The 72089-nt window shown below is 41.5% G+C and overlaps 1 protein-coding gene across 1 annotated transcript; it reads right to left on the bottom strand.

The window, feature by feature from the left end:
- Window positions 1–44382: 44382 nt before the first annotated feature.
- On the bottom strand, window positions 44383–53148 carry TMEM271 (transmembrane protein 271). The gene has a single exon (XM_081940213.1). It carries the CDS (start codon window positions 52378–52380, stop codon window positions 51280–51282), a length of 1101 nt encoding a protein of 366 aa, XP_081796339.1. The 5' UTR covers window positions 52381–53148; the 3' UTR covers window positions 44383–51279.
- Between the last annotated feature and the right edge of the window lie 18941 nt (window positions 53149–72089).

The following is a 72089-nucleotide window of genomic DNA, read 5'->3' as shown; positions in this document are numbered from 1 at the left end:
TTCTCGATACTCGGGCTCTGGTTCGCCCATCTCTGTGAAAAGTTCCCTTCTGTGGGTAACGTGCACAGCTGCTCCACTATCTAAAGTCCACAAAAGACGTCTGTCGAAGTTTGGATCAGGTTGTGGAACGTTGGTTATGGCCAGTGTCACAAGTGGAGCTTGTGAATCACGCCTTGGACCACGACGACCTTGTCTTCCGCCTCTACCTCTGCCTCTGGAATCTGTTCCTCTGGGCTGGTACGTGGTGGGAGCTGGAACTCGTTGGGGACAATCCCGGGTGTCATGTCCCACACGGTTGCAGGTGTAGCATTTTGGCATCCTTGGAGCGTAGCCTCTTCCTCGGAAGGGACGTCTGGCTGGAGCCTTTGACGCTGGAGGTCGTTGCAGATGTGGGGTAGCTAACCTGATAGCTTCGTCTTCCACTAAAAGTCTGCAAACGTGGTTAACTGTGCGTTGAGCAATAGGCACGTAGTTAATCTTTGCAACAGCATCTTTCCATTCATAATTCAATGAGTTAATGATGATGCTAATCATTTGGATATCATTGATTACATGGCCATTTTGTCTCAATTCACTTCTCATTCTTTTCAGTTTGGTCAAATGTCCACCAATTCGTTCACCAGGTTTCAACTTCGAACCATGGAACTCAGACATGAGCAAACATGAAGATTCAATTGAAACGGGCCTGTAGCAATCTTCCAAAATAGCCCATATTTCTTGGGCAGTTGCATCAGGTGGAAAGATACCTTGGATCTCAATTTCCATTGACATGAGTAAAGTCGTGATTGCTCTGTTTACGAGGTCTCTTATTGCAGGCGTCCACTGTGGAGGAGGATTAAAAATCATGGAATGTGTGCCTTCTCTTCGAAGTAAGAGCGCAATTTCACTGACCCAGGCTTTATAATTCTCTCCTGACTCCTTTAATTTGGACTCACCAGTCAAGGGGGTGACTGTGAATACCTGCTGAGGAACAATTTGTTGCTCTGGTTGCAAATCTGGTTGTTGAACCAGGGGATGCTGGGGTTGCATCATTGGCCTTTGCGTGGCAACATCAAATTGGCTTCCTCGAATTCGCCTTTGGCTTTGCCTTTTTCCATCTAGGGAGGATTCAACGCCGCCAGGGGGTGTTGAAGACTTAACCTTTGGGGGCAAAGTTTGGGCTTCTGTAAAACTCATAGACAGATCTCTAAAAATCTGGTCCAATTGCTTCATCTTTTACTGTAATAATTTTTCTCCGCCAGCAGATGGCAGTGCAGCTTCACTTTTTGGCTGCCTCTCCTTTCTATACGTATGCGGAAGTTCAGTTGACTCAAAGGGACCACGTGACCTCGGTGACGTGTACATGTCTCTTTGTTCTAATTGACCAATGAACTCTGTGGGGTGTGTCTTAGGCTGTTGTTTTGAAGACAAGATGGCGTCCTCAGACATTTTGGGAGTGGGGGAGCTTCTCCTACTTCGCCTTATCTCTTCAAAACACACTCTCGCCTCCCTAGCATATCTTTCGAAACGTTCTATTTGATCAAGATAGCTTTGCATTTCTTGCTCATCATCTGGGGGAATTTCATAAAATCTGCTTTCTGCGTGGGAGGATTTTTTTTGTGCCGGCAGTTGCCATTCATCAATCGTTTGATAATCTGCGAGGGTCTGGGAATGGAGTGGCTCTGGCAGAGTGGGAAGTTTTGGCTTGGCCCCCAAAAATTAATAATCTCCTGGAGATATTTTAGAAGAAGGAACCACTGACCTCGTTTCGTGGATGTCGCGTCCTGTAGCTCCTTCCCCCATATTTGGCTCGGCACTTTGTTGCTCCTGGAGTACGTTTGAAGGTTTTTGCTTCTCTGTGTCCGAGGAAGCCTCCTCGTCAGAGGAAGCTGATTCATCTGTGCTCGCCCCATCTTTCCTTTTCTTTTTTTTCTTTTTCTCCGACATTGCTAATTAGGCTTAGTCGGTTATCTTTAGATAGCACGAAGAGAAAATACAGCCATAAATTGTAACCATCTCAGCTACCAAGTTGTCAGGGAAAAAAACGCCTGATATCTGAGATCAATGGACCGTGGCTAATTCCCTTCTGCATATCTTTTGAGATATTGAGAAAAATAAAAGTCTTTAAGTATTCTAATTAATAAACAAACTTTAATACGAAAATAATAAAAGTAAATGAAACAGAAAATAACTAATGGTTACATTTTGATAATGAAAGCTACGTTTGCCAAAGTTGGCTGCCGAACAAAGAAGAGAAGAATTTTGGAATGTGTAACGCGTGCGCAATAAATCACTTTCAGATAACATTTTGTTTTATGACCTGCGCAATAAAGCTTTCTTAGTTTAACTCTTGAGTGTCAATTCAGGCAGTTCAGGCCTAGCAAACTTTTTAACATTGTGACACGTTCCATGGGGGCCAGTTGGTTGCCCCCAATGGCCAGCGATGGGGTCAGCTGGTTGAACCGAGAGGCCGGTAGCCACAGCCACTCCATCTTGGAGGAGTTGAGTTTAAGTCTGTTGTCTCCCATCCAGACCCGTACGGCTTCCAGACACCGGGACATCACGTCAACGGCCTCGTTGGGGTGGTTCGGGGTGGAAATGTACAGCTGAGTATCATCAGCGTACAGATGGTATCCCACCCCAAAACCACGGATGATCTCACCCAGTGGTTTCATATATGTGTTGAACAGGAGAGGTGAGAGGACCGACCCCTGTGGCACCCCACAAGTGAGTGGCCTCAGGGTCGACCGCTGCTCCCCTGCCAACACACATTGCGTCCGGTCGGAGAGGTAGGAGCAGAACCACCGTAAAACGGTGCCCCTTACTCCCAGCCTCTCCAGCCGGCGCAATAGGATACCATGGTTGATGGTATTGAAAGCTGCTGAGAGGTCTAACAGAACCAGGATAGAGGAACAACCCCTATCCTTGGCTCTCCAGAGATCATCAACCAACGCGACCAAGGCCGTCTCCGTGCTGTGCCTGGGTCGGAAACCGGACTGGCGCAGGTCTAGATAGTCATTTTCCTCCAGGTGGCGTGGGAACTGCGTAGCCACCACACTCTCTACAACCTTCGCTAAAAAGGGAAGGTTGGAGACCGGACGATAATTAGCTAGCTCAGTTGGGTCCAGCGAAGGCTTCTTGAGTAAGGGCCTCACAACTGCCTCTTTCAAGGCGGCTGGTAGGAACCCCTCACTCAACGAAGCGTTCACCATTCCCAAGAGCCAGCCTCGTGTGACCTCCCAGGATGCCAGTACAAGCCACGAGGGACATGGTTCCAATAAACATGTGGTGGCTCGCAGTCGCCCACGCAACCTGTCCAAATCATCGGGGGCAACAGAGTCAAACTCCTCCCAGAATGGTCTCTCAAGACTGGCCTCGGATGTCTCCCCTGGAACACTGAGGGAGATCCATTCCCTCCGGATCTGAGCCATTTTATCCTGCAGATATTCCCCAAATTCCTCTGCCCTGCCCTGCAGAGGGGCTTCCCGCGGCCTCTGTGATAGAAGAGAGCGGGTCACCCGAAACAGGGCGGCAGGGCGGTTATCTGCGGATGCAATGAGAGTGGCACAATATCGGCGTTTGGCCACCCTCAATGCCACAAGGTATGTCATTAAGTAGGCTCTTACCTGTGTTCGGTCAGATTCGGAACGCGAAGATCTCCATCTGCTCTCTAGGCGTCTCTTATGGCGTTTCATCACCCTCAGCTCCTCGGTAAACCAAGGGGCCAGGGTGGTTCTTTGCTGTAGGAGACGCCGCAAAGGCGCAATCCGGTCTAGGGCCCCGGCGGCCGCACTATTCCATGCGGCCACCAGGTCCTCCGTCCGGGAGCGGGTCAGGTCGACAGGAAGTGGCCCAAGCTCCATCTGGAACCTTTCTGGTTCCATCAGGCGCCTGGGGCGGAACCATCTCGGACATTTTGGTTCCGCCTCCCTGCGGTGGGGGGTAGTACCAGGGAAGTCAAGCCGGAGAAGTGAGTGATCTGACCATGACAGGGGTGTGATGGCTAAATCCCCTATTCCCAAATCACTCGCCCACTGGCCAGAGACAAAAACAAGATCCAGAGTGTGACCTCCCTCGTGTGTGGGGCCCTGAATTACTTGAGTCAGGTCCATGGCTGTCATGGAAGCCATGAACTCCCGAACCGCCTCGGATGCTTCTCCCATAGACAATCCTTTCCATTTCCTCAGATATCATTGACTCAGGTTTTGGCACATTTTGGCCAGTGTGCTACAAGGGCAACCACAGTCCATGTTACCTCAAACATGCTCATGCATGCTATTCATCCCACCAATCTAGAGGTATATGCAGTGTACCGGAGTACTCAGGGCAAAGGAGCAAAAATAAAATGTACATTCTGCCTAATGAGAAGAGTTGGCAAGAGACTTATGCTTTGGGATGATGGCTCCCTGGTCTACAATACCAGGATCTCTCTGACTTTGAAGCTGTCACTTAAGATTGAATTGTTTTCATAAATCAGTTGGAAAGTAATTAATTTCATTAGCTTGTTTATTAGTTTCTTTTAACTCGCATCTGTTTGGAAGGAATTGTGGATTTTCAATCACTGAAAAACTAAAGAATTCATCTCCCATGCATTACTCTTTTTTTTAAACCTCAAGTGATGCAGATCAGGAAATTGCTGCAGCTACTGTAACTACATCATTTATAACTATCCTGATGTAAGCATCCCAGTCTTTGAGGAACTTCAAAGAACTGTTTTAATTCTGGATTTCAGTGAAGAGTCAGAGACCCAGGAGGTTCCATCTACTTTGGAGAAGCTTCTGATCTTAAAAGCTCTTATTCATGATTTGAAGCAGAATTTCCATAGATGTTGTAAAATATATAGTTTGCTAAACATTTTCCTCTCTAAGTAAGAGTGTCTCAGAACTATAAGCCACAATAACTCCTTTTCATGAGAACAGATTAAGTCAACTTGAATCAGCTGAATGGATTGACCCATTTTCAAGAACTCTTCCCCAGAAATAATTTACATCTTTCGGATATTTCCTCCAATGCCAGATCAGATCCATCTGTGATGTTGTATATGGAAAAATTATATATGTGGGATCTTTTTTTGTTAGAAGCTGAATATCACTCAAAATAGAGGCACCATACTATTTCAGGCTTTCATTTCCATTTACAGAGACTCAGTTCAGTTTCAATTCAGTTTCTCAAAACTATCAAGCAAGATAATATTGTATCACTGGCAAAACAAGCTCGGTCTTTGGAATAGAAAGATAAGACGAAAATGATTTTTCCAGCCTATCGCCACAGGTTGTGAAGCAATCTGTACTGTTTAATGACATATATTTTGCAGCGAGACACAAATAGATGAGACATTTGGGGTGGGGGGGGGATGATATCCAGCTGTTTGTTGCTTTCCTAAGATTCTGTCATGAAGACATGTCTTGATATGGAAACTGCTGAGCAATGTGCTTTATTAAAAATTAAAAGGAGAAGCAAAGTAACAGTCTTCACTCACAGTTACTTACAGGTAGTCCTAGACCCAGAGGTGGTATTCAGCCGGTTCTGACCAGTTCTGGAGAACCGGTGGTGGAAATTTTGAGTAGTTTGGAGAACCAGTAAATACCACTTCTTCTTTTTTTTTAAACAAAGTTTTATTGGTTTTTGGGTGTTTTGCAAAAGGAAAAGGTATGGGGAAGGTTACAAATTGTGGCAGCCGCAAACTGCGGTAGGTATACGCCCCCTCCAGACTCATGGTGTACATTTGCATAGCATTCAAATATTACATAATATAACATATAGTCAGTGTGGTAAATTCAAAAATAATTTCAATCAATTTGTATCCTGTGGATTTTCTTACTTATTTGTGTGATCTGAGCTTTCTTGATGTCGCCCCATCTCCCCCCGTTGGCAGTGCTCCGGCCCCTCCCGTGTCTTGTGTATCTACTGGGATGTCTTCTGGTTTTTCTAGGAGTAATTTATTTTTTTCCATAAAGGCCTGCGCCTCTATGGGTGTGTTAATTCTGACCCTTGTCTCCTCCCAGAATATTAACATACCTTCAGGCAGCAACCAACGAAACCACACCCCCTTCTGGTATAATTTATTCACCAATTGCGAATAATATTTTCTTTTCTCCCTCACTTTCTTGGGGATCTGTTTCAGTATGGTTATCTCCTTATCTTTGTATATCAGGGCTTGTCCCCTTTGTGTATTCAGAATTTCATCTCTTGTGCTTTTCCTAAGAAATTTAATGTGCACCTCCCTGGGGACATTGTGTGTTCTAGCATATGTGGAGTTCACTCTATAGACCAGGTCTATTTTCCCACCCCATCTGTTGTTTTTCTTTCTGGGTATACTCAGCCAAGATGGTTGTCATGATGTCCCTAATGTTTTCATCATCTGTCTCCATCACATTCTGAAATCTAAGATAAAAGGACATTCTCTCAAACTCTATTTTCATTTGTTGGGTGTCAAGCTCTTTGTTTCCCCTTTGCATGCCCTCCACCCCCCCCCCCTCATCTCAGCCGCCCCCTGCTCCAAGTGATCCAATCTCTGTGAGTTCTTATCAATTTTTTCCTGGTTTCCTCTAATTTCTTCTTTCATCTCCTTCAGCTGTTTCTTAATTTCCTCTTGTCCCTGTAGAATTTGTTGAAACATTTGGTGAAACTCCAAGTCCATAGTTTTAACTTGTTTAAAAGCTGTCAATGTTGATTGCGTGCTCGGACTTGAGGTTGCAGATGTCGGGGCAGAGGCAGCAAAGCCGGACTTTCCAGGAGGTGGTCTTTTAGATGTCATTGTTAGTAATAAAGAGTCCAGTCAGTATAGAGAAGAATCAGTCAGAGTGGTAGAGCAGCCAAGGGAGTTCGGGGGGGTAGAGAGACCAGGCAAAAGGGAACTCTCTATCACCCTGGCAGGGAACATATGTTTTTCACTCCAGAAAGTTCAAAAGCAAACAATCCACAAGAGGAGTATCCAAATAACACGGAGACAAAGACCGGAAGCCTGAAGTTAAAAGGTGGAGTCAAGTTCAGCTTTCATGAAGACAACGGAAGTGTGCCATCTTGGCCTGCCAACTTCGAGAACTGAGGCAACAAATAAAGTTTTCAGGATTCAAAGTTCCCAAAGATTACATTTTCTTGAAAGGGTTAAGTCTGAAGATCCATTTAGTTGGAGTGTGACCTCATTGGTTTGGCTCTCCCCCTCCTCCTTCCCTGGGGCTACGAGCACTTTTGTTTCTAGCCGCTTGTCCAAGGGGGGGGGAATCCCCCTCCCCTCCAGCCGCACTTCTCCAAGTTAAACAAAAGTTCTAATTAACACCACTGACAAGTTTTAGAATTGGTAATAGGTATGAAGGGAGTCTACGCCTCACCGCACCGCTGCTGCATCCTTCAAGTAGCTTTTTTTCTTCCGGACAGCCTCACAGCGAAGACGCTTCAGCGCGCCTCCCCTTCGTGCTCCTCGGTGCCTGGAGCGAAGCGGGAGCCCCCCGATGGCCACCGCCGATGCAGGGGTCCTCCCGCTGTGCCGCTCCTCTGGCAGAACGCCTCTCCGGGGCGTCCTGTGCCCCCCAAGGGGTGGGGAGCCCACCGGGGATGCGCGGGGCGAGCAGTCTCTGCCCGTCGCCGTCAGCCGCCGGAACCGGAAGTGACGGTAAATACCACTTCTGACTGGCCCCACCCCCCATCTATTCTCTGCCTCCCGAGTCCCAGCTGATTGGGAGGGAATGGAGATTTCACAGTATCCTTCCCCTGCCATGCCCACCAAGCCACGCCCACCAAGCCACACCAAGCCACGCCCCAGAACTGGTAGTAAAAAGTTTTTGAATCCCACCACTGCCTAGACCTACAATTGTTCATTCAGCAATCATTCAAAATTATAATGGCATGACCGAAGGGACATATGACCCTGTCCCAAAGGTCCAACCATTTCAGAGTCTCCACAGTTACATGTCAAAAATATGAGCAATTGGCAGTGTACCTGATCAAAATCCACTGCATCTTGAACTCGGAAGCCATGGCCAGCTAGAACCACCAGGGTTTTCTCCTATCCCATCGTGCCTGACTTTTCCCACACCTCTATTTTCCCCATATTCTTTTAACACCATCCAAAAACAGCACCTGCCTATCCCAGGCTTTTGGGAAGGACACCATGTATCAGTGGTGGGTTTCAAATTTTTTGGAACCTACTCTGTGGGTGTGGCCTCCTTTGTGGGAGTGGCTTGCCAGCCATGTGACCTGGTGGGAGTGGCTTGCCAGCCATGTGACCTGGTGGGAGTGGCTTGCTGGCCAGGTGACCTGGTGGGAGTGGCCAAGACAATGTCACTGAATCCTTTGCCCCAATGGATGAACTACAATAAGATTAAAATAAGTACAAAAACAATAAAAGAGCTAATTACAGAAGGAAGATGACTGTTCTTGCCAGTCTTCAGTATCACGGACTCCAGTGAATGGGCTGCACAAAGAAGAGACACAGAAATGAACTCTTTCATTGCATGCACTGCATTGGGATGAAACAAGCACACAAAATAATAGAAAAGGAAAATTACTGTCCTTTTTTGCTTCTTCTGCACCACCACCTCACCACTTTGCTCCAACAACCTGCACAGAGACACAGAAAGCAAGACCTTAATTGCTTGCACTTCACTATCTCAAGGATGAACACAGCACAGACCACACCACACCCAGCAATAAAGACAGCTACTTACAGAGGAGGGATCACTGGCTTGCTGGTCTTCTGCAAACTACCTTATCAATTTACTTTGCTCCAACAACCTGCACAAAGGACAGACACAGAAAGCAAGACCTTAATTGCTTGCACTTACACCTTACATAAGAATAACACAATGAAAGAGATACACTCAAGTACTTACTGTGTTATTGCTTTTCTGCTTGTTGATATCTCCATACGGTTCTTAGGCTTCCAGATTCCTCTGTTGCAGTTTTCCTTATCTTTACTCGTGGATCATCAGCCGTGTGGTGGTGTGCTCTTTGCCAAACTTTCACTGTAGGAATTGGGTCCCATCTCTCAACAGGGATGACAACAACACTTATCACCATCAGATTACTTATGTTTGGAACAGTTAGGCATGTTCTTTGTTCTGAACATATGAGGTTCATTTTTGAGACCCCCCTTTCCATCTCTGCTGAACTAACAGCAATTCTCCTGACAATATCTCTAGCTTTTCTGATACTGTCAGGAATTTTGTACTTCTCTGGATTTTTCTGCACATTTTCCAAAAAATCTCTGTAGTTGTTTAAATTAATTTCATAATTAAAAATACTGCCAAATGCATCCAATTCTTCCTCTGCATTAGCCCATGGAACGACTACATCTTCAATGTTCCAGTAATCTGGCCCCAAATATGTGATAAAGTGTAACTTGTTTGCTGCTGGCAATAGGCTACCTGTTCTTAGATGGTCGCAATCCATCAGCCTTTTCTTTAAATTGGTGATGATGCTTTCCAAATGTTTTTCATGAGGAAGGGCAACAAATAGTTGATTTGGAGCTAAATTGATGTTTTTGAAGGCTTGTGTTTCTAGCAATTCCACAAGTTCTCTTTCATATTTGCCCTTTTTCTGTCTAAGCACTTCAAAAGCATCGATTGTTCGCAATACTAATTTTTCGGCCATGATGATATTTGTCTCTCTCCCCTGTAGAGCATTTGACCGACCAGAAATTTCATTTAGGATGTCGATCATCAGAGCCAAATCCTGCAAAAAGTTTAAATTTTCAAAATGGGAAGCCATGCCTGGGAACCTTTCATTGCCCTGAAAAAACTGATGTAGCGCTGGATAAGCACGCCACACAGCAATGGTTGCCCTTAAACTACAGGCAGCCCATCTTGGTCCCAAAACTCTGCCAATCTTCACAATTTCTATGCCCAATTGTTTGGAGATTTGGAAGAGGTCATTCTGGCTCTTGCAGGATTTGTGGAAGGTGGTGTGTACTTTATCCAGGAAGATCTTGAAGTGGTTGATCTGCTTTCACTTCTCTTATTGCATCATCCAGCACAAGTTGCAGGCGGTGGTTCAGGCAGTGCCAGATGATGATGTTTGGGAAGTCTTGAGCTATTCTGGTGCTGACTCCAGATTTTCTTCCAAGCATAACGTTGGCACCATCGGAGCAGAAATCGATTAAATTCTTCCATAGATATTCGGTGGTAAATCCAACTCTATGCAAGCTTCCCATCGATGCGGAATATATGGTCTCCGCATCTTGTCTCTGTAATTCCAGAAGCTCAATGAAGATGGTTGCTGGGCATTCTGGATCCTCAACTCTAACAAAAACTATCAGCACTGATCTCATTGAAAGTGTTGAGGCTTCATCAATTATTAGACATACCGTGTTTCCCCAAAAACAAGACAGGGTCTTATTTTCTTTTGACTCCCGAAATAAGCACTTGACCTTATTTTCGGGGAGGTCTTATTATTTTTGAGGTGCAGGAGGTGGCGAGCATGGTCACCTCATGGCTGTTGCTGTGTTGGAATATTTTCAGGAAGGGCTTATTTTCAGGGGAGGGCTTATTTTAGCTCATGAGCTCAAATGCATGATTGGGCTTATTATCTGGGGAGGTCTTATTTTTGGGGAAACAGGGTACCTTTTGATTATTTGCAATAATCCTTGAAAACATGGTGGTCTTGATTTGGTTTGCAATGAATTCAACGATTTTCACTGCAAATCTCCGTGAATGCAAGCCAACTCTCACTTCCACTCCAACCGTATTTAGCAAATTTACTTGCGCTTCGATGTCTGAGAATGGATTACATCTTTGCACCAGATCGTAAACAGTAGAAAATATTGTGCAAGTACTGGATAAATGTTTCTCAGTTGACTTATCCATGGATTTGGTTAAAGCTTCCTGCTCCCGTTGCTTACTGCTGTCCACGCAAATATGGTGTACTTTGGATTGAAAATGTTCCCTTAATTTTTTTCGGAGCGATGCTTGTTGTACATCCTTGCTTTTCCCTGCTGGTGCCACCTGGAAATGTTTCCACTCTTTGGAAACATGAATACCTGTCTCTCACGAGAACATGGGTTTTGCACAGTACTCACAACCCACCTTTTTGTCAGATACTGCCAGTCCATCATACTTGTCCTTGAAGTGTCTGTATTGCTGCAAATTCCAGCAATCAGGAAGTTGTGGAACTTCAGTGGAGTCGATGGACTTGCTGCTTTCGCCGACCTCAACTGGTGGTAGTGGTCATGCTGGTGGTGCTGGTGGTGCTGATGGTGCTGGTGCTGCTGGCGGTGCTAGTGGTGCTGGTGCTGCTGGCGGTGCTGGTGGTGGTGGCGGTGCTGGTGCTGCTGGCAGTGCTGGTGCTGCTGGTGGTACTAGTGGTGGTGCCTGTTTTGGATCAGCTGATTCCTCAACTCTTGGTTTTTTGGAGAAGAAAGAGGTCATACTCTGTTGCCTCTTCTTCATTATGCTAAGTAATACTAACTGTCTGCCAAAGAAATAAAACAATATTGGACTCAATTGTGGTTGTAAGCTGAGGACTACAGGTAACAGAAGGGACCTCTGCTTTCAACCAACAATGTACAGTCTTTTCAGGAAGGATGAGAAACAGGAAAGATATAAACAAACAGGAAAGATACAGTCTTTAGTTCAAGAATGAATTTCATAGGTAGATTCCCAGAGCAATACAGATTTCCTTTTTCTGAAGTTTAGTTCTCAGTTCCAAAAAACAGGACTCTATGCAAGTAGCTATTCAGAAGTTAGTGGTTAGAAGCAATGGTAAAGCAAGATATGGAATTAAAACCAGAAATATTTTGTTGGCTATTTAAAAGGGAGTACAATATATATTTAATTTTACACATGTTAGCAGCTGCTGGAATTATGTTTGCACAACAGTGGAAAAACAGAGATATGAAAATGAATAAATATTACAATGTGCAGGAATAAATAAATTGACAATTAAAATCAGGAAGGCTTTGAATACTTTTTCACATGGGATTTGTTTTAGCAATTGCTAACTAATGGAAACAGAAATTAGAAATCCAAAAGTATGAAAGAAAACACCAATTATGTAAGGAAGGGTCCCTAAAATGTATAAGGAAATATTACTAGATCATTATTAATGCGTAGATAACTGCGGGATATTACACACCCACACAAACTATGACAATGCCAGGAAAACACCAAAAAATAAGAATCCACCCACCAAAAGACTGCAAATGAAACCAGTTTTTTTCCCCCTAACCCTAAGGACAGGAAAGAAAAAGCCACTGGAATAAAAACCATCAAGGCATTGTGGGAAAATATAAAGGACAGTGCCAGGAAGCTCACAGAACCATCAACCACCTCAGAATTACCTAAACAACGAGGGTGAAACACATTAAATGTGGCAAAGCTGCCTTGCACCAACCTGGCCTGCCCATAGAAAAGCAGCCACTTTGAGACACATAAACCTGGTCTGAAGACTTAAAAGCAACATATTGCATCACAAACAAAACATTTGCAAAAAGGAATAACATTTCTTGTAGTAAATATATTTTATAAACAATTAAAAAATAAAAATTCCTAAAAAATAATTTAAAAAAAGATATTCTATAAATTTAAAAAATCCTTAAAAACCATTGTTAAGTATTCCACCAGCAATAATTTATACTGTAAGTATTTTAAGGTATTGTACCAGCCATAGTATACTGTAACAGTTATTTCACCAGCAATGATTTATATTATAACCATTTCAAACTATCCCACACACAATTAAAAATGAAACCATTAAAATATTCCATACACAATAAATTACAATAAAGCGATTTAAAACAATTCTATGCACAATACATTTTAAAGTATTGAGTATATAATATTTTAAAATTGTTTGTTTTAATTTATTTTGGATATAATCTTTTTTTAAATAGTCTAAGACAATTTTAAAAAAGGATCCACACACAATAAATTGAAGTAAACCATTTTAAAATATTCTATACTCGATACTTTTAAGTAAAATTATTTTAAAAAATTCTATGCGCAATAAAATAAAATACCTTTGGCGGTGTGGTCTAAGCCCGTGGCTTAGCTGGCTAAGCTAGCCTCCCGAGTCCCGCCGCCCCCCCTCGTGCTTAGTTGCTTACCTGAGGGAAGCAGCAAGCTCCTGGAAGGTGAAGGGAAGGGAGGAGGACCCGGTCAGCAAGATCGCAGACAGAACGAAAGACTCTTTTGAAAAGAGAAGTCTCCAAAAGAGAAAGACTCTTTTTAAAAGAGGAATGTTGGCCATTGGCACCACGCTTTTAAACGGGTCGCCTCCAGCCTGCTCACTGATTGGCTGGGCTAACCTAGTTTAGTGCGGACGGGCAGGGCAGCAAGCAAGATGCGACAGGACTGCAATCGAACGACAGGGCCGGTTCCAGTTCCCAGAAGTTACTTCCGTATCCGGTTACTTCCGGGTTCGGTCACGAACTGGCTTGCCTGAACTGGTGCGAACCGGCAGGAACCCACCACTGCCATGTATGAATAAAAATGCCAAATCCAGTCTAAATTTCTGGCTGACTGTAACCAACCACAATGGAGAAGATAACAAAATAATAATCCCAAATAACAGGAGCACCACTTGAACATCGTTGGCATTTACAAATTCACCATCAATTTTACTTGGAAAAGCTTACATCCTGCTAAATACCTCTAACACCATCAAACATCAATACCTGCCTATCACAAGTCAATAGATGGATAAAATGCAAATTCAGTCAAAACATCTGGCTGTCTGTGTGATGGACCATAATAATAATAACAACAACAACAACAACAACAACAACAACTCCGCCATTGCCGGTCCCAAGCCCGGATGAGAAAGGAGGAGGGTTGGGGTCAGGTTGGCAACCTGGCCCCATAAAAACTTGCCAACCCATACAATATGGTGAAAGAAACGACTAAAAATTCTAAACCGCATCGGTCGTCGCGCAGGTTAACAAGGGCCGCGGCGGATGTTGAGGTCTCTGGGCATCCGTCGACAAGTGGGCTACAAGTGGACCAGCCAACAAAATGACAAAAATATAGTGCAGATGAAAATCATGCCATAATTGCCTGTTATTACAACTTAGAGCCAAAAAAAGAGGCTTAAAGCGAATGTATGATTTAAATTCAAAGATTATGGCACAAACCAGCAGTGGTAATTCCAGTGGTAATCGGCACACTGGGTGCTATTCCAAAACAGTTAAAACTTGACAAAATCACCATCAGTCAAATGCAAAAAGCTGCACTGCTTGGATCCGCACGTATATTATGAAAATACGTTATGACGTCCTAGGCCCCTGGGTGGGGCCCGACTAGTAATCAATGCCAAATCCAGCGAAACAACTGGCCGCTGTGATACAATCGTATAATAATAAGAATGATAATGATGATGATGATAATAATAATAATAATAATAATAATAATAATAATAATAATAATAATAATCAGCAGCAGCAGCAGCAGTGCAGGAGCAAGCCATTTCAACTAATGTAATTCAAACCAACATTGAAAACTCATCAAATGATTCATATTGCAGAGTGTGCAAAGAAGCAGAAGGAACAGTCAATCATATACTCAGCTCATGCAAGAAGATTTCAACAAAGTCACCAAAACGATCCACTGGAACTACTGTAAAAATGATCATACACCAATAATGAAAAATTGGTGGGAACATAGAGTTGAAAAATGAGCAGGTGAAAATATTCTAAATTCAGACTGAAAAAGTCTTGGCTCACAACACACCAGATATAACCATGGTTGAGAGGAAGAAATTATGGATAATGGATGTGGCAATATGCGGGGTAGTAGAATAGAAGACAAAGAATCGGAGAAAATCACAAGGATTCAGATCTGAAGATCTGAAAATTGAAACTGGAAGATTAAGGCAAAACTAGGCACAGTGGTTCCACTGGGGGCCATACCAAAAGAAAACTTCCTTTTAGCATTTAGGAAATCTATGCATTGAGAAAATTTCGAACTACTAATTGTAAAAATACACACACAACCTGCACCTGCAGATATACTATGCTGATACATTATGGCACCCTAGATCTGTGAGGGCGAACCTATGGCACACGTGCCAGAGGCGGCATACAGAGCCCTCTCTGTGGGCACATGTCATCACCAGCTGCTCTTCTGGATTATCTTGGCACAATATTGGAGAGATGAAGAAACACTGCAAGATGAAGAGATAATTAAGAAGATACTAGACTAGTGATGACACGCCAGTGACGTGTGGTGAGGTTTATGGCTGGTGAGGCACTGACACAGTGGTGGGTTTCAAATATTTTTAGACTTGCGGACTTCAACTCCCAGAATTCCACAGCCAGGCATGCTCAGTTCCGATTTAAAGCAACAGCATTTGTTTTTCTCCTTTGCGAAAGAAATTTCCTTCTTTCTTTTTCTTCTTCTTCTACCTTCCCCTCCTTCCTCCCTCTCTCAAAAAAAAAAAACACACACACACACAGAAGTTGGATTGGAGGGAAGAGCACTAGTGAGGAGACCACAGGAGGAGGCAGGAAGCCAGTCAAAGAGCCATACTGGAGCACACACACTTTACCCCAGTCCCGGAAGGATCCAGCCCAGCTTCACTGATTACAGGTTTGAAAAGGCTCTGTGGGTTGTGGCTCTGCCTGCAATCAAACTACACCCCAGGGAGAGCACAAGTGAGCCAGAGTCCTTCCCTCCAGCCTTTGCCCAAAGCCCCAACTAGGAGGATGAAGTTTGAATTCCTCCCCCTCCCTCTGACCCACGCGTACCCTTTCCATCTGTTTCAGAGAGGATTTCAACCCTGCTCTTGCCTCGGGTCCTCTGAAGAAGTCCCGCCCAAACGAGCGCCCTCTACTATGAGGCAGGAGAACTGCGTGCCTCACCTACGTCAGGAATTTTTAGGCTTTTAATCCTTCTTAACTCTGCTTGAGTGATCATAAAATGCCTAAAGTCAGACTAGATGAGGCATGCAGTTCTCCTGCCTCATAGTAGAGGACGCTTTTTTAGAGGCTTTTTTAAACAGTTAAGCAGAGTCATCCACGGTGAGGCAGCAACTAGCTCAGCCTGACCTCAGCTCTCGCCTTTTTCCTTTTACATTTTTTTTCTTTTCATGATGACAGTGGTGAGGCTGTGCCTCCCCTGCCTCACTTGACTGCACGTCGCTGTGACATGCGTGCTGGAGCCCTGAAAACTTGAAGACCAGCTGACCAGCATGCATGTGCCAGAAACCAAAAGACTAGGTGGCCAGCGCATGCATGCACCCCAGCCAGCTGGTCTTAGAGTTTCCAGGGCTCCGGCACGTATGCACACGCACATTCCGGTTTTGGCACGGTGCCGAAAACTTTCGCCATCACTGTCCTAGATTCTTGGGAAGAACCTGAGGTGTATGCAGCTAAAGAACTGGTAGCTGTAACTTCACATCACGGTGAACAGATAATAATTTGAGCTGTTAGGTGTAGAGTACATAGGAACGTTAGCAATCAGTAAGTAAATAAATAAACACTTTTAGTTTTATACCTATTTTTCTAATATTGATTTAACAATATCAGATTTATGAATTAAGATGTTTTGGATAAAGTAATCTTTCTGAAGAGTACTCAGGCTCTCAAGCAATTCGGTTAGCTGTATCTTTATCACTGCAGGAAATCTTAGATGCATTGAAATAAATAAAATTAGGTAAGGCTCTGGGACCTGATGGTTTTCTTACAGACTGAAATAAGATATGTATTGATTTTTTTCTCCCCCTCTCTCTCATGTTGCTAGAGGACTGTAAAGATGCTGTTTTGCAAAAATTCTCACCTTTTCCTTTAACAAAGCTTTCATATCTGTATGTCTGAAGCATAAAAGAAGAAGAAGTGATCCCATGGAGCGTGCAAAGTGACCATCCAATTTATTTGTAAAATTAGGCAGCAACTCGGATTCAATGATGTAAAGCATACTTTTTCAATAGTCCATTCTACACTATCTTAGTTTATTAAAGGCCAGTCTTAGTGAATGTACTTGATATAGTAGTAGATACACAACCTGATACATTAGATTCAGTGTGGTGGTCTTGCCAGATGGGGACAAAACCATACAGGTTGGAGTTTTGGAACACGTTTTGATTAAATTTGATTTTTTCCTTCAGTTTCATCAATTGGATGAAAATATAGTCTTCTGGGTCATTTGCAAGGGTTATCCCAGACTGAATCTATGTACTACTAAAACTCTTGTTGACATGACCTTTAACTGGGTGAAACAGTGCATCATAGAGCAACAATTTTTAACCAAGGTACCTCAAATGGACTAACTTATAAAATGTGTTCAATATCTGGAACCCAGAACTCCTAAAAGAATAAAATTTGGGGGAGTCATGGTTGCTTCAGTGCTGCTGCCTGCTGCTGCTGCAGTGTTGCAGATGACATATCTTCATTTTCAATATTCTCCCATTCTCTCATTCCCTGAGAAAAGAATAAAAGAAGGAATGGGCAGGAAAGAAAGAAAGAAAGGAGGGAGGGAGGAATGGAGGGAGGGAGGAAATGGTATAGGATTTCCTACTTGAAGAGATAACCATTTGTCTGAAATAGTATAGGGTTTCCTGTCTTAGCAGGGGGTTGGACTAGAAGACCTCCAAGGTGCCTTCCAACTCTGTTATTCTATTCTATTCGTAAGTAAGAAATTCTGCTGCTCCCTGCCAGTTTCCCCTACTGTTTTTTTGCCCACTCATGGTCATTCTGTTTCTCTGTTTAGGTAAATAAACAGAGGATCATCATCTTTGAAATGATGATCCAACAGAACTTGGAATGTCTACTTACAGTATATCAGAATTCGGTAAGGTGCCTTCTGGCAATACAGAGATTAATTTCTCTGACTGGATATCAGAAGCCTCTTATATGCATTGAACAATAATAACAAAAAAACTATAGAGATATGTTTTAAATAAACAGACTTGCCTAATTTGGCAATAATATATACTTAAAGCTTTTATTGATGGTAAAGTAACCACTTGTACTTCCTGGAGGAAAAAGATATGTGGCTCATACTGTTAGAAGTGAAAGAAACATTGAGAAAATACCTTTGCAAATCAAGCTTAGAAGCATAACATGCTTTTAAATCTATTAACTTGGATCAATTATATGCCCTATACCAGGAGTAGTTTTTTTTAAAGTGAATGTATTGGAAACGGGGAGAAAAATGTGAGAAATTATTGACCTCTCAATAATATAACCATGTAATACATTATCTAAATTTAAAGGATTTTTTGGAGGAGGGATAATTGCAGTGAAATTAATTCCATTATGTAATGTTTTGTAAAGTTTAACATTCTGTATATATTGAAATAGCTCTGAGCAAATGTATAGATTTTTTTTCTGTAATATTTTTTTTCAAAACTCTTGACTGGGCAACTACAGGTAAAACTCGAAAAATTAGAAGATCGTGCAAAATGATCTAGGGCTTGAACTATCTTGCTTTGCATGTAATGAGTCTATCTCATATATTAGTTTCACCTTTTAAGTTGCATTACTGAAATAAATGAACTTTTGCACGATATTCTAATTTCTTGAGTTTCACCTGTAGAGAATATAGAAAATCCTTAACGCTGTCGCTAACTTCCCCCCCCCCCCTAAAAAAACCAATGACACTATTGTTATAATGAAACCTGGGAAGACTCTCAAACAAAAAGGAGTAAATATAATAGAGTGGCATAAAAATTGTAAGGGGAAGGTGCTCCCTATAGTTTTGGAGATATTTGGGGAATCTTATGAAAAGACGGCCCTGCCAGTTTCATATTATGAATAGCAATAGCAATAGCACTTAGACATATATACTTCTTCATAGTGCTTTTTATAGCCCGCTCTAAGCAGTTTACAGAGTCAGCATATTGCCCCCAACAATCTGGGTCCTCATTGTACCCACCTCGGAAGGATGGAAGGCTGAGTCAAGCTTGAGCTGGTGAGATTTGAACTACCAAACTGCAGCTAGCAGTCAGCCGAAGTAGCCTGCAGTGCTGCACTCTAACCCCTGTGCCACCTCGGTTCTTACATGCTTACATGACTGTAATTTTGAAGACTTCCAAGGAGTTAACCCACTGCACAAGTCATTGTGCAACACTTTATTAAATGTTGATGCTAAGCTTTTAACAACATTGTTGAGAAGATTAAAGAAGGATAAATATGTAAGAGGATTGTTTTAAATCAGCTAGTGGTAAGGAGCTCAGTAAACCACTGGAACTATTAAGGAAGTGTTAGGTGAAAAATCTGGAGATTTGTTGGGCCCTTGCCCAAATAAGGAAAGGTGAAATTAATTTTAAAAAACTATTTATGGCACATGTAAAAACAATCTTCTTGCTGACCTCTCAGCCAATAAGAGGAGCAATTTTTCTGCTCTCAGGAACCACTTTTACACATTTTTGCTTGAGAGTAAAGCAGCAGAATTCATTCACATTTGAACGAAGCATCACTGTAATTTGTAACTTGAAGCATCACTGATATTCCACGCAATATTTCCATGTAATATTTCCACAGTACCTGCCCACTGGTTCCATGTAACTTGTATCATCCCATAATATGCACCCACATGTTCCTGGAAATGCTGATCTAAATATTCTGGAGGCGTGTTTTCACCATTCTAATGAATTTTGAATGCAAAGGTCAAGCAAGATCCCCCTTGACCAATTCTTATTGGTTTAACTACTTACATATTCCTCCCTATCTAAAGGATTTAGGAACCAGAGGCAGAAAATCTCTGTTCTATTGATAGGATAATTTTATTTCACTTCCTTTTGGCTCATTCTGATGTGAGACTTTCCCACTCACTTCTTAGAGGCTAGGACGATATTTTTTCCTTAAATAAATCCCACTTTGCTCTATGATATTAGAAAAATCCAAAATGTCATGCCCCTGTTGGAACCTGAATCTGTGGCGGAAGATGAGCTGGAACAGAGATGGAGGGGGCGGCTTAGTTGGCTTCGGAAGAAAATGGGGACGAGCAGGGCCAGTCAGGTCAGGGCTTTTCAGGATTGGGACAGCTTGTAGGCAGGGAGGAAGAGGGGCTGGATGACCAAGAGAGGCTAAGCAGTGAACATGAGACAGAGAGCTCAGGTGATGAGCAAGGACCACCGCCTCCTGATCCGCGAGCATGGAGAGTGGAGAGAAGGTGAGAACAGCGTAGACTGAGCCAACTGCTCAGAAGGAGAGCACCCCGCCCCTCTTCACAAGGCAGACCTAGGGACTGAGACTTAAGGAGATTCTGTGGGGTGGGACTTTGACAGGAACAAACACTGAATTCCTGGAGTGTTGAGTGCTGACATTTGAACTTTTCTGGATTCCTTGAATTCTTCCTAGATTTCTGAATTAATTGCCATGCTCCTTTGATTCTTGGACTCTTCAACTTGCCCTGCTGGATTTATTGCTGTGCAGCCATGGTGCTGACAGCATTGGGCTGACTATTTGCAGTCAGAGGCTGCTTGAGATATGTGTGTTTGTCATCACTTTGCTCGGGGCTTGCCAGAAATGTGGGAGCATTTGGGGAAATTTGGAGCAATAAAGGAGTGGTTTGAACTGCCAGCTGCTTGTGTTATCTCTGTGCCGTGCGCCAGATCATCACACAAAATATCCTATATCAGAGGCTTGCAATCTTGATAACTTTAAAACATGTGGACTTCAGGAATTCCCCAGCCAGCATGATCATGGCTGGCTGGGGAATTTTGGGAGTTGATGTCCACATGTCTTAAAAGTTGCCAAGTTTGGGAACTCCTGTCCTATGATTTGGAAGTGCAGAAAGTTATGGCCTTAAGAAAGTTATGGTTCCTATTATAATCAACTGAATTTGCCTAGTTTGGCTATTCTGAAAAAAGTTAACTAGGGTTGGATGTAGAAAATACTTGGATGAAGGTATACCAAAATATCTCAAAACTATATATGTAAATGGAAACATTCCTAAACAAGACCATAGTAAACCTCTTTTTGTTATTACCAAGAAAACAGCAAGGCTGCGTCCACACACACTCACAAGTTACTGAGTATAACTTGTGAAAGTATTTAACTGAATGGGCTGGTTTCTTGCCCATTGCTTTCAAAAAGCCGCTAAGATACCCTCATGTTACAAAGCACTGAAGGGGGTCATTGTCAGAATTAAAGTGACAATCAATCTTTTAATATGCAAGGCAAGATATAGCGATACAAAATCCGTTGAAACAATGCAGGTAGATGAAGGAAACAGAAATCAAATGCTTTACCAATTATTGGGAACAAGCATTGAGGAATACGGTGGGAGGGGAGGGAATTGATTGGATGGAATGGTCTCAATTTGACATTTTCTGTCCCATTTAAATGTCCTAGTAGCTCACTGCAGAAAATGTCCCGGTAATTGATTGTATTCAGACAATGTAATAACATCTGCATTGCAAATAATCAGCAACAAGACAAAATAACAAGGCAGTCTCTTGTGCAGAATATGTTCGGCAATATTTTAAATATCATCCATTAAAAAGAGCTCCTTTGTACAAATTGCATTCTTATATTTTCATGCTCCTTTTGAGCCTAGTGAGCTTAGGTATTGATTGAATATAGTTTCCCCTCCTCCCTCTCTCCCTCCTTCCCTACTCCCTCCTTCTCCCCCTCCCCACTGGAATTTTGGATGAAATCTGAAAAAAGAAATAAAAATATGGTCTGGGCTCCCCCCTCCCCCCCCAGGCTTTATTTTTAGGACTGATCTTTCACAGTGGACAGAATTTATAGAAGGGCTGCGCATTTTAAAGGAACATTTTCCATATTTCTGCAGAGGCATTTGTCAACAACTGTAAATTCAACGGGGAGCTATACAGCACCTGTCTGCAAACATGTTCCTGATATTTTCAAGATATATTGAAAACAACCTTTGAAAAAAAACTTTTAAAATGTGATCATAAAATAGCTTTTAGGTTTAGTTCCTGAACTGCATTTAAAAACAGGCTTAACCTAGGGGGAAAAAAGTTATGTAGAAGCATCACAGGGAGGTTTTTAAAAAATGCAAGATTGAGGCTGTAATTGTCAGGAGAAATACCATTTCTTTTTTTATAAGGATTTGACGTACAATTAACATAAAAAAAAAGAAGTGGCTTTATTTCTATTCTGTTGCTGCCATCATCCTGACTTTTATAATGCATTGGGACACTTCTGCAAGCTTTTATTATTTTTCATGGTAAAAATCATTACTATATATTATTGTTCCCAGTCTTAGAAATGCCAGATATGGATATTTTGATGTGTGTTCATTGCTGATAATTCTGGGAGGTGAAGTCCACCTTTTGGCAATTGCTCTGATTGGGAAACATTGTACTAGAGTATTTATAAGGCCCTGTTAAGTATACTCATATCTAAAATTAATACATGAATCAGCGACATTAGACCTAATATCCCATACTTATATTTGCTTGGTCTTGCTTGATAGCTTGTGATAGATATCTCGTAGTTGCAATTAAAGCATCCAAAATCATTCAAAGATCGACAAGCATATAAGATACAGTTACAAAATCACCTCATTCCACTATTACCACCAGCCATTAAAAGGTGGATGTTGGAAATAAAATCAATTCCAGTACCAGTTCCAAGCTGGGGGAAAGATGCAGGAGAAATAAATTTGGAGCAGAGGTGGTATTCAGCCAGTTCTGACCTGTTCTGGAGAACCAGTATTGGAAATTTTGAGTTGTTCGGAGAACCGATAAATACCACCTCTGACTGGCCCAGTCCCCATCTATTCTCTGCCTCCCGAATCCCAGCTGATTGGGAGGGAATGGGGATTTTGCTGTAACCTTCCCCTGGAGGGGGGTGGGAATGGAGATTTTACAGTATCCTTCCCCTGCCATGCCCACCAAGCCACGCCCACAGAACCAGTAGTAAAACATTTTGAATCCCACCACTGATTTGGAGGCAAGCTGCACTCAGAAGCTAAGTGACACAGCAATTGGGTCTGGGACAACTGAAAAAACAGTCAGGTGAGTGAATGGGTTTTTATGTGGTTCTAGCTGTGTGGTTTATATGCTGACATTTGTTGTCAAATGTACTTTAATCTGTGCTTGAGTGTGCCCTTTTAGTATTCTAATTATTGTTGCGTGACTCCCATTGTGGCTGGGTGGTTATGCCCTATCCTTGGAGCTGGGTGGGTGGGGAATGTACATTTCAGGAATCTTTGTTTTTCTGCTTTTAATCTGATCAGCTTCAGCCTTCTGTGAAGGCTGTAGCTGACAGCACTTTTGTTATGAATGGAGCTGTCTGGCTTTCTGTGAATGGATACTGGCTGCTTGAATGGAATGCCCCGGTTTTCTCAATATATACAAAAGTATCTCATTCATAAAACCTAGCTGTTGGGGAAACTGCCTGGAATGTTTTTCCAGTAATGGAGACATGCAAATGATTATATCCTAAGGAAGCCTCTTTTTTTGGGGGGGGGGGAGTGGGATCTCTCCCTACATGGCCAACATCAACAGTCTAGCAAGTGAGGTGGGTGATGTAGAAATTTGATAGCTAAATAAAAACGGGTGATTTAAACGTGAAGACGGATGTCACAATTCACAGTTTTTAGTGCAAAGGATTCCATATTGACCTGCCTCTGTCATCCCTCAACCTCATAGCACTGTATGAAGGATTGGAGAATGGGACCTTAGAAGCAGGAGAAACAAATCTCAGTAGGTTCATATCTATATTGATATGCCGACTGTTTTTTAAAACAATTTACATCTAGAGACACTTATGACTCCTTGGGGGTTGTAGCTTGATTTATATTGCACCTCAAAATACAAATGAGCTAATTTTGCCATGGCACATGAGCTGTTTCTGCCTTTTTTCTGAATATACCTCTTAAATGACAGAAGGCTCATGTGGTGAAGAGACTCTTACAGAGATACAACTTCCCCTTAGGATAAGACATACTGCTCTATCCTAGTATTTAATAATAATAAATAATAATAAATATTTATTTCTTAGCCGCACCCTCTCCCGAATTTGTTGTTGTTGTTGTTGTTCAGTCACTAAGTCATGCCTGACTCTTTGTGAACCCATGGACCATAGCACCCAGGGCCCTCTGTCCTTCCCTGTCTCCCAGAGTTTGGCCGAATTCATGTTCATGATGCTATCTAACCACTTGATCCTCAGCTGTCCCCTTCTCCCTTTGCCTTCAATCTTTCCCAACATCAGGGTCTTTTCCAATGAGTCCTCTTTTTCTCATTGCCATGGTGGCACAGTGGTTAGAGTGCAGTACTGCAGGCTACTTCTACTGCCTGCCAGCTGCCTACCTGCAATTTGGCAGTTTGAATCTCACCAGGCTCAAAGTCGACTTCTATCCTTCCATCCTTCCGAGGTGGGTAAAACGAGGACCCAGATTGTTGGGGGCAATAGGCTGACTTTGTAAACTGCTTAGAGAGGGCTGTAAAAGCACTATGAAGCGGTATATAAGTCTAAGTGCTATTGCTATTAGATGGCCAAAGTATTTCAGCTTCAGCTTCGTTATCTGTCCTTCCAGGGTTAAAACTCTCAAGAGTCTTCTCCAACAACCACAATTCGAAAGCATTCCCTAGTCCAGTGATGGCGGACCTTTTTCACCTCAGGTACCCAAAGCACGCACACACGCGCTATCGTACATGCTTGTGTGCCCACCCCCATAATTTAATGCCCCCGGGCCATGCCCCCTGCGCATGCGTGTGTGACCCCCGCACTGCACATGTGCTCACAGCTTTCTTGGAGCCTGGGGAGGGCAAAAACAGCTTCCCCTGCCCCCCTCGGAGGCCCTTAGGAGGCAGGAAATAGCCTGTTTTCCGACTTCCGGTGGGCCCGGTAGGCCAGTTTTTTGCCCTCTCCAGGCTCCAGGAGCTTATTAGGAACCTGGAGAGGCAAAAATGGCCTCCCCTCCCCCCTTCACAGGCCAGAAACAGCCCATTTTCCTACTTCTGGTAGGCCCAATAGGTCCGCTTTGCGCCCTCCTTAGGCTCCAGAGGCTTTCTAGGAGCATGGGGAGGGTGAAAACGGCCCAACACACAAACCAGAAGTTTGGGAACGGACTTCTGGTTTGCGTGTTGGGTGGGTTTTTGCCTTCCGGAGTCTTCAGAGAAGTCTCTGGAGGGTGAAAAACGGCCAAAAATCAAGACCGAAAATCAGTTGGCCAGCACGCTGGAGCTGACAGGGCAATGCCTTGCATGCCCTCAGAAATTGCTCCGCATGCCACCTGTGACACGTGTGCCATAGGTTTGCCATCCCAGCTCTAGTCTTAGCCTGGTTGAAAGAACCTTCTGTGCTCATTAGGGACTGATTCCCCAACTAAAATAATAATGATTGTTTAAAAAGCACAAACCATGACTGACACAGAGATGCAGAAGGCACCTGCCCTTTACGGACAGCAATATTGCCTTCTCAGGCTTTTTTTCATTCATAATTTTTCCCCTGCTCATAATTTTGTAGGCCCTAGTGCAGTGATGACTAACCTTTTCGTTGCTGCTTGCCAAAAGTGCACACGCACCCATAATGCAATTCACGCGTGTCCCCCCAGTGTGCCCCCTGCCCCCCGTACATGCGCACATGAACCCCTGCATGTACCCTAACCCTAACCCTGCATGCACTCCATCCCCTGCACATGTGCACATGACCCCCCTGTGCTCCCCCTGCCCCCACACATGCGTGCGAGACCCCTGTATGCATGTGGAACCCCCTGCACTCTCCCCACCAGCCACACGTACACGTGAGACCCCATGCTCCCCTGCGCATATGTGCATGACCCCTGCATGCACCCCGCCCACCACACATGTGGCAGAGACCCGAAAACCAACTGGCCAGTGGGAGGCATCCTCACATGCAGAGTGGAGCTGAGCTGGGGCGATGGCTTGTGTGACCTGGGTTGAATGCAATAACATCGAGCTGAGGACTTGGGCAGCAATCCAAATGATCCTCTGTGACCCGTCTTCCTCCATCCTCACCCCCACAGTGGGGAAGCATTTCAGAAGCTCTCCGTAGGGCTCTGGGTGCTATAGCTTTGCCATCACGGCCCTAGTGCTTCTATACTGTTGCATAAGCACAGCCATGTATGTAATCCCCTGAAATGGTCTTTAAAAAAAAAACCTGAAAGAATTGTCCGTTCTTCTGTAAAGAGCTGTGATTTTTGAGCCCAAAGAGAGAAAGAATATGAGGCGAGGGAGATGAAGAATGAATATTGCTAGCAATGGCGCTGGGAGGAAAAAAGAAGATGAAAAACCTTCTCTTGGGTTGGGCAAAGTGCAGTTGGCTACTGAGTTGAGTTGAATGAATCACGATCCGCAAGCCTCTTTTGCCCCTCTAATTGGACTGCTATTAGTTGAATACAATGCCTTTGGCCTCGGAGTGATGATTGGCTCCATCTCTTTCCATTTGCTTCTAAACTGATCATCTAGGCGCCGTGATGAGAAGGTCACGCTCAGAAAAATGCGGAAAAGCTGACCATCTGGCCTCCTGGGGCCTAATGTTCTCCAATGCCTGGAGTTTTCTTGATGGAAAAGCTCTGGTTTGCAGGCAAAAACCCAAAGCATCCTCCCACTAACAATGCAGCTTTTCAAAGGCAGGCTTAATAGCAGGCATCAAATCTCTCCATCGCTTTGATTAAAGTGGCAGGTCAAGGCCTGACCTGTGATTCAGCTGAAAGGCTCCTGGTCAAAATGTTCCTTTGCAAGTCTTCATTGGCATTCCTCCCTGCTTCTCTTTCCCTCTCCCCCGCCCCTCCAACAATTGCACATAATTGGCCCTAATTGCTCTCCTTCTGGGTCTAAACTGGGTTGAATGCAATAACATCGAGCTGAGGACTTGGGCAGCAATCCAAATGATCCTCTGTGACCCGTCTTCCTCCACCCTCACCCCCACCGTGGGGAAGCATTTCAGAAGCGCTCCGTAATTTGAGACCTCTTGTTCCTCAATACTTTTTAACCCTCAGGGACATCGGGAAATTGTCAGATATGATTAGCTGTGCAGCTTCATTAACTGGAATGAGAGGTCTGACAAATCAACAAGCATTTGCTATTATTTTTCACGGATTTGGGTCAGTGGTGGGATTCAAAATTTGTTACTACCGGTTCTGTGGGCATGGCTTGTTGGGCATGGCATGGATTGGTGGGTGTGGCTTGTTGGGCATGGCAAGGTTACTGCAAAGTCCCCATTTCCTCCCGATCAGCTGGGATTCAGGAGGCAGAGAATAGATGGGGGCGGGACCAGCCAGAGGTGGTATTTACTAGTTCTCTGAACTACTCAAAATTTCCAATAATGATTCTCCAGAACTGACCGGTACTGAATACCATCTCTGATTTGGGTGTGTTTCCCCTCCCCCACGGAGCTTTTAACCAAAAAACCAAGCCTGATTGCCAGTAGGAAATCGAAGAGCTACACTGAGTGGCAGCAAAGTCAGTCAGGATTTACAGTCTTCACCCAACATCCCAAGGAGATATTTTTGGCAAGGTCTCTTGCTGAATCAACCTGGCCACCTCCTTTGTAAGAGTCCAATGTAGCTATGGTGATGATGTTATCTATAACAATCTCATGATGATGTCACTCATCATATCATGGAATGGCAGGAACTATGGGTGATTACATTTGGGGAAAACAAAAGCTGTGGGTCTAAGGAGAAGCTTCTCTTAAGCTACTCTCAAAACACACGTTTATTTATTTTAGTTTATTTATCTATACCAAGGCTGTCAAACTCACAGCCCACAGGCCAGCTGCGTCATGTGCAGGCCATGCCATGCCCAGTTTATTGAAGGGGGGGAAAGTCCCAATACATCATGTGACACTGCCATGATGATGTGAGTTTGACACCCGTGATCTATACAATGCATTGGCCACCTGATTCCCAATGACTCTGGGAGACTTACAATTAGAAGTATCTGTGTATACATGCATAGATCACAGAAAAGAATCCTGAACTCCAGGAACAACATATGATCAAAGAAAATCCACCCAACAGGGGCTGAGCCTTTACTCTGATCCAGAGAGAGCCTGGGAGAATAGCCAGATCTATAGTAGTTTCCTAACTGTCACTGAGGTTGGAGCCATGTGGATCTCTGGGGGAGTGTGAGATATCATTCCACAGGGCAGGAATCAAAACAGGCGGCCATCCTATTGGATGTCATAGCATAAATGCTATATGCTGAGTAATGAACAAAATAGTTTAGTAATTAAATGAGGATGAGACTGGAGCAATGCCTGTAAGCCAGATTGAAAAGGGAAAGGGCATTCTCTCAACTGTTATTTCGTTAACATTTCTGCTAAAAGCCAGCATAGGAACACAAGTATCTGCAGAAACATTCTTCAAAGATATTGTAATGCAAAAGGAGCTGATTCTGTGAGTTTGATAAGAAGGAAAAAGTTAATGGGCAACACAACTGTACCACTGAATCTCTCCAGACTGTTTCTCAAAAATTATTTCAACTTTTCAAGGAGTGCTAGACTAACTACTGAAGGGCACTTCATGCTGTTCTTTCCAGTTTTCGTGGTTTTTTCTTTGTGTGTGTGTGTGTGTGTGTGTGTGTGTGTTTTACAAATCCATTCTCTTGGGCAAGGGAATGTATTTTGTGTGCCATTTCCAAGACAGTGCAAGGAGAAGGGACAAGGGACCAATGACTCTATTTTAATGGTGTGTGTTTGTGTCTTTTAAAAGATGTATTACTTCATTCATGTGAAACTGAATGAAGCATTTGGAGGAGGAGGGGGGCAGGAAATGGGGCCTTTAATTAAAATCTTGCCTTAGCAGTTCTACTTGACTTTGGAGGCCTTCTACAGTCTAGAGATTCTGCCATATGAACCCATTTTTCTTCCCCGTTTTTTTGGTTGGGACAAGGCAACAGTGAAGGGAAGGTAGCAAAAAAGTGGTATTTTCAGATTTGCAAGACTTTGTTACTATAACCTTACAGTAAAAGTAGCATTGGAATTCTTGGTTTTGGTTTCCTGTGGATTATCTCAAAGGGCTGGTCTATATTGAAGCTCACTGTGCTGTAGGGGATGGTTGTCAGACTGATACCGTACAGATTCTGGGGGCTATTATGTAAACAAACACCTGCAATCTTACCTGTTATTAGCGATGAAACTCACCTGCTGGATCATAGAAAGGCTTTTGGAAAACCAGAAACTCTCTGGTTGCCAAGGTTGTATTGGTTCTAAATTGGTTCTTAAGTTGCCGGAAGTCTTGTAGCCCCCATCTCTTTTGACTCAATAAATCGTGTTAAAGAGATTATGTGACAATCTGCAGGGAAAAGAATCCCTTTACTTTGATTATAAAGGTGAGAAATTGAAAGGTTCAGAACAAATAGGATGAGTCACTTTTATTTGACAGATGGCTATGGCACTATCAACATTGGTTGCATTGGTATTCCACATTTTTTAGAATAAGCCCAATAATCTTTGTAGAAATGACCTTGGAGCAAGCAGTTACCTTGGAGTGATCTGAAGAACAGTCAAAATGAGGTAGTAACAAGTCTCAGTGCTGCCAATAATGATATCACCAACTCATTGGTTATCAGATCTGGCTTGCCGTATACTGATGCAAGTTGCAAATTATGTTAATAATTCAAATGTAACATTGGCTTGTGGCGATGTTCAACTTGACTGAGGTTTCTACACTTGTATTTTATAGCATCTTCCACTGTCAATTAGCCTGTGTACTTTACTTTGCTTGTGAGGTCCTTGGACAGTAGAACAATAGAAATATTGTACTGGAAGGATCAGTGAATAGGTATTAAGGGATTTTCAAGCTGGTCTTATGTAGAAGATTTTTTTAAAGAGTTTATTTCTTGAGTATTTAATATCATGGAAGAGTGCATTTTGCTACAAGAAGTTGACTGCTTGGTGTAAATGTTTAGGCAACTTTTTCTGCTGCTTCCATCACTTTGGGGATAATTTTTAGAAGTTTTAGAAGGATGCCTGACAGTCTATCCAGTAGCTGGAGTCCCTCAACCTTTTGTACCCTTTTCAGCTCAGCTAAAGCTGTTTAGATACCTGAAGATGAGCAGTGATGTTCTCCTTCTTATTTCAAGGTGATAAGATCCCAGAATCAATCCAGTTATTTGACACACAAGGCAGCAATGATGTGCCATCCTCTTATGACACCCCCACCCTCAGAATTTAATGTTCTGAGATGGTTATGTATTTCACTATACCCCCCTAGGATACAGTTTATGTGTAGAGGGAAGAGGGAATGACCTTGAGGGACAGAAGGAAGAGTTACTACAAAGACAATGGGCAGATACTGTAAAAGAGAACTGAGTCTGGGGCAGGAACGCAATGCGAGTAAATGTCTCAGACAAGCCTCTCTCTAATTCTCATGGAAATAAAGGAAGGAAGCAGATTCAGACTTTTTTGAGATTCCCATAGAGTTTTCTAAAACTGGGGTGTTCCCTTTTTGTTTTTCATGTTTAGAATTTCTATTGCCATTAATACATTTATACTAGAATCGCCTTTGATCTGATTGAAATAGCTGATTTTGTTTAAATTGGTTGATTTGTGCCTCACAGCGTTCAATTTTCCCAGCTATTGCTGTTGTCACTTTATAATTTCCAAAGCTTCTTCCATTTTTCTGCTGCTAAGCCAATGTATTTATTATGCTTGTTCTAATCCTTACATTCTGCAACTTTTGCTCTTTTATGTTTTTTTTAATTACTTGCTTCTTAATTTTTTTTTTAATCTTGGCCTCGAGTCTGATCTTCCTCTTTGGAATTGAATAATTGCTTTTGATTTTTTAATTTTGATACTGAGTTCTTCGGTAACCAGCAGTGCTATATTTTAGGCAAGCTGATTGGTCTGTTTGATAGATGTTATTTTAATCCTTGCAAGCACCATATTCACATCCTTCAGTATAGACACTAGATCTTTTTTGGGTATGATTTTCAATGCTGGTAGTAGCATTGTAGTAGCTTGTCAATCTACTAGTAACTCTGCACATGTCATAATGTTGCTGAATATTTTATTTCTGGTAATGAATCTCCTTTGATTGGTTAAACATAGAAATATTTTGGAGATATTTTTCCTGAGAGGGTTAAAACCATGAGCAGTCTTTCTAAGGAAATAGACTACCCACTCTACTATAACCAAACAATTATTATATTATTTCAGAACAAAGGTGCTCCACGTAATTATGTTCTGAAGGGGAAGAACACGGCCACTAGTTACTAACAGGGCACTGGTTTTATGGATTGATCATTAAATAACTTTGGCTAATTAGTTTATAATGCAGTTAATGTAAAAGAAAAACCATTGCTATTGTGAGCGAGCAGAATGGCTAAGAAACCGACTTGTGAAAAAAAGATCTCCTTTGTTAAAATCTTTCTGAGCTATGAATACTCAATTCTCCAAGATGCAGATTTTTTAAAAAAATGCTGGATTGAGATGATGTCTATTAAGTGCTTTGGGCACTCTGTAATAATGTAATTTTTTCTTTGAAAAGTGGTTGCACACTTCTGGACAAACATTGCACATATAGGATGCTTTTTCAGTTTGGGGTTGCTTCCTTCAAGTATTCCCAAGGAAATACAGAAGCAATTCGTTTATATCAAATGACGTTCAACTGTGCAGTTATGGTGGATGTTATCTGATAGTAGGATTAAAAAAAGCAGGGAGTGTTTTCAGAGAAGCTAGGCAGATGGAGGGCATTTGGGGGCTCTAATTGTTATCATTGGCTGGCTAAAAACACAACTTTATGACCACAGTGTTCTTAAATCTTTAATTGCTTGGAGCTGCAATTTAATGAGAGGTGAGTCACTCAAATTGCTTTGTGAACTTGTACTGAAGTGGATTAAATAGGTCTAACTTTAAAAAAAAAACACCATACAGCAAAAAAATCCAGCAAGAGGGCAAGTTTTCAAACTCAGTCTAATAATACAAGCCTGTCATTTTGCATCTGTAATGCTATATTTCTCTTTTTTTTTGAACAACATAAGCTCCACTCATATGGGGTCTTGAAGAAATTCTGGAGCATAGAGGGCAATTGTGCAGACTCCCTGTTGGCCAGGAACGAACTAAAATATTGTAGACCTGAAGCAACACACCAGAAACTTTATGTATGCTTTCAACTCAAAGAGGGCCAAGGCTTGTGGTAGAGATGGGCCTTGATGCTTTTTTCCAAAGGGCAAATTAATGGCTTAAGGTGAGTGGTTGTGTTTTAAAACTGTTCAGGAAGAAGTGTGTCTATTTGGTGTTGCTGTTGTTTACTCTGTGAACTAATAATAACAGTTAATTTTGTGTAATACATTACCAAGCTAGACTTTCGTACAGTCCTGGGGGTGGGGAGGAAGGAGGGGATGGCATGGTAATAACTTGTTTAACATTATATTAATATTCATTCTCCACTCAATGATTGACTCATAAGATTACTGAAATAACATAACGACCCCCACACTCAATCAGCTATGTCTCATAATGGAAATAAAGTTCAAGAGATATTTATAGGTGTTTGTAGGCAATGGTTTTTAACATTTCCCTCCCCACAATGCTTCCACCCTTGCCTCTACCCAAAGTAGCCTTGAGTCTTGTTCTAGTCATGCATTTCTTCTTATTCTTGGAAGATACTTTTTTAAACAGCATATGCCACCTTTCTTTTGCTGTGCTTTTTTAAAAAAACTTGTGAGCTACAACTCTGATCAGATTGACTTCTTTAATGTTGAAAGTACTTGAAAATGTTAGGCACTCATCTTCAGGGTATCAGGATCGCCACCCGTTCTTCAAGAAAATGGTATTGTTTCAAGCACCAACATTTTTGTGTAGAAGCTTCAAGTCTTGTAAATGGAAGATAATTGACTATGTGATAAGTAGGACTGAGGTGTGATGTAGTGTATAGTGGTCAAGTTGCTGGAGTGGGATTAAGTCACCATTCAAACTCAAGTTTTGGGAATAGTATTCACCACCTTGAGTAATGCTCAAATTGCTCAAAGTTGCACTATGAATGTAATAATAATGACAGCAACAACACTGTTTTATTACTTTTACTTTCACATCCTGCTTTGAAAGGCATAAAACATGATTCTCTCTTTCCTCCCATAACAACCTACTTCTTCAATAATCTCGAAGCTAGGTTAGACTGTGAAATAACGATGGACAAAAAGTCACCCATGAGCTGAGAAGGAACATGAATTTGGATCACTCTGTATTAGTGAAATGAAGTCTCCTTTAACTCAAAGATGACTTCTGGTGACCTCATGAACAAGTCCATGCAGCTTTCTGAACGTGATTTGCAATTACCTTCTTCCAAAATGTCATTCTGACTTTTCAGTCTGGCCTGTAACTCAGATACCTCCAGTGGTTTTTCACTGAAGTCTTAATCCGACCTGACCCCAGCTTGGTTTCTAAGCTTGCCTACTCACACTCTGTTACTAATAGTACTATAAACTGTAGCTTAAATCTCTTACCGACTACACAAGATTTTACTATATATGTCATGATTATATATCATCAGGTTTTTGTTGACCCTTAGTGATTCATATTCTATCTCTCTCCCTCCCCCTCGCTCTCTTATACACACACCTATCAATATCTATGACATTCCCAAGCCTTATTCAGTGCCAGAAACTGAACACTGTTCTTCACACCATGCTAGTACTCCATCTTCTGTCTTCTTAACATGATTGTGACTGGTAGGAGGGATGTTGTAGTCCATAGGATTAGACATTGCAGTGAACAGAACAATACATTCAATGTTTATATAGCATCTTCTTCCTTGATGGCATCATCTTTCTGAGAATACTTCCTCATGTTTTCCTGCAACCAACTCTGATTAAAAGGTGTATACCTAAGAGATGTAGTGCCCACACTCTTGTCAGTTTTGTGCTATAATCTCTGTGCCTGTCTTCATGAAGTTATGCAGTTTAATTAGTATGATCAAACATTTGCAATGTATAAAAAACACCCAGTCTAAAATCTTCATCTGTCACCAGTGAGCCTAAGTAGCTAAATAAATTTTCTATTACTAAAAGTTTTCCCAAGTGACTTCTGCCAATGTGATAAAGTGCAGCATACGGGTGCAACACTCTTCCTCTGGTTACAGTAGTGTACAAATTGTGCTTTCATGGACAACCCCAAGCCAATTAACCACTTTAATACCACCTTAATTATTCTAGTGACCACTTTAATCTATACCAACATTCCTCATCTAACAAACCAAACTCATATATATGTATGTGTGTGTGTGTGTGTGTGTGTGTATGTATGTGTGTGTGTGTGTATGTATATATATATATATATATATATATATATATATATATATATATATATATATATATATATATATGTATGTATGTATATATATGTATTTGTGCTGATAAATAAATAAAGGGAGACTAGTATAGATCTATTTCAAGCTATTTAGCTCATATGTATGTATGTATGTATGTATATGTTGTATTTGTGCTGATAAATAAATAAAGGGAGACTAGTATAGATCTATTTCAAGCTATTTAGCTTTCATCAGCTAGCCATACCCTTACTGGGATTCGTTCGAATCCCAGTAAGGGTATGGCTAGCTGATGAAAGCTAAATACAACACAAATACAACACAAATATAAAAAGGCAACATTAAAAATATGGTTTTCTGCCTGGATGGTCTCCTGCAGTGAGCCGATAGACAGAAAGAGGGAGTAGTGAGTTCCCTCCCACATTTGGGCATACCAGGGGTTGTAACACAAATACATGTATGTATGTATGTATGTATGCATGCATGCATGCATGCATGCATGTATGTATATATATCCTTATTCCTGAAGGTTGTTCTTTTTTCTTCTCAAGACTCTCGTGATTCTATTTCTCAGAGTTAAAATGAAAGTAAAATAGCACGAAAATTAATAAAGGAGACTATTTGCAGCTCAGAGTTGAAATGAGGTGTCTTTTGTGTATTCTCCAAGTTTGGTTGTTTTCTTAAAGACTGATGACGTTACCTAGTTTGGGTAATGAAATGCCTGCAAGAAAATGAACAAGCTCAGAGAGCACCAAAGATCCCTCAGCGTGAAAATTATATGAATGAAATGAGACAATTGCACAACATTGGCACTATTTAAGAGTCAGCACATAGTCCTCAACAATCTGGATCCTCATTTTACTGACCTCAGAAGGATGGAAAGCTGAGTCAATCTTGAGCTGGTCAGGATTGAACTCCTGGTAGTTGGCAGAATTAGCCTGCAATACTGCATTCTAACCACTGTGTCACCATAGCTCATAATAATAAATAGTAAAGCAGCGATCAAATTGTTAATAGAAACAAAAGGATATTATACATTCCCCATAGGTCAGCCTCTAAATTGGATGAGCAGCTAATAAAATAACAAGTGAAGCTCTGTGAGATACTTTGAGATAAAAAAAATCTAACTACATCTATATGAATAGGATCTGAGTACAAAAGACACTTTAAGAGTAACGTAGATAAAATATCAAGTCACGAATGGCTACTCTGAATAAGACTCCATTTTATGTTAACAATTCTATCCTTCCTGCCTGCCTGCCTGCCTTGTAATTCTAAGCAGCATCTGATGGGTGTACTGGTTTGGAATACAGTACTTTTCTGATCATTAAAACTTACAAAAATTATCCTAGTACTGGGGAAAAATTCAAAAAGGGAAACCCCAAAGGTCAACCCTGGAGAAACTACCCTGTAATTAGAGATTAAAAAGTTATTAAGTTTAGAGTGGGGAACATGACTGAATGTATGGTGTGATGAAAATGAGTGGGGAGATATTAACCATCCTATCATTCAACAGAATCTTTGTCATCCAGTAAAACTGAAGGATGAATGAATGGGGAAAGGAGTCATTCTTCACCCACCATATGATTAAACCATGAAATTTACAATCATAAAACACTGTGGTAGGTACCAACTTCCGCACTTAAAAGGAGATTAGACAAATTAATAGAGGATAGGCTACAAATGAATAATAAGTGAAATGGTTATTAGATATGGTCCGTCAAGTATTAGTGGGAAGGACAATGATGAAAATGAATAGGAAAGTGCTCTTAAACTCATATCCAATTAAGCTTTCTCATCCTTGCCTTGCCCAAGACAGATTGTGGATAAGATAACCTTTTCGTCTTTCTTTTTTAATGCCAGCAAGAAGCATACAGTGTTGAAGTTGGGAGGTGGAGATTAACAAATGGAGACAAAATAACATTCATTTTCCCCCCTTTTCCCTCTTCTGTTCTAAAATATATAGCACCGGAAAACTGCTAACACCAAATCTGAGCATTTTCAGCAGAATGCTATATTCCTAGGCAGGTTGGGGATGGGTTAAAAAAGTTATAAAAGTAAAGAACCATCCCTAAATAGAATTTTTAAACCCTGGTATAACATATTCCCTGACCGTAATTTCCTGCAAAAGATAATATAAAACAGTATTTCTTGACCTTAGCAATAGGAAGATGTCTGAACCACAACTCCCAGAGTTCCCCAGCCAGCATGTTGAGAAACACTAATATAAAATGTCAAGGTTTAAGCAAGCTGATTACCTTTCTTCCCACTCTTCTATTTTTGTCCTCCATCTGACATCCTAACATTTTGGATCAATCAATCACACAGTCTGCCTGATGTCTACCTTCATTAGAACTTCGCTCATCTTTGTAGGAGCAGCTGCCATCAACCTTCTGGAAGCAGCATAGAGAGGCAAACATTGTCTTTAATATGTACAAAGTACCCAAGATGTCGCTTCCATTAAGCTGCTGAGTGTGCAGTGCTTTTCAGTCTTGTGGCTAGTAACAACAGCAGGTTTACAAAATACTGAGTTTCACCTAACAACTCTTGCATGGGGGAGTGAAACATTAAGACCACTGAAGTATGTGTTAACTGTCACGTACCTTCATTGGCCCAAGTGGTAGGGTTTAGAGACAAGAGAAAAAAAATGCAGGGATGTTATCACAATGTAATGCATTGTCTACTGTCATTTTAATTCAGGACCTACTTTAGTTTGGAAATATGTCAGTTAAACTAAGGTTGTTCACCAGTAATAGATGATCCCCGAGTCTCTGAAAAGCGTGCTTCACAAAATGTAAAATTTACACAAGTAAAGTATCCTTCTTTTGTAGCATTGAGGTTGCTAAGTCTTTGCAAGGCTGCTTCAGAAAGGGTCTTTGGCTGGACATAAATGTTTGCACACACAGTGGCTTTATTTCACTAGCAGACCCAGCATAAATCTTGTCTGTACATGCTCTCACATGCACACGCAACTACCAGGGGCCATCAAAAAAGCAGCTGCCTTGGCTTTCTGCAGTGTGTCTGCTTTAATACCTTGGGGAAGGGCAGTGGTGGGATTCAAATAATTTAACAACCGGTTCTCTGCCCTAATGATTTCTTCCAACAAGCAGCTCACCAAACTGCTCAGAAACTTAACAACTGGTTCACCCGAAGTGGTGCGAACTGGCTGAATCCCACAACTGGGGAAAGGTTTTTTGCTTAGGTCAACATGCTCTGCAAAATCCTTTCAAAATCTTTGCCAAACTGCAGTACTTGGTTTCCCGGTATGCCTTCATTTTGACATTTTTAAAAATAACACTTTAAGGGATGTCTGCATCTGTACAATAGATCTTTCCTGCCCTTCCCAAACCTAGCATTCTGCAGATGTGTTCACCGAAAGTCTCCAGACACATCCGGTCTTAAAAATAATTTCCCTCTCCCAACTATCTGCAGCAAAGAGAACCAAACCCACTGATATCACAACAGCCTATTATATTAAGCATTCATTGATAGTAAAATGGTGTAATTATATCAGGATGGAGAACGTGATCTGCCATGGGTAAAAAGAATAACATATTTCACGATGAAGTGAACTGACAGATGGTACAAGTTATACATATGTTCCTCGGCAGACATTAGGGTTCTGCAGCTTGAAGCTTTGTCGTCTAATATTAGGCCTCATCCTCAGATGACTTTGAACCAATTTGAAGATAATTCTGGATCTGATTGCGTGTCATTAATTGTTTGGAGAGCCGAATTCCCTTTTTTTCTGTTCTCTAAGCGGTTTAAAACTGAAACAAAGCTGAAGACCTCTGAGAATTGTGTTCTCCGAAGTGGGAAAGACCAGCTTTGTTCTAGTTGCCACACACAAATGGGATTTAACCGTTTTCCTCTTTTCCCCCGGGGTCTCAAGGATATATTTATCACCACCAATTTTAGCTGTTAAGATTTTAGCATCCTTTGGCTTCCACTTAGCAGCCATCCTAATCTTTGCAATTGAGTAGCTCTAAGTTTTAAAGTGTAGGGGAGAGAGAGGGGGGAGAGAGAGAGGGAGAGGGAGGGGGAGGGAGGGAGGGAGGGAGGGAGAGAGAGAGAGAGAGAGAGAGAGAGAGAGAGAGAGAGAGAGAGAGAGAGAGAGAGAGAGCACAAACTTGAGGATACCTTGAAAGAGCACAGCAATCCAATCTTGCTATCCAAGAACCTATACAAGCATTGTTTGAAGGACATTTTTTGCATTTTTATTGGTCAGCTGGAGTGACCATTGATTGGCTCAGGCAGGTCTCTATATTCTCTCAGTGTTCTGAATCTGCAAGAGTGAAGATGATCAAGGGCTGGCTCTAAAATGAGTTGGACATATAAGGAAGCAGAATTGGTGCCGGGTGAAAAATAAAATAGATTTCAGCAATGATTCAGTCCATGAATACAACAGTGGAAAGAATGAACAAACCTGGCTTCTGCCATCAAATTTTGTATGGTTCTGTGAATAATTAAAAAATAACAATTCTTCCATTTTTCAACATGTAGGTTTATGAACGTGCTATGAGAGTGCTCACTAGCAACAAGGTATGAATGTAGAACCACAGTATGGTGAACTTCCACTCCAAATAAATTGGCATCAATTATTCTTGTGCCAAAAAACCCCCACACCAGCATATATACGCCCCACAACTTTGAATTAAATGCAAGCTTAATTATACTTTATATGAGATAAATTAATGTAATTACCTTCCTGGGATCCTAAGCTTGTTTAATATAAAAATCCATTTCAATTTACAGCCCCCCACTTTGAGGCATGCATTTAACACTAGAGCACTGACCGCTTAATATACTTTAGAAAAATCCTCCTATCTCATATATTCAATTCCAGCTTAATGGGCCAAGACTATGGTGCTTGAGACCCTGAACGGGTATCAAAATCAATGTTTTTTCTCATTAGATACCAAGCCTAAGGATACCCAATGGGCATAACACTTGCCTCCATTTCCCTTTCAAGCTCTGCCATAGGACATTATAAGAAATGGGATGCTATCATGTCTCTTTCCATCCAGTCTCTGCTTTCAATCAAGCAAGTGAAGAGGGAACAGACTTTATATGTTCTAAGGCAGGTGTCTGCAACTTGCGTCTCCAGAGCTGCATGTGACTTTTTTGTCCCCTTGCTGTGGCTCCCTATCAACTGAATCAACCACTGTCTGGCTCCAACTTTTACCCTCCCCTCCCAGTCACTCCTCATCTGGTCTGAGAAGGTAAGGGTGACAGTGCAGGATGGAGACTTACTCCATATTCCAGAGTGGGAAGAAAGTGCCCCTGTAATTGCCATATCTTCCGGTCCTTGTTGGTGCTGCGTGCACCTCGGTCACTCGGGGAGATGCATGACTTGCTCTCCACCCCAGGACACTGGCCAGGCCCAGCTGTGGCCTATGCTCCAGGTCGTAATGGGCTCCAGGAGGAGGGGACGCTGTCCACCCCATTGTGAAGCACATTAAATTTAACTGTGCTGCGCAAGGCACTGCAAGAGCAATGGGCAGGCTCCACCCACCCATGTTTTGTGGCTCCCAGTATTTTCTTTTCTGTGGGAAATGGGTCCAAATGGCTCTTTGAGTGTTTAAGGTTGCAGATCCCTGTTCTAAGGCAATGATCCAAGGCACAGGAGGACTGTACCTATACACAAACAGGGACCAATATATTTGCTATAATTTCTCAATTTGCCTCCAAAACCCAGGCTATTTGGAAAAAAAAACCCAGATGAAAAATGTTGGAGAATGTGACTGGAAGATCTTTAATTCTTTCTCTATGCATTATTTTGATGTTCTCCCTTAATCAAAAGTTCCCATGCCTTTTTGCTGATACTTGTTTAGAAAGGGAAATAGGAACCTGGCATCCCATAAAAAGAAATCTATTGAGTCAGCAGTCATTTTCATGGCAATTTTCACGTTAAAAATGATTTTTTTAAAAAACAGGTGAATTACTAGTTCAGTTTGCTAAGGTGTCTTTCCATCTTAGCCCAATGGCTTACAATTTAAAAATCAATGCTTTCCTTCCAATAAAACCTAGATATTGGGAAAATGGCAGGGAAAGTAACAAATCTAACTCAGTAGTCAACAAGGGAGAAATGAGACCAGCTGTGTGTGTATGAAAGAGCACCTCATGAACAACAGGAAATGTATGAATGATTGGGATACACAATACAGGTTATGAATGGCATTGTGGACACGAATAATGTGTTAGAATTGTGCAGAGATACGTTTGTATAAGATAATGTATGAGAATGGATAATGGTTGCAAAAATGATGTTAGGTAACTATTTCTAGATGTCCCGAGCAAGTTTTTTTTCATGGGTTCATAATTGTCTGTGGAGATTTCATTTTCACACTTTTCTAAAACATTTTGCTGGTTATTACTGGAACTGTTAATAGTGGGCATGTTGTCTACTCTATGCTTCTGTATAAAATTCCTTGACGTGCCTTCACAATTCTACTTAACCTTTCTCTGACACAATTTGCAGTACAAAAGAGTGTGCTATGTTCCCTTACATGAAGCAGGTACTTTCACTTTCAAAATGAGGAGTAACGAAGAAAAGCAAGAACTTTCATTGGATATTGCCAAGCTTCAAAACATTTTTATTGATCCTAAAATTACAATATGGATGAATGATGCTTCTCCAGATCAATCTCCCAATTGAATGGCAAAACAAAGAAAAGGTTTTTATATATCTATATATTTATACATGTAAATTTAAATGCAGAAAGGTTTTCTTCATCTCGTTTATTTTAAGGAAACCTTTTCTAGTGATTAAATACTGTTGGTGGGATCCAAAGAGCTTTTATCTTCCCCAATTGTTCTACACGTCCACTGAGTTCTGATTTTGATAGCATCTTTTCTTTTCTTTTCTATATCAAAGGTTTACTCCAGATTTCTCAAATCTTGCAAGCAGCAATTTATTCCTTTGCAACCCCCTCATCAGCTCTTTTGATCCCTGTATATTTGAAGCCTATGTGCTATGCCAATTGCAGAAGCCCCTCTGATGATTCTGAAGTCCTCCTCTCTGAAATGTAAGAGTTTTATGCTAGCTCTATTAATAGATTTTGTCTGGCATTTAGGGTGCAATTTTAAAAAAAGGAATATATTAACTTTTAGAATTAAAATGCAAAAAAAGTACCAAGTTGAGGGTCAAATGTGAAAACGCGTGAAAAATCAGAACTGCTCACAGGCTGGTGGTACATTTTCTGATCACAACATTAAAGAAGAAAAAAAGAAAAACAAACAAAAGTTTCCTAATCTTGATTATAGTGAAAATTATGACGTCTACCAAGAATGTTTAGCTTCGCTCTGAAAACAACATCTTTTACCTCAGGTTATTTTCAGTTTTTTTTTGGGGGGGGGGCAATAGTGTAATAGAGGTAAAAAGCTGGCCAAACACAGTATTTTGTTACTTTACACCTATCAGATTCAGCTTGCACAGGTATGGTAAAACATACAACGATGACTGAGGGGGTGCTAATATTGTCAACATATGTATACAGTATATCTGTGTTGGATCAGCCTTCCCAATATGAAATGATTTGGTTTACATCTGGAAGACACCATGTATTACTTAATATTCCTTCTGTTTTATGTCTATAGTAAAGGTTCTAAAAGGCAGGGACAATATGCACATTTGGTACCAAAGCTGCTTTTTCAAACGGCAACTGGATTTTCTGTTTTGCCTTGAAGATGTTTCGCTTCTCATTCAAGAAGTTTCTTCAGTTCTGACTGAAAGGTGCAGACTGGAAGGATTTCTACTCCTTGCAGTCATCTGGTCGTTAGCCCTCTTTCTGAAAGCCATTGAGGCCACTTGGAGATTTATCTGTGTTCTCAGGGTCACCTGAATATTGCAAATGGATGTGGAACCTTCTTGGAACTGCTTGGAACACAGTATTGACTGTGGTTGTCAACAAGAAATAGGTGATATGTATTCCTCCCCCTCTGTTCTTCAGAACTGAAGAAACTTCTTGGATGAGAAACAAAACATCGTCAAGACACAAAAAAGAAAAGAAAGTCTAGTTGCTTTTTGAAAAAGCACCTTTGGGGCAACCATGGCCTGGATAACTGAGAATCTCCATAGCCATTCGATGTTAAAAAAAATCTAAATTCTTCATCAAGGCAACTTCTGAAAATCCTGCACTCAAACCAGTTCAGCTAAGTAGCTACAGTATATGTCCTCAGAACACCTAATTTATTTTATATTTGTTGATTGCAATGATGGGCAATGAATGATGCAGGTTAATGAATGCCTATCAACCCAGTTTTGAAGAATTATCAAAGGGTTCTCTCTAACTGCATTAGGGGACTACATTCCAGTCAGCACATACATAACTTGGTTTTACTTTTATTACAAAGTGTGGATTCTACATGCATTTGTGGAATACCATCACTTTGAATTAAGGAACAAAGATGTATATGTTTGCCTTACAATGATGCATGCTGTGGCCAAAGTGTTATGGAATACACATAGTCCTGAGCATAGAAACAAACAAACAAACAAAGACATACTTACTCCCTTTTAAGCAGATGGTTGCAGAATGAGCAGTAAAATGATTAGGGCTGCAATATTTTGCCAGTGAGTATATCAGACTGATTAAGGGGCACTCCTTATTAATCCAAGCATATGATTCTTTTAGAAATACTTTTAACGCAAATTAAATATGGGCATCTTAGACCAATCATTCTCCTATCTCACATTATATACTTACTATATATGCATGTATGTACACACAATCATATGGGAAAAACCTCTCTTCTAGGATGGACTTGTGGCTAAGATTCACAAAAGTACTACTGCAAAGTGAAATTGGGCTCTGCAGAGGAACATTTCTGCAGTTTTAATTAAAACGTATACAATTAATCATCCGAGGTCTCTTTAATCAAGTAAAAGGCCTAATAATTATAGTTATAAAATCTGGTTAGTGCAGCCATTAATATATTTGAATGGAAAAAATTGTCTAGAGATATACAAAATTGTCTAGAGATGTGTCCCAAAACTTGTGTCCTTGCACACAATTAGTGAAGATGGGGAAATTTAGATGAGCCCACTGCTATGATATATTTAGAAATTCATGATGACTGTCACAGATCGTTTTACACTACAGTTGCACTTAGAAAACATGATTGTGTCATTCAGCCATGAAATGCACATTCAGGCTGCTGAATTACGTACACTTAACTGGAAGTGCTCACTGATTTAAGAGTGTGATCTTAAATGTTTACTTGGATAAAAGAATCATTTACATAAGTTTCCCTACAAGTACACATGGTTAATTTAAGATACTTGACTGTCCCCATAATAACATTTTATCTCTTTTCCCCTTTCTCCAGCAGTCTGACATTAGAGTATTTTCAGTTTAATCACAAAATGTTTTTCACGTATACTAGCATTATTGCTTAGCGAACAGTGTTGATTTCGAAAAGCTGCTAAAAATGTTTTAATGTTTCGGAACCATCTCTCTTTGCATTCATAAATATCTCATTGAGAAATGATTAAATACATCTCTCCACAGGCGCTGATCACATTTGTGCCTCATTTTTATTTCTTAAATTGGACAAGCCATTCAGGGATATGTTACACACACCCTTCCCCTATTTTCTTTATTTCATCTGTCCATATGAAAATGAAGACAGCTTTTGATAAATGACTAACAGTCGGCCTAGAAAAGTGATCATGTTGCCTACTATGACTGAAACAATTAAGATATACCTTAAATAACAGTTTCTTTTCTGTATGGTCAAGCTACTGATTAGGCATGAGTAGAGCCTGCTGCATTAAATGCATGAAATGAATAGCTGAGATGAAAGACAATGCATATTTGCAACAAACCTACAGGGCTTTGCAGACTCAGTCCATAGCTTAGGTCAAAACTTGTCTCCTGCTAGTAACAGGAAACGCAAGTAATTAGGAATACGTACTGTCTGGAACTCCTAATTCAGCACTTCTTGTTCTTCTGCATACAAGTCCTGCTGGTTTTTATAATAATGAATGTGCAATGTGTAGACATTATTAGTGTTTATTAGGGCTATACAAAGCGTTTTAAAGATTTGCACATTAGTCCAAATGAAGAACCTCTATTAAGAATGATTAAAACAGCTATTTTGAAAGTTGCTTTGTGTTCGTACACACGCTACCATTTCATTTTGATGGCCTTGGAGGAAGTATAGATACTGATGTACAGATTATTATTATTATTGTTATTATTATTTATTTAATGTGTTTGCTGCCCATGTCACCATGAGTACAAATGTTGTCAAATTTTGCTCAAACTTTTCATGTTCGTAATTTGGAACGCCCTCCAAGGCTTTTATCTATTGACACCTGCACTACAATGACTATAGCAACATGACAGAACTTAAAAAGAGTTCCCTTGTTTGCTGCTCCCGTCATCAAATACATTGTGATCGTGATAAATAGCCCCAATTCTAACACAAACGGCTAAAGCATAGATGGCATTGTAGCTTTTCACACATCTCAACCAGTGTTTTAAATCCAGTGGTTTGCAGAGGTGCACCAGTGACAACTCCAAATGTGTTTCCACCATCCTGCATTGGGACTCTTATATTTTACCATTAAGGTTTTGTAATTCATAATTTCTTTTACTATGGCAACTGAGTGATGTGGTTCCAATCATTTTGGTACAAGTAAAGGCTGAACAAATTGCCTACTTGAAAATTTAATTCTGAAATAAATTTAAATAAATGTCAGCAAGAGAACAAAGTGCTATGAAGATGAGGAATCTCTAGGAGCTTCAGTGCTGAAACTTACTTTAATATGTATAGATTTCTAGACTACCCATCTTTTTTCCCTGAGTATGGATCTTTGGAATTTTAAAATAATTAAATCTGATCCCTAAAGTAGCCAGCCTGTAGAAGGTTCTGACAAAATTTAAAGGGAACAGAGGCATGGTTTATTTTATTATATGGCTAGTTTTTATTTAATTGTGTGACTAAAATGGGACAATCTGCTTTTATCTATATCTATCTTTATTTGTTGCTTTGGTGGGTAGAGGTTATATTTAAAATTTGTTGAGTTGCTCCAAATATGTTCAAAGAAAGTGTGCAGTTCAGCAAATTTAAAACACATACATAGCATAGCCTTCCTGTCTTTCTTATGTGAACTGAAATTTCAGTAATAAATGGAGTCTTTATGCACAAAGGACGTGCAGTGCTAACTATGAGATTTTAATGTTTTTGAAGGGAATCAACTTTGCCCTGGTGTTAAAATTGACAATCGACACCAGAATATGCTATTGAGGAATGCTTATGATCAGCTCCTTTTCATTTTTCATTTGGTAAAAGAAATGTCTCAGTAGATTATATTTATCACTTACTCTAGTGAAGGAATGAGTGTTAAGTAGCCTCAGCCTGGGACACTTGGAATTATGATGGCTAGGTCCCAAACAATAAACAGTACCCATCAAGATCTTTAATAGAGAGTTGTTTATAAAATATAGGGTTCTTAAGATTATTTAGTGAACTCTCCTCAAACAAATACTGCATACATTTGCAAATATAGCATCAGATAAAAATGGAAACAAATGGCATGGAATAAATCTGTGCAAATTATGAGCCGTAATATTGAATTTAGTCTACAAAAGTTTGACAAGCCTTATTTTTTTGTTATTCCACAAGCAAAGGAATTATGTCTAGTATCATTTGTTCTGGTCTACGAGTCTTTTCCAACGTGCCATCTGAAATTTTGCTATAAGATTGAGGGCAAAGGGTTGGATGCGTGACATGCTTTGCAATAGTTGCTTGCAATACGCTAAAGTTAACAATTGATCCAAAGCAAAGAACACGAAGAAAAAAAAGTGGTGGCTGGGAGGAAGGTAGGTTATAGAAAGCAAAAATTCCTATTATTTCCTGTGCTTAATAATATATATATTTTCTCCCTCTCTCTCTCTATATATATAGAAATTTATTATTATTTCTTGTGCTTAAGAATATATATTCTTAATATATGTAATATATGTGTGTTTGTGTGTGTATGTATGTATGTATGTATGTATGTATGTATGTATGTATAGATGGAGGGAGGGAGGGAGGAAAGGAGGGAGTATATATATATATATATTCTTAAACACAGGGAATAATAGGAAATTTTGCTTTCTCTGGCGGTTGTCTGGATAGATCCCTGCACAAACTTTTTCTGAAGTGGTTTGCCACTGCTCCATTACTGATGCAGAGAAAAGTGACTAGCCTAAGATCACGCAGCTGGCTTAGTGCCCAGGGTAGGAGATAGTCACCTAGTTTCTAGCCTGATGCATTAACCGTTACACCAAACTGACTCTCTAGAAATAATATAGGGATATTTGATGTCATAAAATAGGCCACTGCGGAAGACTGTATCCCTTATTCTTCTTTGGGCAGCATTTGAGAAAGGTCACTCTTATTCAAGCTAACCAAACAAGCCTAATGCTAAGGCTAAAACTAAGACCAATCAAATATTTGGAGCAGTTTCTTCTCAAGAGCATCATTAACTTCCAGCAAATGTTCTATATGCATTGCACAGACTACAAAGAGAAAATTGGACAAGTCTGTTGTAAACTAAATTATCCTTCGTTCTCTATCAAAATTAGAGAAGAATGCATCACCAATTAATAAACTTTTTAAAAAAGTATTTCCATTGCGTTTGGGTCTATATTAGGCTTATTTCATTCCAGAAGCAAACCTGCTCTCCATTTATTCCTTCATTAGCTAAAATATGAGAAAATTTTGCTGCTTTTGTGGCATCAAAATTTAATCCAAACAATAAACTAAGATGATAGGCACACAACAATTACTTTTCTCTCCCATACCAAACTTATAGAGACATTTTTGCTCATGCTGCTATGCACAAATATTTCACTGTCAACCAGATCAGGAAGCTTTTAACTAAAACTCAAAACCTATGAAAACAGAGACAACAATGGGGTTAAGAGCAATATTCCTCTATTGTACCATCCTTAAGTTTCTGGGAAAACTTTTCTGACTTTGAATAAGTTCTCCAGAACCTCCAAGTCAGAAGATTCAGTGCTTCAAAACTCCATTAAAACAATGGGCTTCTAATAAATTTTACCTAAGGCACTATATTTCAAGCCTACGCTTGATCTAAAATAAGCTCTCTTTTATGTATCATTGAAAAAAATTGGAGTGGATTTTTCAAAGCTTGCCTAATAGGTCCCTAGAGCTCATACTCACTAAACACTTTTCTATGAAGTTTGGATTTAGTTTTCATAAATATGACATGAATTGCTAAACATCTGCCTGGATTGTGCCATTTCGCTTGGCATATAATCAGCCACTATCTCCAAGAGAGTGACACATTCCTTGGTTTCCATCATGCCTTCCCTATGTTTCTACCGGAAAATAAGATGAAAGGGGAAAAAATGAAAAGAAAGCCAGCATGCCGCAAAACACCATCCTCAAATGCAAGATGTATCTTCATCCTATCTCTAGGCCCCCACATAAACATTTAGAAAAATAATAATAGGAGACTAGTTTGGTAAATAGTGTTCTGCGGTTCACCACCACTCCAATGCAGCCAGTTGATTGAAATCCTCAAAACAGCCTTTCAGATTCCCATCGGTCAAAATTTTTGAGATCCCTGTCCTAACCATTCTCCTGAAGCATGAGTTCAAATGAGCTAGGATATGGTGCAAGAACCAACTTATTTCCTTATGTTCTGCTGACAAGGTCTGTTTTGAAGTTCTCCTTTTTCTCTTTTGTTTTTTCATCTTATTTTGATCACATAAGTTGAAATACCAGCGAAAAAAGGATTTGGGGGAGCCTGCAAAACTATGAAAAATCATTGCTAGACTGGAAAAAGCATTAATACAGCCTTGCTAGGAAAGCCCTAAGAGATTGTAACAATTGATTTACCTGTTTTTACCTACTTATAGGTAGGTAGTATACCTACTTTTATCTTTACCAATACACTCAGACATTTCTAGCAGTTAAATAACATTCAGATTCTGAACAGCTCATCCTAAACTAAACTGTTCTTGAGTTATTGGAAGAATATCTATTTGAATAGTGCCCCAAAGTGCCAAAAGAAAAATTCTTTACTTGTATATAGAAAATCAGCACAATAAAGGAAATGCTAAGTGAAATTAGTTTCTCCAGCATTATATTTAGTATGCACAGGAGTTTTGAGGAAGATATATCAACATATCAATGAAGTATGCACTGTGGTTCCTACCTATAATCTAAAATGGTACAGCCCAGGAACAATTTTACTTATGCAGTGTTGTCTAGACTGTATCTCATTCTACTGAACCATAAATACAATATTGTAGATTAGTTTGAGTTTAAAAAAAAGGGAGGGGGTTTGAATTGAGGTTTTACTCAGATATTTTGAAATTTTAGCATTGGCACCATTTTCCTCTTGGCCATATATACACACACTCAAAGTCCTTCCTGAGTAAATGCTATAAGGGGTGCAATTCACTAAAAACATCTTTTCTGAAAGATCAAATGAAATGAATGGGAGATGTACTACAATATTGCCATTCTGTTCCATAATTTATATTCATTTCATGAGCTATGAGCCAGAGACATACCTTGCAGATAGGGCTCAGAGTCTGAACTCAAGGCAGAATTCATAATGATTTAGAAAAAGAGAGAGATGTACATAAAATGATGTGTACTGCTTTCAAGTAGGTCTTATACTTAAGCGAGTGTTGTGCTTATTCTCTGCAAAGGAGGATAAACTAATTTAATAATAGCTATAGTCCTCTTAAAATTTGTATTTATTTAGCAAAGTACACTAAATGCTCTTGATTCAGCTATCTAGATAAGGATTTTAATATTTTTAAGATATAGGTTTAAATTTGTTTGTAAGTATTCTAAGGCATTCTGCATTTTAAGTTATATAAAGTGTGCAAGTTAAAACAATTTCAAATAACAAAATACTGCAGAGATTTCACTGCTGTTAGTTTGATTTTTTTTCAATTTAAGGCTGAACATTTATTTTATTCAGCTCCTTAATTAAAAAATAATAATCTGTACATTGCAAAAACAGGACAAAATTAGTGTCCTTTAATGTTCCCTATTGGTACTGTGTGCATTCCATAACAGGTTCCAATATGAATTCTTACTAGTATCATTTATACAGTTCCTTCAATATACATAGCAGTTTACAAAATAATATAACCAAAAGAAAAGATCCTTGTTCTAATGACATTAATAAGCAGCAGAACTTCTAAATGAGCTTGGTATACTGGGTGAGTAAGATGGATATAAGTACCTTTCTTTAATTCTTCTTATACAATGAATTTTTATGCCGGTATTCTAATGGAATTCAATTTCCCAACAGTAAAGTATACGTAATGCAGGCAATCTTTGATCAGATCTCATGTTTCTTCTATTTAAAAACAAGTATATAATTTGAGATGGAATCAGAATTTGATTGGAGTATGATGCTATGTGCATGGTCTACCACTTCCTCTCAAATTTCTCTCAAATTTTCTCCATTTGATTTTAAATCACAAATAGCGCAAAATAATAATAATCCCCCCAATAAGACTACTAGTTCCAGGGTAAGATCAAGAGGGGATAAAAAGAAGAAGAAGGAAAGAGGAAAAGGAAGGAAGGACATATTCTCATCCTACAGCACTATTTTTCCAAATAAATTTGAAGCCCTCGGCACTTATTAAATGAAGAATAAAAAGAAACAAAGAGAGATATGATTTCAGATACAGCGATTTTCTGGTTCAACAATTAAAGGAATCTAGATGAAAATGTTTTTTTTTAAGTATTACTATTTTCAGCCTTCACCTGTTGAGTCTTTTCCATTTAAATGGACATAATATGATTTCTAAAATACATTTCAAATGAGTTTGGGCAACTGTATTGAAAACTAACCATCGATAAAGACTGCCTGACATCTGTGTATTTTGTGTGTGTGCAATTTTCAAGCTTCTCAAACTGACCAGTTGGTAACGCTATAAATAAACTAGTTGTAAGAATGACTGGCTGTACCTTTAGAAAGTAGAGTTAAACCTTTAAAATAAAAGTAAAATAAATATAAGCCCCTCTTTGCATTAAAAACACAAATCAGTTTACAAAAGGAACGTATGAGATATCCGGACTTTCTTCAATTCCATACAGCATTTCTGTTTTAGTTAAGGAATTGGTTTTCTTAATTTTCACATTGCAATGACTTTACCAAACATTTTCACTATAGACTTTTTGAAAGCTCTTACAGTAAGAAATTATCAACAAAAAGCAGGCACATTAGTGTACAAAAATGTTGCTGTTGATTTTTTTCTTCTTTTGAAAGTGCAGATTTATGTGCATCTTACAAGACCAACTATGCTTTTAACTCTCACTAAGGTTTAAACTGAACATAACATCTCCCAGGAATATTGTAAACTTAAGAGGCTTTGTTCAAAATTTCTTTCAGCTCTCTGAAATATCCCTTTGAGAGATTCATGCGTGCTTTCTCTCTCTCTCTCTCTCTTGCTGGCTGGTTCTCTGAACTTAACTCTTTTGCACTTTTAAAGCTGAGGTTATCATAAAGATTCGCTTGATGAAGGGAAGGGTGAGGAAGCCAGGCAGGCTGAACCATTTGGTGATTTCAATCCAAACCAAATGAGAGAACTGTGAGATCCAAACCAAAAGTGTTCACCATTGGATCAATACTAAAGAGATAAAAGATGGGAAGGGTAAAAATTCAAAAGATATTAAAAGCATCATCCCGAGATTGCCCCAATTATCTTTTATCAGTGAAAATGCACTTTGCTGAACCCTTTAACAGGTAGCTATGATTTTTTTTTTCCTTTTAGAACCAAAAGTACCATAGCAGAGAAAGAGAGAAATCTTGACAGGACATAATTGGAGAAAACTCCAACAGGTTGCAAAACACTGGCAACTTTTTAAAACTCTGTTCAAGACTTCTCCAACCAGAGGTGAAGAGAAAAATTTGCCTGGTTCTTCAGAAAAAAAAGGAAGGCAAAGCTCAACAGGTTACCACTTGCCACCAAAAACAGGACCAACACTACACACCAGCCTGGTCTCATTTCTAGGCATTTATTGGGGTTCTACCTTGGGGTGGTGGTTTTGTTTTTTGGCAGCTTCTGGGTTAACAGCTGGGGTTGGCCTCACCTTGTGCTACTGGTCCTGCCCATTAAACCTCTGTGCTTTGCCCCCTTCGCCCCAAGTTCACCTTCTGCCCCTCTCAGTCCAGTAGGCTGAAGGGCAGGGCGGGCGGTCTCCAAAGGGGCCTGGCCGGGGCCTACACGCGGTTGGCACAGAGCTCCCTGGGATAAATGTCTTCATAGGCAGGAGGCTGCTCATTGGGCAGCGGGTAGCAGTAGGGGTAGGAGGCATTGAGCTCGGGGTCCATGGGCGAATACCCAGGCAACTCGATGGAAGGGTGGCCACCACAGTGCACCTCCACCCCGGCCTCGTCGAAGACGTGGAAGACGCCGACGTTGATGTAGGAGACGGCCTGAAAGGCGCAATCGCCCCCCGGGGACAGATCTGGGTCCTCGCTGGAGAAGATCGAGCCTTCGCTTTGGCGTTGAGGTCGTCGGCCGCCACCAGAGCCGCCGCCGCCACTTCCCCCGCCGCCGGGCCCCCTCCGTCGCCTCCGACGGCCGCCCGCGAGCCGCTGCTGCTGCCGGCAGCGCCGCCGTCGGCGCAGGCCCCGTTGCTGCGCCGCTTTGTAGTTCTTGACCAAGAGCAGGTTGAGCAGCCCCAGCAGGCACTCGAGGGCGTTGAAGATGGTGGAGATGACCAAGCCGCGCTGATAGTCCCGCAGCTTCTGGCAGCGCAGCAACAGCGTTGTCCCCGAGCCGTCGGGGCCCCCCGCAGGCCGCGCCCGAGCCGCCGCCGACCCTCCTCCTCCTCCAACCTGTAGGAGGCAGTAGTGCGAGTACTTCTTCTCCACCAGCGATACCGTATCGCCGTCGATGACGGCCCCGGCGAAGGCGCTCAGCACCCCCAGCATGAAAACCAGGACCCCCAGCAGGAGGAAGTTCTGTCGCCCGCCGGGGGGCGCCTTGGGCAGTGGCTGGGACTGGGGTTGAGCGTCTCCGGCGGCCGGCACCACCGCGCCTTCGCTCGCCGGGTGCCCTTGGCGGTGCGCTCCGCCGGCCCCTTCCTCGTCCGGCGGGCGGCAGCAGAAGAGCGCGGAGCCCAAGAGCGAGAGCCCGGCGGCCAGCAGAAGCCCCGAGTAGAAAGCGCCGGCCGCTGTGCCCAGGCGGAACGGCTCCCCCTTGAGTTCGGAGCCCAGCGAGAAGCACTTGAGGCCCACGGCAGCGGCGCTCAGCGCGCAGGCGAGCAGGAGGCAGCTGGAGAGCGCGGCGCAGGCTCCCCGGACACTCCACTTCATCCTCCGCGTCTCCTCCGCCGCCTGCGCCTCCTCCTCCTCCCTGCCTCGCCTCCTCCGCCTCCCTCCGCCTGCGCCTCCTCCTCCTCCTCCTCCTTCGCCTCCCTTCTGTCCTCATCCTCCCGTGTCCTCCTCGGCGTCGGCGGCCCTTGCCGGGGAGGCAGCCGCCGCGCGTTGCGGGAACATAATGCTGGGGACGGCGGTGGCGAGAAGGGAGAGTTCCGAATGCGCCGCCGCCGGTGCCGCCGTTGCTCTGGCTGCTACCGCCACAGCGGCCGCCGCTGTTACCGCCGCCTCCTCTCTGCAGGCAGCCGGCAAGCACGGCTCACGCACCAGCTTTTTCCTCCCCGCCCTGCTGCCTCCCGCTCTCTCTTATTGAAGCGGCTGCTGCTGCTGCTGCTGCTCTGTTGCTCGCCGCCGCCGCCGCTACTGCTGGGAGCCGATGAATTATTGATGGCAGCAAGTTCGAGGCAAAAAAGGGGCATCGAGCACCTCGCTTGGGCAGCGGGAGGGAGGAAGGGAGAACTAGCCGCCGCGGGCTGGAGGAAAAAAACAGGTCCGACGGTATGGACGAGCCAGCCCTCTTCCTTGCCAGCCTCCTCCGGAGACGCGCGTGGCACAGCTCCCGCCGTCCATTCCTAGCGGGACGGTGTGGCAACCTGGACGCGGCCGGGCTGGGGTGGGGATGGGGAGGCGGGGGTGGCGCTCGGCAAAACGCTCCAAAGCTGGATCGAATCAACTCATCGGAGGGCAAACGGCAAGGAAGGAAGGCGTGTCCTTTCCGCGCAGCAGCGGCAGCGACGATCGCCCCCCCAAAACCTCCCCTCTCTTTCTCCCCCTTCTCCCCAGTTCTTGAGGAATGAACTTCCACTTCTCACCCGCTCGAAATCCTTCACGCGCCAAAAGGAAGGAGGCGCCACCACGATTAGCTTAGTCGGGAGGATCTCTGCGCGCCAGCCGTGCCAAAGGGTGACTGGCAAGAGGTGGCTTTAAAACGCAGGAGGATAAACCGGAGGAGGGGGGGGGGGGCGGGCGAGAGAAGCGTCACTTTTCTTTCATTCGTATAGAGTGAATCATTCTCCCAGTCGGGAGGGGGGTGTCTACTTCTGGGCTGCCGCGGACTCCCAACGCCGCTTTTCCGTACTTCATCCTCCCTCCACCCCCACCTCCCCTTTTAAACTAGTCTCTCGGATGGTCAGGAGTTACGTCGGTGCAGACAGTAAAGCTAAATCCACAGGCTGGTGCGGAGCGGAGGGGGCAGAGATGTTTTACGAGGGTTGTGTTAAGTTCGCTATCGGATAAATTGGGGAGGGGGTTTCGGGACCAGAAGAGATGTGTGGAGAGCCGGGCAGTGTGAAAGGCGGAAAAGCGGCGAAGTTTTGCCCTGGTTGTTGCGTCAACACCCGTTGTTACAAAGAAGGCTAGGGCGCAACCTTTTATCGGTGACTGAGTTATGTGCGTGCGTGTGTGTGTGTGTGTGTGTGTGAATCGCCGGTGGGCTGCGTTTTTGTATAGCATCGGAGAAGCTCCTACTTCCCAGATCAATAGAGGCGGACGAGATAGGCGATCCGATTTATATACCCCTCCGTATCTGGCTAAAAGTATCCTCTTTCTTGGACCTCCGCCCCCCCGCCCCCCGCTACTCTCCCAAATGAACCAGGTGTGGTACAGGAAAAGAGCGGGGCACCATTGGTGCTCTTGATCTAGGAACGGCTCACCTCAACAGGCAGAAGATGAGAAACGAGCCTGTTTTGGCTTCCGGGGAAGCGAAGGCGTTTTCAAAACCTGCTCATCGCCTGCCTACGAATTCGTCTACTATATTAAGCTTGATTTGAAGCCACCTTCTACTCTGAGTCAACCCATGATTTTTTCACTCCATGTCCCCGGAGCATCTCCATCCATGCCTTGAACGTCCCGCCGTTGTCCAACCTAGAGTTGAAGCAGCCTACAGTCATCCATGGCTCTTAAGGTTTAGAATGTTTGATGTTAAGGTTTCCCCCTCTTTTCCTGATACGCGGGGTATGGTCTGACTCTTTACTGACCGCTTGATTGCTGACATGACATCATCAAAGGTTGGCTCTCCCTGGCTCCTATTGGTCATTTTAGGCTGCTGCTCCTACTAACTGCTCTCTTTTCCTGGGGTTGGTGGGCTCTGTCTTGCAAGATCTTTTCGGCTTAGATCGTAGGAAAGACCAGAAAGAAGGCATTTGCCGACATTGTGCCTGATCAGCATTTTCCAAAGCTCTCGTCTTTTTACGTATTGGTCTAGTGCTCTTTTAAAAGAGCACCAAACCTGTTTTTCAAACACAAATGTTCTTTTGAAATGGATCCGATCCTGCACTTCAGAAAAGGTGGACATAAGCTGGGCCAGAGCTAGATACGTTGCTATTTCAATCATTTTGGGGGTGCATTATAGGTTTTACACAGCTTCTGCTAAGGAGGATTTGATTCATTGAGAGAGGGGTCAAGTGGATGACAACTCTTAGTTACCCCTTACAGTAGATAGACCGCATAGGTGAGGGGGCACATAGAGAATCTGGAGGGCTGTATTTCTTTAGCATTTTTATGGCCATCATTGTTTCTGAAGACATCAGCATGAGTGTCACAAAAGTCACCTTGGTGGTCTGTCCTTACTACCTGAACCAGCCTCCCAGAGCTGCAGCTGTTTGCATAGCACACCCAGGTAGCTGATGCTTCAGGCCTGGGAACGGGGTGCCTATTTTGTAGTTGCTTTGTTGGCACCCAATGCCATGGGAAGATTGAGTGGGAGAAAGTTACAAACATTAAAATGGCTTAAACTTGTACGATTAATGTTCATCTAAAAGGCTCAAATATCCAGAATAACTGGACAGGATTTTTTCTACCTCAGGTTATTCTGGTTATTTCAAACCAGGATAGTTTGCACGGGAACAAAAAAACAAAAAGGGTATGTGACTCGATACTAGGACTTGAAGCCAATGGAACAATAGAAGGGTGCAATGGGGAATAATCTGGTGAAAATGCAGGAAAGCAGGAGTGCTTGTGTCTCACAAGTTGCTGACAATCAAACGTTCCAGTGAAGGGGGGGGGGGGGCTTTGGTGCTCTCTGAGCTTGGCTGTTTTCTTGCTTGGTTGTTTCCTGCAAGAAAACACAGATGTTGTTACCTAGCACAGATGATGTTATCTAGATTGGGTAATGAAACGTCTGCAGGGAAACAACCAAGCTCAGCGAGAGCACCACTCATTTCAACTCTTGGCTACAAATGTTGTCCTTTAAGCTGTTTCGCTGTTCCTCTTTGTTTATTTATTTTCTTTAAAAGTTGGTTAAGAGAAGGGAGGCAAATTACTGGACGTTCTCAGCCGGGAGTCTCAAAAGCAAAGAAGAGCTCAAAGCAGGGGTGAAATTCAGCAGGTTCTGGAGAACTGGTGGCGGGAATTTTGAGTAGTTCGGAGAACCGGCCAACACCACCTCTGGCTGGCCCCAGAGTGAGGTGGGAATGGGGATTTTGCAGTATGTTTCCCCTGCCACGCCCACAAAGCCACGCCCACAGAACCGGTGGTAAAAAGTTTTGAATTTCACCACTGGCTCAGAGGCAGTCAAGGGCTGCTGTAGCAAAAGAAAAAGAAACAGGGCACGCAGGAGATTTTTGTCGACTGACCCAGCGCTAGAGGCTCGCGAACGCACGGAGAGCAGGTTGGCGGCCAAGTTCCTCCCGCTGGGACTCATTGGCCCCACCGATTTCTATCTGGGTCCTCTTTGGAATCCGTCAAGGAAGGAATCTGTTTTAAAGCCTGGACAACGTGTGTGTTTGTGTGTGTGTGTGTGTGTGTGTGTGTGTGGCAGGTGGGGGGGGGAGAGTCCGAGGGCGGGGCACAAGGACTGAGGGCCGGCTGGCTGCCTGGCAGGCAACAGTCTTTTTCGCACGCTTTGCAAAGCCTTGATTGCTTCATCTCCAGGCAATCTGTTAATGAATTAATCTGCGCGCGGCGACCTCAGTTGCAGAGTGACAGGGATCGTATCCTCCGAGCTTTCCCCTCTACCCCCCAGGGATTTTTATCTGGAACCTGTGCTGCCTTTAAGCAGAGATCATAGCAATCTCCTCCGCGCTTTTTATTATTGGCGGGATCAAAAAAAATACGAGGTGTTATCATCGCGCCAACGCTTAGCCGCGCTGAAGACCTTAAACTCGTTCCGGCATTGCCTGCCATTCACGAAGCAATCTGGGAAGGCAGATGAAAAGCTGTAGTTCCCTTTAAATGTTAATTTATTCTGATAACGACTCCCCCCCCCCCCACCAATGGTTCTATCCGAAAGTGAATGCGTGGTGGATATTAAAATTAATGTTGGATTTTAACTGGTTGATTGGGAATTTTATGTCCGATTTTCCCCTCTCAAAAACAAGACAATGAAAACAACATAACTGTAGAACAGTGGTTCTCAATCTTCTCTTCATCACAGATTCCCTTTAAATACCTTTTGTGGCCACAGACCAGTAATGGGATTCAATTTTTTTTTACTACTGGTTCTGTGGGTGTGGCTTGGTGGGCGTGACAGGGGAAGGATATTGTAAAATCCCCATTCCTGTTCCCACCCCACTCATGGGGAAGGATACTGCAAAATCCCCATTTCCTCCCGATCAGCTGGGACTCGGGAGGCAGAGAATAGATGGGGGCAGGGCCAGTCAGAGGTGGTATTTACCGGTTCTCCAAACTACTCAACATTTCCGCTACTGGTTCTTCAGAACTGATCAGAACCTGCAGAATACCACCTCTGCCATGGACACCCAATACATAACTCAAGATTTAAATCATAACATTTCTTTAAGCCTTCACAGACCCTCTGTGAGGACATCACAGCCCCTCCCCCTCCACACACCACCCGTTGACAACCATTGACACAGAACATAGAGCAATAGGGTTGGAAGGGACCTTGGAAGTCTTCTAGTCCAGCCCCCTGCTCAAGCAGGAGGCCCTAAACAACTATATAAAGATGTTAGATCTAACATCCAAAGAGGAAACTTGGATCTTGGCCTCTTACAATAACATTTGGAAGAAATTCACAGTAATAGTGATAAATGATACACATAATGGACTTTCCAAGACTATTTTTCTTTTGGGGGGGAGGGGCAAGTGGGGAGGGGGGGGGTAAACGCTAACACAGTTGCCAGCCTTCCTATTAACCAAAAGAACAAAAATTTGAAAAAAGAACATGGATCTCTCTTTTAAGCAAGTTGAAATCCTTGTTCGATTCTGCTCGATGCATTCTTCTATACTGCGCCAGCAGAGTCTCTGAGCTCATCCCTTTGTCTTCTGATTTGAAGCAACTTAACCAGTTCGTAGTTCGCGAAACCCCAAATTATAATAAATCTAATTGAACCCCAGTCTATATACAGCAACAGACTGTCAATTAAAGAGCGTCTGGAAAAGTTCCATTGTATCTGCCTTTAGATGCCAAGGCAGGTGCCTTCTAGTCCTCTTGAAGCAAAGCTGCTTTGTAAGTTGGGAACCAGCACACAGAAAAACTTTGCTCCCTATTCCTCTTACCTCATTTAATTTTTATGGGAACAATGAGCACCCCCACCTAGGACAGGATGGGCTGGTGCTACCTGCCCAAGGTGGTTCTGAAGGTATCTGTATGCCAAGCTGTGTAGGACTTTGTAGGTTACAAGCAGCATTTATCTTAGAAATGTTTTGGAAGCGTAATATGATTCTGTAACACATTACAGAATAGAGACTGCAGTATTTTGCTCCAATTGCAGTTTTTGAGCAAAGGCAGCCCTAAGTAAAGTATATTATGGTACTCCGTGGTTGATGAGACTATATCTTGGAGCTATGATCTCCTGCCACAGTCACAACTGTGCATCAACTGAAGCATGGCAAAGGCTACCCTCGTCATGACCTTCACGTGTGAATGTAGGAGACTTCCCAAGATACTGACTTGTTCCTTCAGTGGGAGTTAGAACCAGTGTCAAATGTGTTCAGGAGCAAGTTTGGTAAATTGTTTTGTCCCATCACAGCCTTCAGGCCAAGATTTCCATATCTCTGGACCTGCCCAGATGATGTTCCCTCATCCCACATGGTTTCATGTAATGTTAAGGGCTAGGGATGAGATAACTGAATCTTGTAGAATCCCACAAGAGCTGATCCCACCCACCAGTTTGTAAGGTCTACTCGGAAGAAGTAAAGCTACTTAAAAAGGTAAAGGTTTCCCTGTCCAGTTGTGTCTGATTCTAGGGCGCTGTGCTCATATCTGTTTCTTGGCCAAGGGATCCAGCATTGTCCAAAGACCTTTCATATGGTCATGGTTATATGCCAAAGGCACATGGAATCTGTTACCTTCCCATCGAAGTGGTACCTATTGATCTACTCACATTTGCATGCTTTCAAACTGCATCGCTATGTTGTTCAGACCTCACAGAGAGTTCAGAACAGTGAGTCAGTTGACTGTCTATGGAGATTCTCAGTCATCCAGGTCATGGTTGTCCCAAAGGTGCCTTTTCAAGAGGCAACTGGACTTTCTTGGGTTTTTTTGAAGACGTTCCAAGTGAAACATCTTCAAAGAAAAGCCAGAAAGTCCAGTTGCCTCTTGAAAAAGCACGTTTGAGAGTTAGTTGACTATACTGAAGTCAGTAGGAGACCTGTCTTCTACAGAGACATCTGCTTATGCCCGACAAATAGTGCTTGCCAGATCTCAAGTCTTCAGTTATATATGACCATATTCTTAAGATCTCAGTATCGGCATTGCTGTTTTCTTGTAGCACTAGATGAAGACAAGAGGTTAGGCTTGTTTGTTATGGATGTCTTACAATTATAGATTTTCTTTGAATTCTGTGAGTTAGAGGCTGAAGAATAAGACTAGATGGAGCACGAGGAGCCAATAGGCCATCAAACAATAAAAGCAGCTCCATAAATCTCAACATATCTCTAGTATTTCCATGGACAGAGAACTTTCAAGTCAGTTTCTCTCTCTCTAAAGTTGAGAAACAATCTCACACAAAGCAAACAAAGAAACCAACAAGCTAAGACTCTAAACAGGCTTTGCTAATAACTGATATGCCGCTAAGTAATACTTCCTGTTTTATTCCTTAGGTGAGCTTACACTGTAGAATTACTATTACATTTTTAGCTAATGGTTGAAAATAGAGCTCTTTATTTAAATCTTCCCTATATGAATGGAGAGAGAAAACATTTTTTCCTCTCCCTTGCTTGCTTTTGTTTTTATGCTTTCATTTTGCATTTTGCAATCCAGCAAATGCATCCTGGATGCATCTGCATAGCAAATGGGATTATAGCAGGTTTAATTGATTTAACTGGTCAATTTCACCTGATTTACTGCATGCAGAGAAAAGTTACAAGGAAGGAAATACATGTATAAACTGAGAATGGCCTGGACAGATTTTAGCTGCATTTCTTATGGGAAGAAGGTAGAAAGATTGGTCAGCTAGAGGCTTGTGTTATATCACAGCACAGGTTTCATCATTTAGCCTTGCTGTAGAAATCCATTCTATAGAACAGACAATATATGTAAAATAAACACAGAGAACCAATTTAGGGTAGTAGTGAAGGCAGCAGGCTAGAAACCAGGAGAAGGTGAGTTCTAGTCCCACCTTAGCCAGGAAAGCCAGCTGGGTGACTTTGGGCCAATCTCTCTCTCTCTTTGGGTCTAACCCACCTCACATGGTTGTTGTTCTGGGCAAAAAAAAAGGAGAAGGAAGGAGTATCATGTATGTTTGCTGCCTTGAGTTATTTATAAAAGTAATAATGCCGAGAGAAAAATAACTAAGCATTATTCAAATTTGATTGCAGCATTGGAAAGTAAAATTAGGAAGGAGGGATTAAAGATCTTGACTCCCCCTATCTGATATCCCAACCTGGGTCATTTACTGAAGCTCCTATTACTGGCACCAGGGGCTGATTTGAAACCTAAAATACTATCTGAAGTGTCTTGCAATGCTGGGTAGAGAAGTGTTCTTTCATTTCTCACCAGCAGAAAATCCGCCTCCATTTCAGAAGGCTTTTTTTCATAGCAATTAGGCCAATATATGGTCTCCAGTAATTTAATGGAAGGAATTGGTGTGCCAAATGTCAATAGCAGGTGATATCATTGTACAAAAAAAAAAGGATCACCTTTTCCTTCCCTGGTAGCATTTGCTAAAAATTTCGGTCCTAGAAATTGTCCTCCTGTATACCATTAAGCTTTAAAACAGCCTCTGTTAATGACATCTGAGGATCTTTTTTTTTAATAGGTTAGCAGGACTGGGAAATGTTCTTTTTCTGCAATCAGCCGGTGGAAACTTAAAAACGATTTCTGCTAGTGACAAAGGATAGAGAGAGGAATTAGGATCTCAGGAAAAGGGTTGGGGGGGGGGAGGGGGCTTCTGAAGACATTTTCAGTTCGATAGGGAACAATTCATGGGTGTGTTAATTGAATTTTACAGAACTATAATGTCGATTTTGAGGTGATGCATTCTAAAGTTCATTATACAACATTTAGAAAGTAGCTGCATCGGAGATTTACATAAGGCCATTAGGGTTCTTGCTGTTTTATATCCGCTCCTGGTCTTGGCATGCCTGATTTGATTTTCTTATTGCTGCTGTATTACTTCCAGTCCCACTTTAGTTTGCAACTTGATCCCGTTCCTGAAATCTGCTTTCAAGTCCTTTTCCATATGAGTTATCCGCAGGAAGATGTGGTTATAGTGGTAATTCTTCAAGGAAAGTTTTCACAGTTGCTTCTAGCTGGGGACCGTACTATAAGTTCAAGCTTATAGTAATGGATCAGAACAGCAACTCCGGATAGTTCTCAATCTACAACCACTTGTTTAACTACTGTATGGAGTTACAACAGCACTGAAAAAAGTGATCTATGGATGTTTTTCACATGAATGTTGCAGCATTCCCCCTGGTGACGTAGTCAAAATTCAGGCACTTGGCAACTGTCTTGCTTAGCAATGGAAATTTTGGAGTCAATGGTGGTTATAAGTTGAGCTTCCCGTATGCTGATGTCACCAAGGTCTGTATTTGGATGTCCCTTCCATGAATGAGAGAGCAAAGAAGGACTTAGAAGATTTTTCTTCTTCTTTGAAGTATGCCTTGACATTTGAATAGAGCATCTCCTTTTTGTGTTTTTTCAGCTGATCCCCCAGGTCATAGTGGACATAACGGGGCAAGTGAACTTTCCAAGTTGATGGAAATGAGATGCAAGAAACAGTTTAGTGTATTGGGAGCTGACAAAGGGCTTCACTGTGAGTCAACGAGGCTCGCTGCCCAACTTAATTATTTTAAAAATACTCTTAATTAATTAATTAGTAAGGATGATACAACCCTGTCAGCATGGTACAAAATGAAGTGCCAGCTACATAAACTTTACAATCTTCATATATATAAAAAAAACTTTCATGGGGGAAAAAAAAACCTGGGAGCTGCAGCTTTGTGCTTTACTTGGGAATGTGTCCACTTGTTCAAGATTTTAAAAAGGCGAAGACTGGCTTGGTAAAGAACATGGTGGGAGGGACTAGTATGGTGGCAGAACCTTATCCTAGCGATCTTCAAGTAAATAGATATGTTGAGACTGACTATGTCCTCTAGGACATCAATGGATCTGTTACACTTCATTGTGTTTAGATCAGTGTTTCTCAACCTTGGACACTTGAAGATGTACAGACTTCAACTCCCAGAGTTCCCCAGCATAAAGAATACTGGGAGTTGGAGTTTGTGTATCTTCAAGCTGCCAAGGTTGAGAAACATTGGTCTACACAGGCAATACCACAATCTGATTTAGCTCCAGATAAATCACATTCAAAACTAGGGAAAAATCAAGGGAGACAATAGTTTTCTGTATCTGATATTAATCTTAGGCTCACATATATAGTTTTGATGATTCAACTGATCCATATAGACTTGCATTGCTTTCACCTTCTTTTTCCTACCGGTAGTTCAGTGTTTCTGAACCCTGACAATTTTATATTGCATAGATTTCAACTCCCAGAATTCCCCAGCAAGTATGGGAAGTTGAAGTCCACGCATCTTAAAATGGGCAAGGTTGAGAAACACTGTCTTAGTTTCCATGATAGGTGAAGAAATTGAGAGATGAGCATCCTTTCTACTTTTACTTCAGCTAGAAGGCTGGGGAACACAATACTGTATGCTATTGACATTTTCCTTTTCTCTTAGGAATATCTTACTTTGCTGATTGGTGAAGAGAACTTCCAAGAAAAATGACACATCTGTCTTTCTTTGATTTCTGATTTATCTGATTATTTATTTCAATTTCTTGATGGTTTTCCCACAGGAAAACCTTTGTCAAATAACAACTCACTTATTATTTTATATTCTTCTAAACTTTAAAATAGTTGTTCATTGTTAACCATTAAGAAACATACATCCCTTATGTGCTTACAAATCAGTAGGCCTTTATCTAGATCTGGAATCCAGTTGTGTGGTACAGATTTGAATACGAAGAATCCCATTGGCTGTTCCTTTTGTCCATACATTACGGTACAGAAAGTTATTGCATGTGAAACTTCAGCAGACTTCAGATTTATGGAAACTGGATTTAGCTCATAAAAATACTGGACATTGTTCAGTAGAGGTATCTCATATAATCTCCACGCCCATTTTCAGATCTGTTCATCTTGGCCTGTTCTCTATTTTATCAATTAGGGAATTTAGACTATAATTAGCTGGCATCATGAACTTCTCCACAAAAACTATTAAAATATGTACACCTTCCTTCTACTTCACCATATTTTGGGTTGATTCTTATCCAGAAGTTTCAGAGCTTTGACATTGTAAAATCTCTTGTTAATCTGCTCTGCATTATTTATCTGTTTTTTCTTTGCAACTGCAGATCCAATTTTAGAAGCAACTCCTAAGGTGTATTTTCACTGCTGTTTTATTACACTTTTCAGAAGCGTTTAAGCCTCGGAATTTCAACTGGTGTCATTGGAAGAACTAACTATAGACTTACTTCTGTCTTATGAAAACAATAGGACATATTTTAGCTAAATAATGACTAAGAAGGTCTCATTCATTTCTTGGGCAGACAATATTTGAGTGAAGACATTGGTTAAAAAATTGTAGTATACCTTTCTTTCATTTTGCTACAAGATTAATAAGTTACGTATATATCCCAAAGAAAAGGCAACTGGACTTTCTGGTTTTTTTCCGTTGAAAATGTTTCGCTTCTCATGCAGAATTGAAGAAACTTCTTGGATGAGAAGCAAAATGTTCTCAAAGAAAAAAAAAAACCCAAGAAAGTCCAGTTGCCCTTTGAAAAGCACCTTTGAGACAATCACAACCTGGATGATTGAGAATCTCCATAGACAAAAGTTACATAATAATAACGCCAACTGATTTTGCTTCCTAGACTACGGTGTGAGAGAGATTTATTTGTCCTCTGGGAATAAAAAATGCAGATCCTCACACACTCAATTTATGTTGGGAAGGTGAAAGCTGTTTCAGAAAAACAAAATTTGGAATAAAACTTCATAAAGAATAATTACACCCCCAAAATTGGATACTATGGATGTATCTACACTGCCCTGTTCTCCTTTGACAGAATGGGTAAATAACCATTTCTATAGGATAGAAATAGGCAAAATTGTCTTGAATCAGTTGCCAATTCACCCTCAAAGGGCTCTTTGCTCCAGAATTGTATTTTTTCTCTTCTGGGTAAATTGCTCCTCCTCCCCAACTCCCAATAACTACTGCATCTCTCCTTCTCCAATAAATAAGTCACTTCCACTTTTACTGAGAGTTTATTTGGGCTATTTGGGAGCTGAAATCATTTTACTGTAGGTGACTCAAAAAATAGTAAAATCCTGTACGGGTAGTCTTCAACTTACAACACAACTGAGCCCAAAATTTCTGCTGTTTTGTGAAACATTTGTTAAATGGGTTTTGCCCCACTTTACAATTTTTCTTGCCTCAGTTGTTAAATGAATCACTGCAGTCAATAAGTTAGTAACACAGATGTTAAGTGAACCTGGCTTCCCCATTGACTTTGCTTGTGAGAAGTTCGCAAAAGGGGGATCACCTACCTTGGGACACAACAACTGTCATAAATATGAATCAGCTGCCAAGTATCCAAATTTTGATCACATGATCATGGGGATGCTGCAATGGTCGTAACTGTGAAAAATGATCATAAGTCACACTTTTCAGTGTCGTTGTAACTTTAAACCATAACTAAACAAACTGTTGTAAGTCGAGGACTATCTGTACTTAAAAACGAAGCAGAGGAGGGAGAACCACTTACTCAGGAAAATAAAGATGGTAATCTGAAAAAACAATTAGCTGGGATTCAAGAGATAACTTTTATGCTAAAGAAAGATTTTAATCACTATGTTATTTAAGATAGTGGTCCCCAACCTTTCTAGCTTGGTGGCCTTTCCCAGCGTGGGAGGTGGGGGAGGGGGGTGAGTGGCAGCTGCACATGTTCTTACCCAGGGGTGAAATCAGGCAGGTTCTGACAGGTTCTGGAGAACCGGTAGTGGAAATTTTGAGTAGTTCAGAGAACTGGCAAATGCATCTCTGGCTGGCCCCCGAGTGGGGTGGGAATGGAGATTTTGCAGTATCCTTCCCCTGCAACGCCCACTAAGCCACGCCCACCAAGCCACGCTCACAGAACCGGTAGTAAAAAAAATTGAATTTTATCCCTGCTCTTACCCATCTCTCCCACAGTCCAGTTTCAAACAGGCCATGGCACGGGGGGATGGGGACCCCTGATTTAAGCAGTGCTGGTGAAAGGAGGCTGCATATGCTGGAAAAAAGATACTTTTTAAAGTGGTTGAGGTGTCTTCATGACTCTATACCATGATTCTTGAAGTTTGTATATGTATAGTGTATTTAGCATAACTTTATAACTATGGGTATATACGTCCAGGAAGACCCATCTACTGAAGGAAAGCTAACTATTACTTTTTTAATAACTATTACTTTCTTTAAAAAAAAAAGAGAGAGAGGGCACATTAGCAAGGGAATTGTCCAATAGAAAGATATGGAATTCTATAGCCTGGACTGAATCCCTTGTTAATCTTTTGCCAAAATCTCTCCGTCTGGATTGGGTTTTCTTACAAGACTTCGAGTCAACCAGCGTGAGCAGATTAATTGGCAACTGTGGCTAGGCTCTCGGTTTAAATATTAGCATTATGATATGCTTTACCTGTGGTTGCTTTCATGTACAAAGATTATATATCCCAAACTCCTGACACTTCAGATAGGGATTGTAAGAAAGGCTTTGCAGAAGCCACCTAAATTCCGTTAGCTGACAATGGGCTTTCTAAGAAACAAGCTTGATTCTTAGCTCTACTTCTCAAGCAGAAGGCTACCGTCCTGTCAAGGGATTCACAGCTCAGCTGCCTAATAGCTGCCTCCAATGTCCCCAAGGTTCTCCTAGTCATCCTGCTGTGAAAACAGAGCTATAAGCTCACATGTCATGCAGCATGTATTCAGGACAGCTCTCAGCAGGCCGACATCGCCATCGGTGAAATGGAGCTAGGTCAGCTTTCCTTGGGAACTTTTCCAGATTCCATGAAATCTGCTCCTTACATCTGAAGGATGATGGCTGATACCCTGCTGCTTTATGAGCCCTGTGAGTAATGCTTGTAGGCTTTGCTCATTCTCTCCATTTTGGTTGTAGCTAGAACAGAAAAAAGTTTGACTGTCAGATGGTTCCATCAGTAGATACATCCATTAAGTCTACACTTGGAGAAGAGTTTCACTGCAGATACGAATGTATGTTGATTTCCATTATCAGAGGAAGACACTTTAGCTTATCTTTAGACAAAGTAGCTGTGCAGTTTTCCATGCTGCAATTCCTTCTTTCCTACCCTGACTTATGAGGAACTTATTTTTCAAAGCATGAGAAGACAACAAACAATGGGTAGAAGAGGGACGCAAGCAGGAATTAAGGAGAAACTTCTTAACAGTGAAAACAATTAACCAGTGGAACAGCTTGTCTTTACAAGCTGGGGGTGCTCCATCATTGGAGGCTTTTAAGAGACAGGGCAGCCACTTGTCTGAAATTGTATAGGGTGTCCTGCTTGAGCAGAGGGTTGGACTAGAAGACCTCCAAAGTCCCTTCCAGCTCTATTCTGATTGATTGAACTATTTAATTTAATTAATTTATTTGATTTCTAGACCGCCCCCTCTCCCCGAAGGGACTCGTAAGTTTGTAAGTATGAAGATGGCATTTTAAGATTGTGGCTTCCTAACACATTTTTCAGGCAGTACATCAGACTGAATCCCACAGTATTTAACTCCATGCATAGGGCTGGGCTGGACTGTACATAACTTTGCATATATATATAGTATAGAGGAAATATAGATCTAGATAGACATGGAGTTCTACATGTATAAACTGAAGTTAGCAAATTCCTTTGTAGTCCAAAGATGCAACAGCCAGCCTTGTTGGAAATGAGCAATTCATGTTTATCTCTGAAATAGGAATGATTGAATTTTCAAACTTACCTTGCCCCAAGTAGAGACAGATTGGGAGGATTAATCAAAACTGTAGAGATGCAATAGCCATTTGCACTTCCAGAGAGTGTGTTCTGTGAATAGACCTCTCTGAGTATTTTCTTGTATTACGTTAAATGCATCTTTGGATAGAGTTGGGGAACCACTGATTTAGAGGTTGGCTAAAAATAACCTTCATGCAACAAAGAAGAACTTAAGTGGAAAATGAAGAAAACAGGTATACCTAAACACTCCAACACAGCAAGAAGAGGGAAGCAAACAAGCAAGGAGGGAAGCAAACAAGCAAGCAAGGAAGGAAGTTTTGGGAAATATTGCCATATTGCAGAAGCTCAGGATGATATTTAGCAGCAGTCTCATGTTTTTTTTAATGTAACAGTGTAACTACAACTACATTGTTGTATTTACCATTTGCACCTATTAAATTCATTTTTTTCCAGAAATTCACAATATGGTATATACATAATTAGACATAATTAACCATATTAAATTTGCAGCTCATTCAAAGTGTTAGTGAGTTTTGTGAAAAAATAAGCCCACATTCAGAAGGTTTTTTAAAATTATGTTTTCCTTTGCATTAATAATCACATGTTACTGTATTTTATTCAAAAATCTGCATGTGGATATTACTGTTTTTAATACAGATAGATTAATAATGTGTGCAAGCCACCCATGCACATTTAAAATATTGCAAACTATTTTTCTCAGACTGTCTTTTAAAGCAGTTTTCTCTTTCTTTTTTCTTTACCTTCCTTCCTTCTTTGTTTCATTCTTTCTTTCTTTTTTTCTTTCTTTTTTTTCTTCTAATTCAGCTACTTTTATTGGCTTCAAGAAAGTAGCACTGTATATATAAAACCTCAACGCTCTATTTAAAACATTAAACCACCATAGTAAGCATCTTCCCAATCTCTCACTTAATGCCTAGCCCCGAGCATCACTTTAAATTAAAAAGTATTCACTATTTCCAAAAGAAGCTTTGGCAGATCTCTTGAGAAAATGCATTGCACAGAGTTACAGAATAGGCGATAATGCTTCTTAATGAATTTGATTTGTAAAACAGATTTGCAGACTCCAGATTATTTGTATTTCTTGTTGACTTTATTTTTTTGCAAGAGGGATAGGTATTGAACCTAAGGTAGGGCTACTGCCTTTGGACTGCAAAAATCCAGGTGTCAATTATATATCAGCAAAAATAAACAGAAAACTCTTTTTATTGGTATTTAATCATCGTCTAGATGTTTGCAATCCAAATGAGTAGCAGTTGCCTGGGGCTCTAAATTGCTAAATTACTACTTCACTTGGCTTCTTTGAACAAGGACAATAGTGAAGGATATTTGCTGCTGTAATTCAGCAACATCTGGAGAGCCTTAGGCTCAGTTATCCCTACACTGTGTTCTCAAGATTTCAATTACAATAATTTCAGTCTGGGCCTTGGACAGGAATAGGTCAATTTACCCTAAATGTGGTTTTCCAAGTGTGTGCATATTTACATGTGTATGCATGTGTGTACGGTAGAGGGATGATAGATAGATCTATCCATGTGTATACATATCCTCCTGCCACAATAATTCTCCACCTTCTTTTTGTATTTTACAATATTTTAATCATGAAAAAACACAAGAAAGATAATTTTGTAAGCCGAAGAATTTAGTATGTTTGCAAGTTTATTCTAAACAGTGGGAATATGACCTGATTAGTGAAGCAGGTTGTAAAACAGTAACATAGTTTATAACAAATCTATTATAAGGATAGACAAAACCTAGCATCTAACTCAGAAGTCGGCAACCTTAAACACTCAAAGAGCCATTTGGACCCGTTTCCCACAGAAAAGAAAATACCGGGAGCCACAAAATCCTTTCCATGCCTGACTATTTCCTGAGCGATCACAAAACTAACATATGTAGTTGAATGAAACTTTCTGTTTTCTTCTGAAACTTTTCCTTTCTTAGATTTTTCCATGGTTAGCATACTGGAGGTCGAAAAACTCAATAAATTGCATGTCAGCGGGTGTCGCACATTGGTGGTTGTGACACATATTTTAAGTGACGGAGCCACAGCAGAGGGATGAAAGACCCACATGTGGCTCCAGAGCCATGGGTTGCTGACTCCGTATCTAACTGACTGAATGCCAGGAGAAGGGTCAAAGAGAATGTCTGTCTGTCTGTCTCCTCCCCCCCCTCTCGTTGTTAAAAAAAAGCAGAGTAAAGTGACATCAGAATATTGTGGTAATCTTTCAGATGAAGCGCCGGTAGTGATAGAGGAAGAGGGGACTCAGAGGAAAACTTCAACTCTCTTATCTTATCAATTCTTGAAGTGTTGAAGCCTCAGTGTCATTATATTTGGACTTTTGGTAGCTGAGAGAGAGAAGTTTTAAAACCCATCCTTCCTTTTTCTCTTTGACAGATTGCCCCCAATTGCTATGTGGATTTTTAAAAAAAGTAAGGGGAAATGGATAGAAATAAAAATTTAACAAGAGTTTGGCCTGGGCAATCAAGTAACATTGCCAACCCTGATGGACAAGAAAACTTAACCTGATTTCAGAAGGTAAAAAAGATCTTTTAGGCTGATTGTGTAAGTGTTCTAGCTCAAGTCTGAAATTTCACAACACTGTAGCCAAAATGATTTGCGCCAAAAGCAGGTAATTTGATGCCTCTAAATGATTGTAGGCCTGCTGATTCCTCCTCGGGAGCTCTTAATTTTTAAGTTCCTTTTTTCTTTTTTTTCAAAGGAACTGAAATGCTGCAAAATACTAAGTGCAGTGGAAGCCTGTGGCATCTTCTGAAGCTATACTTGATAGTTACCAGTAACTTTCTTAGGCTATATGCACACTTACAATAAACCATGATATCATTATTCTGTGACAATGGTGATTTCCCTTCTTGCCTCTGTTGTATGGAGAGACAGCCTTAAGCAGGGATTTGTATGTCTGTGTTGCTATAGTCTTTCCCCATTTATTCCAACCCCTTTTCCCCACCATGATTCAATTTGTGTTGTGACAGAAGGGGGTTAAGGAAGAGGAACTGACAAATGACCAAGAAATGCTTGACAAAGCCTGGTGTCATATTCATTCCATTCCAGGTACAGTGCTTTGCCTGATGATATAGAAATAGATGATATTTCTCCTACAGGCTTGTGATCGGCTGAAGAAGGAATCTGTCCACCATCTTGCCTATCATCCAGTCCACGCACATAATCAAGACAACCCCATTCAGTAATAACTCACAAGTGGTGGAGCAAAATTTGGATAAGGATCACTTACAAAGCCAGATCCTGAAGAGGAAACTCAAATACTTTGGCCATCTAATGAGAAGGAAGGACTCACTGGAGAAGAGCCTAATGCTGGGAAAGATTGAGGGCAAAAGAAGAAGGGGATGACAGAGAATGAGGTGGCTGGATGGAGTCACTGAAGCAGTCAGTGTGAGCTTAAATGGACTCCAGAGGATGTTAGAGGACAGGAAGACAGGAGGACTGGAGGAATGTTGTCCATGGGGTCTCAATGGATTGGACATGACTTCGTGGCTAACAACAAGTTCAGCAGTCTTCATGATGGTAGAGGTAACCCTTGCTTAGCCACCACAATTGGGACCAGCAACTCTGTCAGGGTTGCTAAAGGAAAAAACCATGTGAGGAAACTTGTAACATCACTTCTGCTCCCATCATTAAGGAAATCCCTGAAGTCATTAAGTGGGAACCCATGCGACCATGACTTGATTTCTCTTCTTCTTCCTTTCTCCTGCATTCTGTCTTAATTCTCTTCACTGGAATCCAATTGTGAAGCTTGCAAATGGTGATCATGTGATGGGCAGGAGGCTGCCAAAGCATCCAAATGACAATCACGTAACCAAGGATACTGCGATAGCTATCAATGAGAAGTTTGTCACAAAGCTCATTTTTTGTAACTTTAAACAGTTGCTAAACAAGGTAGTCAGTAAGCAAGAACTCCCTGTTTATGCCCCAAAAAGTATGAATAGATAGGAGAAGGGAGCTTAGGGAATGTTATCCGTTTATCCAATTTCTAGGTTGCCCAGCTTCAAATATGACTCTGAATGGTTTCACAAAATTCAACTCAGAAGCACACACACACACACACACACACACACACACACACAGAATTACCCTGAGAGAATTGATGAAAAACAATCTCTCAGATCACCCCAACCTAAAGGACCCTTTGGAAAGCTAGCCCAAGGCCTGGAAGAAGGGCCACAATTTTAGTGCTCATGAGAAGTTGATGGGGTGGAGGCCATGGGAAGCTCTGGGAGAGATGTTGTTCTGGAAGGCAGGAGTTACAACAGAGAAGGTCTACTTCCTGCCAGATTATATTACTTAATCAACAGGACCTGAAGCAAGCTAACTCTGTTGAGATGGTGGACAGATATTGTGGGAGACGGATGGTTCCTCAGGCCTTAGGCACTATGCCATAAAATAAATGCAATGAGAAATAACAGCTCAGTAACAAAGACAATAGGAAACTGACATGGTAGGGAATCCTACCATGATGAGCCAACAGGTCTATCTTCTGGACAATAGGTGGTCGTTCTTGGTCATGCCCACCATGACAGATATTTTATGAGCAGGTGTGCCTCTCCAAGGCCATTGTGGGAATAAAAAAGAATAACCCACTTTGCTTACATTCTAAATTACTATTTATAAATATGCATATGAATTTTCTGCTTGAATTGAATAATGATTAATAAGTGAAACCTTGCAGAGTTCAAAAATGTAACTGCCCTTTCCTTTATTATCTCTTTGTCTACTAAATATAAGCTTTTAAAAAAAAAAGTTTCAGTGACTGAGGAAACCCCAAATGACTTCTTTTGCTGGTGGGGAATGGTAAAACTCCTAAATGACAGTAGGTTGTTGAATCTCATTGGATTTGAAATGTCATTGGAACCTTGAACATTGGATTCCAAGTCTCAAAAAGAATCTGTTGCTGTAGCATTTGAGAATTGTGTGGCTTGGTCCTGCCATAACACTGGTTACCTCCTCTGGATGGGACACCAATATCATTCTGAAAGTGGGGATGGTATATTAGAGATACGGGAAGGACATATGCATGTCAGGTTTGAGAAAACAAGCGAGCGGTTGGATAAGGAGACCCAAACATATTGATAGCCTCATAATGCAACGAACAAGGACATGCATTCAATTTCACAGCTACCATGATTGTTGGCCAAGCAGGAACAAAAATAGCCAGAGAAACAATTGAAGCCTGGGAAATTGGCTCCTTGTCAGTCAACAGGAGTGTTGATTAA

The sequence above is a fragment of the Natrix helvetica genome (assembly GCF_964273705.1).
Source record: "Natrix helvetica genome assembly, chromosome: 2".
NCBI lineage: Eukaryota > Metazoa > Chordata > Lepidosauria > Squamata > Natricidae > Natrix > Natrix helvetica.
This window is presented reverse-complemented; position numbering and strand designations above follow the sequence as displayed.

What these genes read in the sequence shown, in the direction of transcription:
- TMEM271 (XM_081940213.1), bottom strand. Translation starts at nt 52,380, where the DNA reads ATGAAGTGGAGTGTCCGGGGAGCCTGCGCCGCGCTCTCCAGCTGCCTC.